Source organism: Sorex araneus, chromosome 7 (genome assembly GCF_027595985.1).
Source record: "Sorex araneus isolate mSorAra2 chromosome 7, mSorAra2.pri, whole genome shotgun sequence".
In the NCBI taxonomy this organism is placed as follows: Eukaryota; Metazoa; Chordata; class Mammalia; order Eulipotyphla; family Soricidae; genus Sorex; species Sorex araneus.
Genome location: NC_073308.1, coordinates 39,123,967 through 39,196,055, shown reverse-complemented (window position 1 = coordinate 39,196,055; position 72,089 = coordinate 39,123,967). Strand labels below are relative to the sequence as shown.

The following is a 72,089-nucleotide window of genomic DNA, read 5'->3' as shown; positions in this document are numbered from 1 at the left end:
CCTGCCCCTCTGGGGCGCCCCAAGAAACACATGACTTTTTTAATTAGCAGAGGTCAGAGGACTGTTGCATGTGGCCCTCCAGCTTCAATACTCTGTACCACACGGTCCCTAAGCATCAGGCTGTGCTCCTGGGGACTCTCACAGAATGCTGGATGTGGCCTGAGGGATTCCTGGTGCTATCAGGCTCAAACAGCCTAACGTGCTGGCCAAGAATCCCCAGAACGGGTTCCCAGGCCTCCTGAGCACCACTTTGGAGCCTTTTCCTCCTTTAAATAAAATGTAAAATGCCACGAAGAGTCCGGGCAAAGAGGAACTCCTTGGTGGGAGAGGCCTGGGAGAACGGAAGAGCAGGTGGGCAGAGGTGGAGGAGAAGGTGAGGAGCAGCCAGAGGCACAGGCCTGCAGGTGGGTGTCTCCGAGGCCTGCTCGGTTGAATTTCATCCAAATGCAGAGGGAAGTTAGTGGAGAATTAGAAGCAGAGTCACACCACCCAAATTGGGTTTTAAATACTCCTTTGTTAGAATGTGGAAAAACTATTTGGAAAGGAGTAGAGCCTGCCCAAGTATGCCGGGAAAGTGCTGTGCAATCATGTTGGGCATACATAGGACTTCCTCTTTTCAAAATTTCCCTCTCATCCTGGCACACCACTTTTCTCCCTTAAAAATGGAAGGGGGACAGCGGTTGGAGCGATAGCACAGCGGGTAGGGTGTTTGCCTTGCACGTGGCCCACCCGGGTTCTATTCCCAGCATCCCATATGGTCCCCTGAGCACCACCAGGAGTAATTCCTGAGTACAGAGCCAGGAGTAACCCCTGTGCATTGCCGGGTGTGACCCAAAAAGCAAAAAAAAAAAAATGGAGGGGGACAGAGAGATGGCCCAAGGGGCAGGGGTGGTTACAGGCTTTACAGGCAGGGGGCCTGCAGACTGCACCACATAGTCTGAACACTGCTGAAAATGACCCCCAGAGATAGAGAAGGGACCACCAAGTAAAGGGTGCTAGGAGGGCCCGCTCGGGATGGGAGATGCGGGCTGAAAATAGACAATAGACCGAACATAAGGGCCACTTAATACTTCTACTGCAAACCACAACACACAAAAGGAGAGGGGGAGCAGAAGGGAATGCCCTGCCACAGAGGTGGTGTGGGGTGGAGGGGATGGGGTGGGGGTGGTGGGAGGAATGCCAGGACCATTGGTGGTGGAAAATGGGCACTGGTGGAGGGATGGGCACTCAACAATTGTATGACTGAAATGCAAGCACGAAAGTTTGTAAGTCTGTAACTGTACCTCATGGTGATTCCCTAATAAAAAAAATAAAAAATAAAGAAAATGACCCCCAGAACATGAATCAGGAGTAGCCTCCAAGCACCATTGGGTGTAGCCCTCCGAAAACAAACCAGGGAGAATTGATTCTTTCACAGACAGCAACTGTGTTCTCTGTAAGACTAATCCACAAATGGTAAAGATGTTCAGGGAAAAAAAGTTGCAGCTGAAAGTAGATAAAGAACCAAATATAATGGTTTCTCATTATCTGTATTGCAAACCATAATACTCATAAGTAGAGAGAGTAAGAGAGAAATTGTCTGCCATAGAGGCAGAGAGAGGGGTGAGATGGGGAGGGGGGGCAGGGAGGGATACTGGGGACATTGTGGTGGAAAATGTACACTGATGGAGGGATGGGTGTTCGATCATTATATGACTGCAACTCAAACATGAAAGGCTTGTAATTGTAGCTCACGGTGATTCAATTAAATAAATAAATAAATACCTTTTAAAATTATTTATTTATTTATTTGCTTTTTGGGTCACACCTGGCGATGCACAGGAGTTACTCCTGGCTCTGCACTCAGGAATTATTCCTGGCAGTGCTCAGGGGACCATATGGGATGCTGGGAATCGAACCCTGGTCGGCCGTGTGCAAGGCCCTACCCATTGTGCTATCACTCCAGCCCTATTTTCAGAATTTTTTAAATTTTATTGAATCACCATGAGATAGTTACAAGCTTTCATGTTTGGGTTACAATCTCACAATAATCAAACACCCATCCCTCCACCAGTGCCCCTCCACCAGTGCCCCTCCACCAGTGCACATTTTCCACCCCCAATATCTCGGGTATACCCCCCCTTTCCCACCCTTCCCCTGCCTCTAAGGCAGACAATATTCCCCATACTCTCTCTCTACTTTGGGGCATTATGGCTTGCAACACAGACACTGAGAGGTCATCATGTTTGTTCCATTATCTACTTTTGGCATGCATCACCCATCCCAACTGGTTCCTTCAGCTATCATTTTCTTAGTGATCCCTTCTCTATTCCATCTGCCTTCTCCCCTCCACTCATGAAGCAGGCTCCCAGCTATGGGGTAATCCCCATTGCCCTTGTATGTACCATCCTTAGGTGTCAGCCTCAAGTGATGTTACCCTACACTCCACAAATGAATGCAGTCCCTCTATGTCTGTCCCTCTCTCTCTGACTAATTTCACTTAGCATGATACTCTCCATTTTTATCCATTTATAAGCAAATTTCATGACTTTTAGGACTTTTAGCTGTTAGGAGAATTTCATCTCTCCTAACAGCTGCATAGTATTCCATTGTGTAGATATAACAAAGGTTCTTTAACCAGTCATCTGTTTTAGGGCACTCGGGTTGTTTCCATATTTTGACTATTGTGAACAGTGCTGCAATGAATATATAGGCACAGATGTCATTTCTACTGTGCTCTTTTGCATCCTCGGGATATATTCCCAGAAGTGGTATTGAAGGGTCATATGGATGCTCAATTTCTAGTGTTTGAAGGACTGTCCATATTGTTTTCCAGAAAGGCTGGACCAGTCGGCATTCCCACCAACAGTAAAAGAGCGACCCTTTTTCCCCACATCCATGCCAGCACTAGTTGCTTTTGTTCTTTTGAATGTGTGCCAGTCTCTGTGGTGTGAGATGATATCTCATTGTTCTTGTGATTTGCATCTCCTGATGACTAGTGATGTGGAGCACTTTTTCATGTGCCTTTTGGCCATTTGTATTTCTTTTTTGAGGAAATTTCTGTTCATTTCTTCTCCCTATTTTTTGATGGTTTTGGAGGTTTTTTTCTTATACAATTCTACAAGTATCATGTATATCCTGGATATTAATCCCTTATCAGATGGGTATTGGGTAAATATTCTTTCCCATTCTGTGGGCTCTTTCTGTATTTTGGTCACTGTTTTTTTGAAGTGCAAAAGCTTCTTAGTTTGATGTAGTCCCGTTTGTTTATGTTTGCTTCCACTTGCGTGGTCAGTGCTGTTTTGTCCTTAAAGATGCTTTTAGCTTCAATGTCTTGGAGAGTTCTGCCTACATTTTCTTCTATGAACCTTATACGTTCATGTCTAATATTGAGGTCTTTAATCCACTTTGACTGCAACTCAAACATGAAAGTTTTGTAACTGTAGCTCACGGTGATTCAATAAAATAAATAAATAAATAAATTTTTTTTTAAAAAAAGAGTTGAGGGAATTGTCAGCTGACACATGCGGATTGAAAGATGAAAAGTGTTATCGGCTCCTCAGTAGCTCCTTCTTCATCAGGTAATAAATTATCAATAAACTTCCTCTTGAAGTTACAAATAACTGCATTTATTGCTGTTCTGATCTGCTTTCGGAACTGATGTCTACCTACTCAAAGTAGAAAGGTGGGTCATAAAGTAAGGGGCTCAGCACCTGGAGGGGGATTTAAAGCTTGGCCAGGAGCTGGCTAAGAGTCTCTGTGAGTCAATCATTGTTTCATCTTCCGAAAATGGTTGCAGGTGGCTAGAGAGTGTGGAAGGTATGTGAGTCTGTACATGTCTCCAGAGTACTTTATTTTTATTTTAATTTTTTATTAGAGAGTCACTGTGATGTACAGTTACAAACTTATGAACTTTTGTGGTTGCATTTTACTCATACAGTGATCCTTTACCCATCCCTCCACCAGTGCCCGTTCACCTCCACCAATGATCCCAGTATCCCTCTCACCACCCCCACCCCATCCCCCACCACCCACCCTGCCTCTGTGGCAGGGCATTCCCCTTTGTTCTCTCTCCTTTTGGGTGTTGTAGTTTGCAATAGAGGTGTTGAGTGGCCTTCATGTTCGGTCTATCGTCTACTTTCAGCTCGCATCCCAGAGCACTTTAATTCCCTCTCTCACTTATCTATGCCACCAATGTGTGCTGGGCACATACTAGGACGAACAGAGTTCTTGCAACCCAGGGTTTGGCCAAGAATAACCCTCAGTAATCTTAGTTTGCTAAGTAGAGCAATCATGGATGGTGTGAAGCACTTTGATTAAAGTGCTTTCACCATTGCACATAATAAAATGTAAGCTTGAGGGTTCTGGGCCACTGAGGTTCAAGTCAAGTGGGTTTCTACTCTGCTGACACTGCCCTGTGAGAGCACACGGAGGATGCCAAATAGATCCAGCTCAAAGCTCGCTATCAACCACCCAATACTGTGAGCCTGGGAGTCACATTCTGAAAGGCTCTGGTGCAAGAGTGGCCCAGAAAAAGGGAGAAGGGTGAACACTGCACAGTTCTGGAAGTTGCCATATCTCCTAGTTCATGGGATGGGGTAACGGAGTAGTGAGTCAAGACTCCTGACTGGAGTCAGAGCATTAGTACAGAGGGCAGGGCACCTTGCATGATGTCAGCTGGGATTCCATCCCCAGCATCCCATATGGTCCCCTGAACACCGCCGGGAGTGATCCCTGAGCAAAGAGCGGGAAGTAAGCCCTGAACACTGCCAACTGGGTCTCCACCCCTGCATAAAAGGACTCCTGACTCTCACTGCTCATTACATCTGGGTCCCTGATGGGAACTGGCAGAGGTGGGCCAAGAAATATGAGGGTGGGTCCTAGCATGAGAACTTGGAAGGTGAGATAGCCAGTTGGGAAATGGCTCCACGTGGCTCCTTGAGTGAGACTGGTACCTCGTGTCTGAACACAGGTTGTACCAAGGAAGGGAAGCTGCACCGACAGCCACACTGTCATCTAGACTGTTTCTTGTGGGAGGTAAAACTCTGGAAGGACTCAGCCTAAAAGATGGTAAGTTAAGCTTCATTTAGCAAAAAAAAAAAAAAAAAAAAAAAAAAAAAGGACTACCTACTTAGCACAGAGAGAAACTTCTGTTTCAGTGCTTTGCTCATATGTTTATATTACTTAATCTGCAACTTATTTTTAAAATTACATAGATGGATATTTATATGTAGCACTGTCATCTCATTGTTCATCAATTTGCTCAAGCGGGCACCAGTAACGTCTCCATTGTGAGACTTGTTACTGGTTTTGGCATATCCAATACACCATGGGTAGCTTGCCAGGCTCTGCTATGCAGGCAGAATACTCTCGGTAGCTTTTGCCGGGCTCTCCGAGAGGGATGGAGGAATTTAACCCAGGTCGGCAGTGTGTGAGGCAGATGCCCTACCCTCTGTGCTATGGATATATTAATAGGGACCATCTCCAGCAGTGCAGTGAGGGTGAGGAGCCCAGGGCCACTCCTGGAGATGCTTGGTGTGGGCCTGACGGTTGGTGTTTCAACCATGAATTTTCCAGGATCCTTGTGTTGCTGGGGATCAAACTCAAGGCTGTGGACCCAACAGACATATGGTCTTCTACCTGAACTATCCTCCCGGTTCCCACTGACGTTTTATTCAACCAGTATTAGGGATGGGGGAAAAAAAGAATCAGAGAGGTTAAGAAACTTTTTCTAAGCTACCCACCTAAGTTCTAGAGCCAGTAACTCTCAGGATATTAACTTGAATGTCTGGCTCTGAGGCTTCTTTCATTGCTAGCAACTTGTCCTGAGACAGGAGGGATGGGGAACATCACACAACCTGTCAAGTTCTGCTTACTTTGTTTTATATCAAGGCACTTTATCCTCCTCCTCCCTCTTCATTCTGAGGTGAGGGTTTTAGCTCGAGGTCACAAGAAAGCCTACATCCACCTTTTATTTACCATGCTGTATCACTCCACTGAGGGCACCCTGTTGGACTGCAAAGAAGCTGTCCTGAAAAAATTGCCTTCATCTTTACTTTCATCCAATTTACACTCTTTTATTTTATGGTCAAATCACACAGCATAGATGAGCCAAGATAAAAGGAAAATTGGCCAAGGTATAGAGATTTACTTGTCATTTTACAGAGAAAGACATGAGCTCCTACAGGGAAAACCTGACCTGTTCAAGCTTCGGGGCTCAGTGACAGAGCTGGGATTCTAAACGGGGTCTCCTGCCTCCTCCAGTACATCCCCACCCCTCCCACCCTATGGCTGTGTGCAGATTTGTGGAACTTACATGTTCACAGGAGAGAGAGAGTCTATTAAATTTCCTCCATCTGTAGAAAATGTCTGCAGCAGGGAGTGGGTAAAAGAGATTAAGAGGTATTCTCTGTCCCTTTATCTCCTTTACTCAACTAGGTAAGACCTCCTAGCAGCATGGCCCAGTTTGTTGGGAAGGATGAGAAATTTGTAAGTGACCCCCAGTGACCAAGAAGCTCCTGGGTGGTGTTGGAGGAGGAAGGGAGATGCCTCAGCAGGACAGAATTGAAAAACAGGTGGACCCCACCTTGCTCCTAGTACTCAGGGTAGGTCTATTTCCTCCTGGTAGGTGGGATCAGGAATCTTTGGAGGAGTGTGTCTGTTTGCAGAAGGCATTTCAGAAGGGGTTGTCCATCCATGAGTCCTATTCCAGGCTGTGGAACTGCCATTGATGGAGGAACACTGGGTCTCTGTTGATTGACTACCCCCAGGTTCTTCTACATATTCAGGAATAAAAATACTGAGTAATAAATATGATCAGACTCAGAGTTAGAAACAGTAAAGTTTAATTGAAAATAGAAGAGAAATTTCATCATAATCCTTATCCTCATCATCATCATAATAATAGTAATAGCAACAACAAAAATAAATAAAAGAAACTCTCTAACACTAAGTAAGGACTAACACTAAGTTTAACACCAAGTTAAGATACCAGTTCCTCACTGTATGAAACCATGATCAGCTTTGTAACTCTGGATCTCACAGTTAAGAAGAGAGAGAGAGAGAGAGAAAGAGAGAGAGAGAAAGAAAGAGAAAGAGAGAGAAAGAAAGAGAGAAAGAGAGAAGAAAGAAAGAAAGAAAGAAAGAAAGAAAGAAAGAAAGAAAGAAAGAAAGAAAGAAAGAAAGAAAGAAAGAAAGAAAGAAAGGAAGGAAGGAAGGGAAGGAAGAAAGAAAAGAAAGGAAGAAAGAGAGAAAGAAAGAGAGAGAAATAAAGAGAGCAAGAAAGAGAGAGAGAAAGAGAAAAAGGGGGGAGAGAGTGAGAGAAAAAGAGGGAGAGAGAGAGAGAGGAAGAGATACCAGTTCCTTGTGTCGCGCTTTATAGGAAAAATATTAAGTCTGGGTTTCTTATCAAGCTACAGGGCTTTTCCAAAGTATCAGAGGATTTGCATTTGTTCCCAGAGAAGTCTTATTGATTTATTGTCTTTTTGTGTTACTAAAATAAGATTAACATCTTGCATTCCCACTTACACTCCTGGGGGCTTCTGTTTACTTAAGATCTTTAGGTTCTTTTTTAAACATCTGTCTGGCCTAAGACCTGGGCATAGTTTGTGGCCCTGAGAAACTTTGGGCTCCCTTTTTTAAGGAGAGCTCTGGAAAAATTGTGGAAATGTAGGTCAACTCTCAGCAGCTAGCAGGGGAAACTGAGGCAGGAGGCCTGAGGACTGGCACTTTGCACATACTGGGCATTCACCATCAGTAACAGTGACAGCCATCACTTGGGCTTGAAAAGTACATGGATTTGGATTACCTTCATCTTTACTTTCACACAGCCTGTCAAGTTCTGCTTACTTTGTTTTATATCAAGGCATTTTATCCTTCTCCTCCCTCTTCATTCTGAAGGTGAGGGTTTGGATCCAGAAAGAACTGGATCCAAAGAACTCTGTTAAACCTCTGTCGGTCTCAGATTCATCATCTGTAAAATGGGTAAGAAATCACTAATCCTAGCATGTTGCTCTGAAGATTGTAAGTACCTGGTGAGTGATCCAACAATAGTAGCAACTAATATATTTAAAGTTATTGGGGATAACTTTAATATAGTTAAAGTTTTTGGGGGCGGGTATTGGGTTCACATCAGGTATCACTCCTGACAGTGCTCAGAGTTGGTCAATGCATGACAAATACTAAACCCCTATACTACATCTCTCTGCCCCCCCCTAATTATTATATTTTTAAGTTAGTTGGAAACTAGGTGTCAGATAACATCTCCCCTCCAAAATGTTTTCTGAAGCTTCTGTCTGAGCTGCATGTGAAAGAAAGGGGACCAGTTTTAAGTTTAAAATGTTATGATGTTCAGAAAATGCATGCTGTCAAAGGGAGCAGATACAGAGACGTCCAGACAAGCAAGTCAGCCTCAGCATCAGGGTAAATGGTAGTAAAGTCCTTACACAGAGCTATCTCTGTGTTGTTTCACATAGATTAATTCATTTCCTCCCCACAACAATCTATCAATTGCTTTCTCTTTATGGTTGAAGAAACTCAGGGCACAAACGTTAAGCGACTTGGATAAAGTCAAAGAGTGAGAGCCGGATTGCCAGGAGAATGTCAGCATTCCGGGAAAGTTCTTGGAGTCTCTCCTCTCCATTGCCACTAATCCCTGGCACTCACCTACAAGGTGTTCCGCTCAGAAAGAGAACCTTGGTAATTGCTGTCCCTGCTCTTGTTCTGTGCATTAGACTTGGTTATCTGAGGTAATTATAAATATAATGCCCTGAGCATATCAGCTATTAATTGACATGGCCTAGTGCAAATGAAGGCTGGGTTTCCTTGTAAAAAATGACTAAGAAATTAAAATGGCAATAATAGAGCAATAAACCAGTCATTTAGACCCTTCTGACACGGGGGCCCTACTAGTTTGAGCAGGTGACATGACCATGAAGCTGGCCTTGAACTTGAGACAGGAACAGGAAGTTCCTAGGATCTCTCCTGCTTGGCAAATTCTATGAGGAAGATGGCTCGCTTCCCAATTGACCAAGAAAGAGACCAAGAGTCAGGGACATTAAGTGGTAGCTCCATAGTCAAACAGTTTTATCATATGCAAACTAATTTACTTGCCATGTGTATGTGTAATGCTGCAAGCCTAGATCTTTGAGATCTTGAGTACAATGATTACCAAATTTAAAGAAATCATTTGGAAAGTCAGCAGTTAAGAGACTTGGGTTTGCTGTATACTTACAGAAGCAAGCAAGCAGAACTAGTCAAGCGAGCAGGACCAGTGGCAGAAGGCGGTTTCCAACCTTAGCCGCACCAGGACTTTAGTCAGAAGGGAATGATTTATGGTCAGAGCAAAGGTAAGACAAAACAATTTGGTCACAGCCTTCAGAAAGGATCGGGGGAACAGAGATGTTTTATGTCAACAAAAGTGCTGACAGGGCTTGAAGAGAGTGGTAACACCTGACCGTAATTGTCCAGTCAGGTCCCTTCCCAGAGTTGGCTCTGCTTTTCCACCCTGAAGACTGCTGGGAGGTGACAGTATATCATATTCCCCACATATCTACCTTATATTTTGCCTATAAAATCATAGAAAACTCAGGGCTGGAGCAACATACAGTGGGTAGGGTGTTTGCCTTGCATGCAGCCTATCTGAGTTCGATTCCCAGCATCCCATATGGTACCCTGAGCACTGCCAGGAGTAATTCCTGAGTGCAGAGCCAGGAATAACCCCTGTGCAATGCTGGGGGTGACCCAAAAACAAAATCCTAGAAAACTGGGAAACACCTATAAGAAGGGAGGTAAGCAGGGTATATGTGCCACTCTGTACAGTGGCCAACATATCCAGTGCCATTTAGTTGCCTAGGATCATTTTCTAGTTTGTTATTTTCTCTGTAAGAAAAGTGAGAGCAAGTTTGATTTGGTTCAAAGCATTGGCGGTTGTGCTAGCCCGGAGCTTCTACAGGGAACTACAGACCAATGGCTGCACTCCAGAGGCAGAGGAGGTCTAATGAGGAACCACCGTGTGGTCATGGTGCCTAGCCCACTGTATATCCCACTTAGAGGGCACATTGAGCAGACTTTCTTGAACTGTCAGACTTTCTTGAACAGGAATATAGGGCCAGTCACATGCACCTCCTGTCCCATTACGTGATAAGTAAGGCAAGTCATATGAGTCATATTGACACAGGATACGACTGGCTCCAGCATGCGATGAGTTATCTTGATTGGTAGAGGATAATAATTGTGACATTAGCTAATACATTGACTCTCAAGTTTCCATCTGACTACCCAGGTAACCTCCTCTTTTGTCCCATCTCTATACACCTTGAGAAATGCCCTAACTTGGTTGATTTTTCCAATTATTTCATAGAATCAGTCTCTCGGTCCTTAGTCCTCACATTAGTCCAATAAAAGTGTTACATCTCTTTAATAGTCAATTGTTTGATACATTTAATACAGATAAAAAGAAAATGCATTAAAAAGAAATTGAACCAAAAACTGCTATGGAAGCTGTGAGTATTGCCAGTGGGTAGTTATTCAGATGGCTGGTTCTCCTAGATTATTCAGAAAATAAATACAGGTTTGTTTACAATGGCTAAATTTCTATAGTCTGTATTAAAAGCTCCATTTCCAGTTTGCATGCTCTTTAGAAAAGGATAATCTTCAGTTTTTAATCAATGCAAGTCAACTTTAACAAGGAAATCTGTAATAGAACTTGTTTTCAAACTTTTAAATCATTTACAATCTTACCTGATTTTATGCAGATGTATTGCTATGAAAAAATAAGATTTTTACAGATGTTGGGAAGAGACACAGCAAATATCTCAATTTTTCTCACAGTAGGATCAATCTACCAGGTTTCTGCAGGTTACAGGTTAAATAGGTAAAGTTTTTAATCTGCTAGAAGTAAAACATATCATTCTGAAGTCATTTAAAATATTACGCTCAACATCAATAGTTTGTTTATTTCCAGTAGAAATTCCCATCGTTCATTAGTAATTCTTGAGAAGTCAGTTTTTGTATAAGCCCTGAGATTTATTATTCTCATTTAGTTTTACAATATATGGATATTTTAGGGCATTTGCCCAAGTCCTTTCTGATAAATTCTCTGAACACAAAGCATTTGTACAAACACATTTTGAAAATGGCAAACAATGTAAGATGGTGATAATTAGAGTTTCCATTAATTATTGAGAGAATTAGTTCAACCATATGACACACATTTCAGAATAATACCCAGAATTGACCAGAATATATTAGAGTTTTCAGGAGTTTCATGATTCCATAAGTTTACATAAGTTCAGATAATTAAGTATCTCTTATTATGTGAGAGAACTTCCCATAAGGCTTTTACATACTAGTTGGACCAAATTTATATATATATATTTTTTCTTACCATACGGGAAAAACAATTATTGTGAGATTCTTTAGAAACTCTTCTGAGGGTGTTTAATATCCTCTCAGATGTCTGTGTTCCAGGGGTTGCTCTAGCTTTACCCCCTACATTCTGATATTAGAGAAAGCAGAAGTGTTTTCTCAAATGATCACTGCCATTTGATGGTTGTCTGGTGATGGTGATGGAGATTGAATGTGGACATAACCTATTTCACCATCTGAATGCTATTAGCCCTCAGTTAAAAGTATTTCTTTCTCATGTAAGCTAAAATAAATATTTTCTATATACACAAATAGGTACATATGTATAAATGCGACATTAGTGTATATATGCATTTAAATAAACAATATAATTCTAGGATATATATGTGAATATTCTAGAATTGTACGAAATTCTAGAATGTATGAAGAATATACATAAATTTTTTATAATAAACCTATTAGAATAATGAAAAGAAAAAAGAAACAATTACTATTTTGATCTTTGGGCCCCATAGCTCTTTGAATCACATATTTAGGCACCTATAAAAGTTACAGATGGGATTAGGCACGAGGCAAGATTGTCCAATGTGATCACTCATTAAAAATATTTTGAAATCCTTACCACAGCAATCAGAACAGAAAAAGATATCAATGGGATACAAACTGGAAACAAACAAGTGAAACCATCACTATTTGCAGACGACGCAAATAGTGATATTAAAAACCCTAAAGTTTCCACCAAAAAACTTTAAAAATAAAGAATTAATAAATCGGTTATGAATTAATACACAAATAAAATAAAGAATCAATGCAATAGGTTATAAAATTAGTACACAGAAATCCTGTATGCAAATAATAAGCTAGAAGAAAAAGAAATTAGAAAGAATATCCCTTTCAGAATAGTTCCTTCAAATGGCAAATATCAGAAATCAACTTAATAAGGGAGGTGAAAGATTTGTACGATGAAAACCATAAATCACATGCTAAGAGAAATAGAAAAGAACACAAGAAAATAAAAAGATATTCCCTGTTTATGGATTGAAAGAATCGACCGTATTAAAATGACAATCCTACTTAAAGTATTATACAGATTCAATGGAATAGCTATTAAAATTCCAATGATGCTTTTCAAAGACTTAGAACAAACACCATTATAATTTGATGAAACCATGACACTTTCCAAGTATCATAAGCTATCCTATAAAAAAGCAAAGAAGATAGGAGGCATTGCATTTCTTAGTTTCGAACTACACGACAGAGCTGTATTAATCAAAGCTGCATTGTTCTAGAATAAAGGCAGACCTGAAGAACAATGGAACAGAATCAAGAATCCTGAGTTAGCCCCCCAGATTTGTGAACAGTTAATCTATGATACAGGAGTTAAGGAAGAAGTGGAGCAAAGAAAATGTCTTCAATAAATGGCGTTGGGAAAACTGCGTAGCTACATGCTTTTAAAAATGAAATTAGTACCGTGCCTTGTAGCATTCACAAAATTAAACTCAAAGTGGATTAAAGACTTTGAGACTAGACCAGAATTCATAAAAACATGGAAGAAACCTTTGGCAGAACTCCCCAGGAAGTTGGCTGGCTCTTTCAAGCGCATGTCCTCCCTAGAACACATATTCCTCTCTTTCTCCTTCCTCGTGGCTTTCCAAGTAAATCTCTTTCTAAGTAAAAACTATCTTGCTTCATTATTTCGCCTCCTGAAATTTTTTTCCTGTGAGGTAAGATGGCAGACCTGGAACACCTGTGCCAAGGTTAGGACTGATTTTCCTTCTCCACAAAGAGCAACCCTCCACTCCACTCTGAATCCATGGCTCCCTGAGAAGTGGGCTTCAGGCTCAGCTAGGCGGCAGCCTAGTAGGGCTGGTGGGTCCCGAGCATCCGTGTGTCCCAATCCTGACCCTTTACCAATCCTGACCCAATCCTGACCCAGCCAGGCATCAGGCCCCTCGCCAGGATTGGTTATCCTGACTTTACCAATACTGAATCATTCCTCAGATGGCCCAGGAGGGTGGAGCAGAGAGATGGAAGCACTCTTCTCTCGAGGTTACCTTTCTTTCTTCCCACTTTATCAAGCCACTGGCAACACTTTCCCTCACCCACATCCCACCCGTAAGCAAAATCCATTCACTCCGTCTCCCAAACATGGTGCAACTATTCTATGAGCAATACAGCTCTGTCACTGCCACAGGCTAGGCTGCCATCATTGCTTGTTAAATAAACAATCTCCTCACATGTAACTCGGGTGTTGTCACTCCTCTGCTTAAATTCCTCAATCATTTCTCATTTGAGCAAAGGTCAAAATTATTATGGAGTACAGTATGCTAAACAGTTTCACCCCTCTCTTCCTACATTTTGTCTTCCAGGTCCACTAGCTTTAATTCTTCAAACAAAATTAAGTTCTTTATTTACTCAGGGCCTTTGCACACACTATTCTCATATTTTTTTTTAAGACCTCTTCCTAAGGTGCCCCATAATAACTCCTAGCAGTGATTTAGAGTTCCAGGGATCAAGCTGGGGTTAAAAACATGTGAGGTAAGGTGCCTTAGGCTCAATACAATTTTCAGATCTTAACCTGAAAAGACCCCCACCTTTCTTTATTTATTTTGACTGACTAGTTCTTATTTTCTAAACTTAGGTTAAATATCACCTTAAAGATTTCTTTCCTGGTCACTTTATTTAATGTATACTAATGTAAAATATACGTGAACTTACATGCTCACTAGCTACATCATTGACATGCATGCAATTTGTGATCAAGACTTGTAGTCCTGATTACACATGTGCAACTTTGGCACCACCCCAATTATGCTATTTATGCATATTCCTCCTTTAATTTTGTTTATGTTTGCAGGAAGAGTTGGACCACACCTAGTAAATTTCTAAGGTGCTCCTCTAAAATATCTCATTGAAGAATCCTTCACCCCAAAACACAATATTGATTATCCCTTCAGAGCACCTACGCCCATGCCATGGGTATTTTCTATCTCTTTAATAAATCTCTACTATTCTCAAAAAAAAGAAGAACTCTCCAGGAAATTTCCCACAGATATGTCTTTAACAAGATGACCACAGTGGCAAAGACAACAAAAACAAAAATAAACAAACAGGACTACTTCATTATTTTACTTTATTTTATTTTTCATTGAATCACCATGAAATACAATTACAAAGTTTTCATCATTGAGTTTCAGTCATACAATGTTCCAACACCCATTCCTCCACCAGTGTAATTTAAATTAAAGGACTTCCGCAGGAACCAGAGAGACAGCAGGTAGAGCATATGCCTTGTATGCAGCCAACTTGAGTTCACTCCTCAGCATCCCATCTGGTCCTCTAAACCCACCAGGAGTAATTCCCGAGTGCAGAACCAGGAGTAACACTGAGCATTGTGGGGTATGGACCAAAACAAACAACATCAAAAAAATAAAACACAAAATAAAACAAAGAACTTCTGTGCAACAAAAGCAATCCAAGCTTGGGGCCGGAGCGATAGCACAGCGGGTAGGGCGTTTGCCTTGCACTCGGCCGACCGGGGTTCGATCCCCGGCTCCCATATGGTCCCCCAAGCATCGCCAGGAGTAATTCCTGAGTGCAAAGCCAGGAGTAACCCCTGAGCATCTCTGGGTGTGACCCAAAATGCAAAAAAAAAAAAAAAAAAAAAGCAATCCAAGCTATAATAAAAAGACACCCTACTGAATGGGGTAAAAAAAACTTGCATATAATACATCAGATAAAAGGCTAATATCCAAGATCTATAAAGCACTCACAAAAACTCAGCAACAAAAATTCTAGTTGCCCCATCCAAAAATAGGGAAGGGAGATGAACAGACACTTTCCCAAAGAAGACAAATGAATGTCCAATAGGTATCTTAGTGAAGGGCTCAACATCATTCATGATTAGGGAAATGCAAAGCAAAGTAATGCTGAGATATCATATCACACCGGTGAAAATGGCACATATCAGAAAGCCTGGAGATAGCCAGTGTTGGAAGGGCTGGGGTGAGACAGGAACCGTCATCCACTGTTGGAAGGTTGTTTGGTTCAGCCTCTGTGGAAAGCAGGATGGAGATCTCTACAAAACATAGAAATAGAACTCCCAGATGACCCAGTGATACCACTTCTTGGATCTATTTCCCAAACTCAAAAACCTACACTTAACGTGATATATGCATACCTATGCTCATCATGAACAACTTTTAGTACAATAGCCAAAATATGGAAACAAAGCAAATGCCTAGCTATCAGTAAATGGATCAAGAACTGTGGGGGCTGGAGTGATAGCACAGCGGGTAGGGCGTTTGCCTTGCACGAGGCCGACCCGGGTTCAATTCCCAGCATCCCATATGGTCCTCTGAGCACCGCCAGGGGTGATTCCTGAGTGCAGAGCCAGGAGTAACCCCTGTGCATTGCCAGGTGTGACCCAAAAAGAAAAAAAAAAAAGAACTGTGGTATGCACACATAATAGAATGCTATGCAGCTCTAAGAGAGAACAAAATCATGCAGTTTGCAGCAATATGGTTGGAACTAGAAGATACCATGCCGAGTGAAGTCAGTCAGGAAAGGGATAGATGTTGAATGATCTCTCTCATATGTGGAACTTGAAGATACATGGCAAGGTATCAGCAAAAGGCCAAAGGCAACACAGCAGGAAAAGTGATACTCAAAACTGAGTTTGTGTGTATATGGTGGGGGAATTGAGAGGGAAGCACGAGGGTCCTTCGGGGGTGGAGGTGGTTACACTGGTGATGGGTGCGATGTTGGAATTATGTGCAGGAGAAACCATAATTTACAGTATTATAAATCACATAACTATGGTCAAGTTTTAAAAATTTAGAAAGTGTATATAACCAGAATTAATTCCATGCCAAAAAATGTTTTCTTGCACAAGATTACCCAAGATAGAAGGAGATGAGGTTTTGAACTTGCAGGTCAGATTTACATCTCAGAAACTATGCCCAGGACAGAAGGCAGGCTAGCAAGTGGTAAGAAGAGAGGCAGAGAGATCAATAGGAGCTACAGGAAAACCTTCTCAAGAGGCGTCCGAGGCGGAGGGGTGGGGGTGGGGGGGCTGGAGCAATAGGACAGCGGGGAGGGCATTTGCCTTGCATGTGGTTTATCTGGGTTCGATCCCTATCATCCCATATGGTCCTCTGAGCACCACCAGGAGTGATTCCTGAGTGCAATTCTAGGTATGACCCAAAAAAGCCAAAAAAAGAAAAAAGAGGCACCCTCACCACTGGAATGGAGAAGCTTTCTTTTTTAATGTTTTGGTTTACAAACTATTAATAATGGTTTCTCATAGACATTGTTCCAACAACACAACCATCTGGAGAACCTTCTTTCAACAAAACAAGAAAACGTTTATTTTAAAAGTGACTGTGGGGCCTGGAGCAATAGCATTTGCCTTGCATGCAGCCAACCTGGGTTCGATTCCCAGCATCCCATATGGTCCCCTGAGCACCGCCAGGAGTAATTTCTGAGTGCATGAGCCAGGAGTAACCCCTGTGCAACACCGGGTGTGACGCAAAAAATAATAATAATAATAAAATAAATAAATAAAAGTGACAGTGATACTAAAATTATCATTTATGTTAAGTAACATTAATATTAATTAAGTAAATAAGTAAATTGATATATATATAATTATCCTTCAAAAATTATGGATAGGTTGGAGGGATAGTACAGTGGGTAGGTACTTATGTATATATTATGTGGTACCATAAAAATTTACAGATTATTTTGCATATTGTTAGCCTTTGAGTATAGAATTATTTATGAATGGTGGTAATTTTATTCTTCCTTTTTAGTATGTAACAGAGTAACTTCAATTTTATTGTTCCTTTTTGTTTTTCTCAAATTATTGCATTAATATTATTTTTATGATGATACCTGATTTTAATAGTTGCTTTTTAACAAATTGAAGATGATTAGTTACTCCTAAATGGCTAAATTTGCATCCTAAGTGGATATTGATTTTGTTGAATGCTCTTTTTGCATATAAAAAGTGAATAAGTAATTATTCTATTAGGCACTTCACATTGCTACGATAATGAGCACTTTGTCTCGATTTACATGGAGATGGGTTTGACATGTGTGTTCAAAAGCAACAAGATGGAATTTTATTCCTAACTATTGTCTTTGAGCTTCGATGAACAACAGGACGACAGTGCTACTATTGTCTTTGTAATTTTTAAACTTATTACTTCTATGTTTTTGTATTGGTATCAAATATAGAATATGGGTGTTTTTTACAATGTAAAAAAAATACAACAAACGCTAAAATAAAATAATCACTTGTATCACTTCTCATCCCGTTGCTCATGGATTTACTCGAGCAGGCACCCGTAACGTGGCGAGGGGGTGGCAACAGTGCCAACCGGCGAAGAGGGAACCAACATGCCACCCGCACGGCAGAGCCTGGCAAGCTACCTGTGGCGTATTCGATATGCCAAAAACAGCAACAAAAATGGGCCTCATTCATTCAAAATAAAATAATATATAAAATAAAACTTTACATGATTGCAATAAGATTAGTCTTGTTAAAGTTAAGACTAAGTTAAGACCATGCAGTTATTCAGGTATGCACACTATCTTTGCATTTTAGGCAGATTACTTACAGTTTAATGATGGAATGCAAACTGATCACAGTGTGAAGAATTATTTTTGACCTTAGAAAATGAGAAACATCAGATATATATATTCTGATGTTAACATTTAACTTTAAAAATTCTTAAAATTCACTTCTTCTAATTTAGTTTAACCACGTAGAGTACCTTTTTAAAGATTCCTGTCTCTGCCACATATGTGCGTTTAATGCCACTTAACCAACCCCATCACAGAACTTTCTACTACTTCCTAGGTTTCTTCAGCTTTGTCCTATTCTTTCCCTTTCTTTACTTAAAACTCATGTTCTTTTTTCCCTAGAAAACATGTTCTCTTTTTTCTTTCTATTCTCTCATAATTTCTACAAACATTCATTTCCCTTCATTCCTTGAAATTCTTAATTTCTTTTTTTTTTTTGATTGTCTTAAAAAATGTCTTTGTATGCACAAACACACTAGCACATCACCTTTTGCAATTCTTTCCCTTCCACCTCCTCAAACCACTTAGCAGGCAAGCACACTACGCACAGAGGTGATTGAACAGCCCCACTCCCAGGACAGTATTTCCCCCCAGTCTTAGTAAAAATGGTATTTACAACGTGGCATTTCACTACCTCTACATTTAACATACGTTGGGCACTTCTAAACATCTAGATGGACTAGATGTTTCAAATAAGACTTAAATCTGTCCACTATATACACAGCAGTTTTGAACCAACTGCACACATGTAATCGAATCGGAGTGTCTTGGAAATATGAACATTCGAGCCTAACACCACCCATTCCCCACCTCTCCCTCTTCCAACCCCAGTTATAATGTTCACATTTCAAAAGACAATCTTCCCCCCCCCCCAAACTTTGCAGAAAATGCACATATACTCTTGGTTAGACACTGGTAACCTCTGTTAACAGCTATAAGGATTAGATGTGATTAGCTTTGCACTCACTGTCCATTATATATTCTATATACAGCAATGTGAAACAAAAAAAGCAAACACAACGAACAATTAGCCTGACTCACTGTAACCACACGGCAGAGAGCTCGCTGCACGACCCTCTCCCTGCTCCTGCCTCACCCAGTACACCAAGTGCAGGGCTCAGGCGCTCTGTCACCTCCCCCACACACCCCCCACAGGAATTTCTTTTAATTTACAAAGCATTTTTACAACTACTACTTTAAACATACATCAGGCACTTTAGAACATCTAGAAAGATTAGCTATTTCAGAAAAGTACTTAACATTGCCAATCGGGCACGGAACAGTGGGGAATAAAATGCAGACACAAAAAAAATGGTTATCATATAAAAATGTCTTCTGAATTTGACCAGTCCGGCATGGATGGGCCCTTCTTCTCTTCAAGGTCTTCAGCTCCCCGCCCTCTCGCTGGCAAACAAAGGTGTCCAGGAGTCGCTCTTGATTCTCGCTTCCAGAGGTGGTAACAATCCCTTTTCCCAGAGTCATTTCCAGAAGACATTTTTATAGTTTTTTTTCTTTTGTTTCTGTCTTTTAAGCAAATAGGCATTTACATGTCCCTTCCTAACTTCTACCATACGTCGGCAACCTCTTCCCGCCTAGAACTAAAGATGTAGCACAAGTTTTGTTGGTTTTTGTTTGTTTTTTAAAAAAAAGGTTGGGGGTTAAGTTGAGAGCAGCTTTATCATATTATGTACACAGGCCTTCGCTTGGCGGCCAGGAAAAAAAAACATCTTCGCAAAAGGATGGTGGGCACTTTAGGTCGAGAAACCATTTTCTCTCTCCGGCGAGCATCTATTTGTCGAACGAAGATCGCGCGCCGATGGGCCGGGGGAGCCGATCCATCTGCGTGGCGTCGATCGGGTTCCGCTCACCTTGAGGGGCCCCTTCGGGCCTTGGTCGGTCGTGGTCGGGACGAGGCGCGGCCTCGCCCGGGGGGGACGGGGCGGTGGGCCCGGGTCCCGGATCTGCGCGGCTTCATGGCTCAAAGAGGTGGCGGGGCGGGCCTTGGCGCCGCCCGGCCTCGGTGGGCCTCGGTGGGCCTCAGGGGGGCCCTCGGGGGCCTCGGTGGGCCTCGATGGGCCTCAAGGGGGGCCTCAAGGGCCTCTGCGGCGTTCGGCCATCCGCAGGCGGCCGGCGGGCGCTCGCCCGGGCCGGGCCACACGGCTGGGCCTGGCCTGCCCCGGCGGCCGGCGGGGTCCGCGCGGGAGGCGGCCGCCGCCATCGGCAAACGAGGGGGCGCCCGGGACGGGCGATCGCTGCGGGCCGGCGGCCCCAAACAGATACAGTCCAGGTCTCCTCAGCCCCGAGTCCGCTCCCGCCCCCGGGCCCTCCAGCTCGGCCCCCGGCCCGAGGCCCGAGGGCCTGGAAGGCCCAGGGACGCAGGCCGCGACGCGCTCTCCTCTGCCGCCTCTGCCGGAACTGACTTGGCAGTTCTCTTCGCCAGCGAGAGCCGAAATTCTTAATTTCTGATGAGCATTAAAAAGTCCAGAGAATTTTGAGTTTGTATTTTAAAATGACATTTTTTTTGCATTTTCTTTTGTCTAACTCTAGTTGGACATTCAAGGGCCACACACAAGGACCTGGAAGCTTTATTGAGTTCAGCTGCGTGATAAGCAGACAGAATATATGTTCAGATGAGAGGAATGAAAACCTTCAAGTGGACTGAGCTGAGTTTGAAGGTCAAATGTTTCCTTGATGGTCTTTCCCTATTTTCTGGTGAAACTGCACAGAGTTCCACTCATTTGACAGTGAGACCTGCCAAGCACTAGAGTGCATGGGTTTGACAGGGGATCCAGCAAACTGGAACCCACCCTTCAGGATGATTGATCCTTCTGTGCTTTCACTATTTGCACCACAAGAGCCTCAATTATCTCTTTGCTCTCCAATTCTTCTATCCTGCTTCTCTGAGGAAGTAGAGCCCTCAGTGAGGTTCCACCTTTGGGAACCCCAGTCCAGCCTGATGAACACTGTTCTAAGATGAGCACTGTTCTAAGATGGGTGATTGGTGGTTTCCTCCCTCTCGTCCATGCAAAATAGCACACAAAGTCCCTGAACTGGTCTTCAGTCTTCTCTGACTTCCAGGCTAACAGTTTCTTACAGTTGGCTTGAGCTCAATGAGCCTCTTGCTCTAGTTTTGACTCTTATTGCAACCTATTGACCTATATTTGTAATGTTATGGTTTTTTTTCCGTTGCCAAATATCACTAACTGCTGCAGCTATATAGAAAACAGCACTTTGTGAAGTTTCCTTTGTTGGAGATCTGCATCAGAAGAACTTCCAGTCCATCTGCTGCTTCCAGGAATCCGCATACATACACAGCAAGCCTCAGTGGTTGAGAAACTTCACTCTTCCAGACCATAAAGCTCAGATCCCTCCCTGGGTTTCCCTGCAGCAGAGCTTCCCAACTCCATGCCATCGACTTAGCAGCTGAGTCGATGAATCTTTCTTTGGAATCCTGCCAGGCTATACCAGTCATAATGCTCTTGAGCTTGAGCACAATGCCAAGCAATTCCAAAGAAATCACCTGGAAATTCAGCAATTAAAGAAATGGGTTTACTGTGTATTTACGAAAGCAAGCAGTCAACCCATATCTTTAACTGCTGGCTTTGCAAGTGATTTCTCTAACGGTGAGCACAATGATTACCAATTCCAAAGAAACCACTTGGGAAGTCAGCAGATAGAGACATTGGTTTACTTAACAAAAGCAAGCTAGCAGAACTAGCTGAGCAAGAAGGACAAGTAGAGGCAGGCTGTTCCCAACCTTAACCATACCAGGACTTTGGTCAGAGGGAATATATATGTATACAGCAAAGAAACTCAGAGAACAATCTGCACACAGCATGAGAAAGGATCAGGGGAAACAGAGCTACAATATTGGGCAGAAAGACAGTAGTTAACATTCCCTTCTTGGTATGTTTCCATTCTGTCTCTGAGAATTGACTGGTCAGGTCAACTCCCAGGATTAAGTCTGGGCAGAGTCAGTATCTTTTACTTACTTTTCCCCATAGTATAGAATATTAGCTCAGTGCTTTCCCCAACACTTTTGTCAGTATTACACCAGGAAGGAACTCTGTAGCGTAAAATAACTGATAAGACATGGCCCCAGTCTTCAAACATTAACAAACAGCATGACTTGTGGAGGATGATTTTTTCTTTTTCTTTTCTTCTTTCTTTTAGATGTTTTGTTTTATAAGAAATTTAGTTGACTGCTCTAGAAATAGATAATAATTTGGCATTTCCAATTCATCTAGAACTGTTTGAGAAATAAAAAATTAATCCATAGATACTACTTAATTGTTTGTAATTCCTTATATTCTTGCTAATTTAATCTTAGGGCTAAGTGATATACAAATTGCTTTTATATTTTAAATGTTTTTATTTTATTTATCCCTTCCCACCACTGCTTCATTTAAACACCGTGGTTTACAAAGTTGTTCATGACAATTTATTACAAGCATTCATTCAATATTTCAACAGCAATCTCACCACCCCTGTCACCTTCCCTCCGCCATTATCTCCATTTTTCCAACCACCCCACAAGCCTGTCCCTACAGCAGGATGACAATTTATTTTATATTGCTTGTTACCCCTAACTGGCTAATGGAATGATCAAGAAATGTTTCTGTAGAAGAAAATTTATATGAGTTGTTGTACCTCACTGTGGGGATATTAAGTCCTTGTCTGAGGGTTTACTAAGCTATTGTTGAAAGTTAACCTTCTGTGTTAAAATGTTTTTGTTGGTTTCTACGTTACATCCCATCCATCTACTACTGGGATGTCAGTATTCTTGATATTGAAAATATTCCAGCCGCATGCTCCAGAAAATCCAGATTTTTAAAAAGAATTTTTTTAATTGTCTAGTTCCTTTTTTTTAGATTTTTTAATTGAATCACCATGTGAAAAGTTACAAAGCTTTCAAGCTTAAGTCTCAGTCATACAATGATTGAACACCCATCCCTTCACCAGTGCACATGTTCCACCACCAAGAACCCCAGTATACCTCCCACCCCATCCCCACCCCCACCCCCCGCTGTGTAGCTGATGATTTTCACTTTATTTTCTCTTTACTTGGATTACATTCAATATTTCAACAGAAAACTCACTATTATTATTTGGAATTTTCCCCCAACAATCAGACCTGCCGAAAAGGCATCATTTGATAATTTGTTTTCCATTGCTGAAAATAAAGAGCCTATAAGGTCTTGGATTTCTGGTATTTTAGTAATTAAGTCCAGAGAAATTTCTGCCAGAAATCGCATCATTGCAAGCTCGTACCTCTGTTTAGTGGGCCTTATAGGATGGTGGTTGCCACGCCGCCGCTGGGGAAAGGAAAGGCTGAGAGAGAAAAACCTTTCCCCTCCCAGGGTGGCATGGGGCCATAGCTCAGTTCACAGTCTAGAGGCATTTCTGCAAGAAGCCGCTGGGTGCCAAAAGTAGTGAGTTGGCCTCTGGGATCGTGGGCTTTCAGGAACCCGGGAGCCGTTCACGTGTGGCCCCTTAGGGTCACATCTGGGCAGAGAGCCTTTTTAAAATTTTTTATTAGTGAAACACCATGTGGTACAGTTGTAGACTTACAAACTTTCGTGCTTACATTTTAGTTATACAATGATCGAGTATCCATCCCTCCACCAGTGCCCATTCTCCAGCACCAATGATCCCAGTATTCCTCCCACCACCCCCACCCCATCCCCCACCACCCCACCCTGCCTCTGTGGCAGGGAATTCCCTTTTGCTCTCTCTCTCTCTCCTTTTAGGTGTTGTGGTTTGCAATAGAGAAAATCCAGATTACTTAACAGGGAAGTCCAGCTAGAGTTAAAATTTTTACCCTGAGAAGGCTTGGAGCTTTCAGCCATAGTGTAACTGAAGTTACACTCCAAATAATAACCTGTGTAACTGAAGCTTCCAGAAGATTAGGTTCTCCTAGAGGGTCAGCTCTGAGATGACAGAGTCCAGCCAGAGACTTGGTGGCAGCTTTGGAATGTGGGAGCGATTGAGGGGCTTTGTTTGGTTGGGAGCTGGCCCAACCCCCTCAAGAGAGTCCTGGAGATCTTAGTCAGCAGCAGGTGTCCGGGAAATTTTGGTGGTAATGTGATCTACTCTGAGATTTATTTGAGTCTCTGGAGCATGGCTGGTAGATGACCTTACATGGTGGCAGATGTGGGATGTGGGTGTGGCCACCAGAGCTTCTGGAAGCAGAGGGGTGGGGGAGGTCACCCGTCCTCAATTCCAAGAAGGCCTGGAGTTTTTAACCATAAGGACCCATTCAGCGGATTAGGTTCTCCTTGAGGGTGAGTCCTGAGGTGATGGAGTCCAGTCAGAGGAACAGTGGCGGCTTGCCAGACTGCTTTCAGTTCAAATCATTTCTTCCCCAAATGCTCTCACCTTTAGTATTGTCTTTTAAGAGTATTTTATAAAATTACTATTTTATGAAATAGTTTGGATGGATTTTTTTTATCCTAAAACAACAATGCCTATATATTATCAATAAGCATAGCTATAGATAGGCCTATCTAGTTGATTTTTCTATCAAAGTTAAATTTTCTAGTTACTTTGAGTGTTTCCCTTTATGTTCACTTATGCTCATGTAATTTTAGAATAACTAAATATGAGCACTGGATTTACTTAACCCACCGGGCTTGGTTTAAAGACACAGAGCCCATATATGGCATGTGGCCCCCAAAGCAAACAAAATAATAAATAAATTTAAATAAACAGATGTAGGGAGACTGAGACTCACAGGAGAAAGTGACATGCATGCCCCAGCTATTCATAAAAGGATTTACAAAGTTTCCAAGATAGAATGTTGATTTTTGGTTCTCATTTCATTTTCCAAATATATTCCAACCATTTAGCCGAGGGCCCTGGGCATGAGGACAGGAGCTAAAAGGACTTAAGGATGATTCCTGCTCCACGGCATGTGATCTGCTTCTTCGTGTTCATAGTTGTCATCCTCACTCCTTCCTTTCCAGCACTGCTCATGTTGACCTTCTCTCTTTCCTGGTCATGACCTAGTAGCAATCACTGCATCAGGCATTGTTCAGAACCTGGCACCTTGCAGGACTACATAACTCTGAACCATAGGCTCACTTATAACTCCTCTGAAAACCATAGATGGGCCCTTTTTTTTCACAGAGGGTCCTATAAAAACTGGAGTATTTATACTGTGAAGCTGATTTGCAGCCAAATCCTTGTTCTCTCTGGGGATCACTCCCTGTTTAGTACCTTCTATGCCAGGCACTTCTCTAGCTTTTTCAATACCATGTGCAGTGTGCCAAGAGCCAGTCCCAAATCACTTGGGCTTGAATTCTTCATAGGGGATTAGAGTATCTTTTTCTCATATGTGAAATGGGGAGATCAATATTACATAATTCAGCTATTTTCTGAGCATTATTCAGTCAGATAATTTAAGTAAAACACTTTCATAATACTTACACCCATATGTGTCAGGTAAAAAGATGAAATGGGCACTGTTTTGTTTTATGGGCAAGTCACTCGTCCTGAGAAGAGAAAAAGCAGCTAAGGCCACAAAGGCTGGAACTGAATTCCAAACCGTAAAGTCCCTGATCCTCCCTCTATCCTACACTTACTCAGGAAGTTGCTTGGAAGAAGACTTAGCTCTCTCCCACATTATCTTATCTCTAAGTTGGAGAATCTTTGTCAAACTATCTAAGCCCTACTGTCCTTATCTGGGAAATGATGATAATGTCAAAAGGACAAAAGCACATGGTGAATACTCAACACTAATCAATCTGGGGGAACAGCGTGTGCAGACCCTCAGGGATCATTCCTGGCAGTGATCAGGGCACGTGGTACCAGGGATCAAACCCGGGCCAGCCATATGCAAGGTAATATCTGTCCTTCTATGCTATCTGATCCCTCAAAACTTTATCAATGTGACTGATTTCCTTGTAATCCCAAAACAGATTCTTTCTGTTTGTTTGTTTCTGAGACATACCCGCAATGCTCAGGGGTAACTCCTGGCACTTTACTCAGGGATCACTCCTGAAGGTGCTCAGGGGACCATATGGGATACTGGGTCAACCTTTGCATGGGTTGACCACATGCAAAGCAAGCACCATATCCACTGAATTATTGCTCCAACCCCAACAAAACAACTTCTTGATGTTATCATATAGTTGCCTCTGTACTTTTAAGTCTGAAGAGTTTCCAGGTTATTTCTGTATTCCAGATGTTCGTAGAGAGCAGAGAAATTAAGTGTTTCTTAAAAATTTCAAATAACTATGGCTGGATCCATAGCATAGGGAGAAGGGCGTTTGCCTTGCACATGACTGACTGGGTTTGATTCCTCCATCCCTCTCAGAGAGCCTAGCAAGCTACCGAGAGTATCCGGCCTGCATGGCAGAGCCTGGCAAGCTACCCATGTCATATTTGATATGCCAAAAACAGTAACAACAAATCTCACAATGGATACGGTAGTGGTACCAACTCGAGCAAATCGATGAACAACGGGATGACAGTGACAGTGACTCTGATAATGTGGTTTTAGTTTGTTTGCTATGAAGTCACACCTAGCAGTGTTTAGGCAGCTGCGTGGTTAAGCCTAGACATCCCCTATACAATGCATGAACTCCAGCCCTTTCAGCTAGATCCCTGGCTCTAGTTATGCTTTTTGACTTAGTTTTACTTTTGTGCCAGGAATTGGACTCAGGTCCTCATTCTTTCAAGACATGAGCTCTACTGAGCTATAGCTTCTATCTCTCTTTTTTTTTTCTTTTTTGGGTCACACCCAGTGATGCTCAGGGGTTACTCCTGGCTTTGCACTCAGGAATTCCTCCTGGCAGTGCTTGAGGGACCATATGGGATGCCGGGGATCGAACCCAGGTCGACCGCGTGCAAGGCAAACGCCCTACCCGCTGTGCTATCGCTCCGGCCCCCCTTCTATCTCTTTAATTTCTTTCTTTTTTTTTTTTTTTGCTTTTTGGGTCACACCCAGCGATGCTCAGGGGTTACTCCTGGCTTTGCACTCAGAAATTACTCCTGGCGGTGCTTGGGGGACCATATGGGATGCCGGGGATCGAACCCGGGTCGGCCGCGTGCAAGGCAAACGCCCTACCCGCTGTGCTATCGCTCCGGCCCCTATCTCTTTAATTTCTAAATAATGTCATTTAGTCAATTCTTATTACTGGTCAATTCTTATTACTATATGCCCAAAGCTGTAATAACTTAATAACTGGGTTCACATACCCTGTGCTCTTCCCTCCGCAAATGTAGTAATCTCATGTCCTCTAACGTTGAGAATTAGTTCTTATTACTTCCATCTTACAGGTAGGAAGACCAAGTCTTTGAGAAGTTATATAAACAAACTGGACTCAGGCAGAGACTGAGATGGGGAAACTTAAGCTGTATGACTCCATGTTCCTTGTCTTTAGCATCTAGATACCATGCTGCCTGCCAAACTTCTTGTTCTTTTGAAGTAAAATAGTTTTATTGATGAGGGATATTCAATTCTGTGGAGAACATAGGATTCTCTAGAAAAAAGAAAAAGACATCCTAATGCACCTACTTAAAATAAAAAACAACACGAGAGCACCTCCTGTCTGTAGACAGGAAAAACAACACAATGGCAGCTCCCAGGATTTTCACCAGGTCCAAAGTCACTGTCTGTCACTGTCATCCCATTGCTCATTGATTTGTTCGAGTGGGCCCCAGTAACGTCTCTCATTGTGAGACTTATTGTTACTGTTTTTGGCATATTCAATACACCACAGGTAGCTTGCCAGGCTCTGCCGTGTGGGCGCAATACTCTTGCTAGCTTGCTGGGCTCTCCGAGAGGGGCAGAGGAATCGAACAAGGGTCGGCCACGTGAAAGGTGAATGCCCTACAGCTGTGCTATTGCTCCAGCCAGTCCAAAGTACACGGAAGGAATGTTCTTAGTACTCTGCACAACTGCGGTTGGAAAGCATCCAGCAACCTGAGTGTTAAATCTCAGCAACGTGAAAAGGACAGTCTTAGGGACAGAACCTGCTGTACAAATTCCACCTGGTCCGTGTACTTTTGCACAACATAAATTACCTTAAATTGCTCATTTCCTGGTTGTTTGGTGAGGTGGGGGAATGCACCTACCCATGAGCAGATGTTTCTACTGACTAATCAGAAATTAGGCTCCGAGGAGCAACCTGCCTGTTTTGGTTAAGGGCCATTAGCTACTTGACTAATGATATTCATCCCTCATCCTGTCCTGCATCCACTCTAGTCTCCACTGGGTGATGATTTTGATTGATTAATAATGCCTCACTATTACTGAGCACTTCCCACACCAGCATTATTCTGTAATGCTATGAAAAAGGCATAGCCAGGAGACCAAGCAGGATATGTGCTTGGTTTTACATATATAGAAATATATAAAAACATTCTATACATGTTTTACAGGTATAGAAACTGAGGTACCAAGAGCTCAACAATTTCCATCAGGGAGGGGATGGAAGCAAAATTCACATTTAGGACTGTTTGACTTTTGTCCATATGCTATTCAGATACTATGGGTCACTTAGGTTGTAAATTCTCATAATACATTAAAATGATGGAATGAAGTATGAGAGATTGACTTTTGTGTAAAAAGTCAAAATCAGTATTCTGTAAGTTAATGGAATATTTATACAATGTGCTGATTCTTAATGGGATGCAAAAGTAGCTCCTCAGAGGAGCATTGAAATGGCAAATTTTTTCTGTCATTCTTGTGATGTCAACCTGTGGTGGTCTCCCATCAAATGCAAAAACAGTTCTAGATGACAAGGAATTGCCTCATTCCAAATGTCAAATACTTCTAAGAAGTAAAATGGGATAGTCACCTTTAAAAATGATTAAGGGTGTTGTATCCAAAAAGACAATGGATGAGCGGGCATCAGGGCTTCAGTTATACAGGAGATATGGGTGAGTGGTATAGCCATATATTCAAAGCACAGACTCAGCAAAGCTGAAAACATGATACCTGAGCTGTAACCACTGAAACTTTGTAATGTGCCTCTTAAGTTGACAGTTGAGGATGCGGTAGGGTTGAGGTGGGGAGGGAGTTTGGGAACACGGGTGGAGGGAAGTTCACACTGATGGTGGAATTGGTGCTGAAATATTATGTGCCTTAAACTCAACCATCAATAACTTTATAAACCACAGTTCTTTAGTTCTTTTTTTTAAAAAGAAGAACAAAGGAAAAAACAAAAAACAATTACTTAGGGTGGGATAGTACAGTGGGTATGTCACTTGATTTTCATGCGACTGACCTGGGTTGCATCCCTGGCATCCCACGTAATCCCCTGAGCACTGCAAGGAGTGATTTCCGAGTGCAAAGCCAGGAGTAACCCCTGAGCATTGCCAGGTGTGGCCCCAAAACCAAATGAATAAATATAGCTAAAGGTGGCAAACTCAGATGCATTTGGGGATCATTTGGGGTCTGAAGGTACGTGTCCCTTCTTAGAGCATCCAAGTCTTCATTTTATGCCATACCCTGGGGGTTACTCCTGACTCGGAGTTCAGGGTCACTCCTAGCAGTGCTCGGGGAAGCATTTGGTGCTGGGGATAGAATCTCCTGCATGCAAAACATGTGATCCAGACCTTTGAGCTTCCTTCCTTCCTTCCTTCCTTCCTTCCTTCCTTCCTTCCTTCCTTCCTTCCTTCCTTCCTTCCTTCCTTCCTTCCTTCCTTCCTTCCTTCCTTCCTTCCTTCCTTCCTTCCTTCCTTCCTTCCTTCCTTCCTTCTTCCTTCCTACCTCTGTTCCCAGAATCAAATCCAGGCCACACACATAAAGCAAGTATTCTACTGCTAAACCACAATGTGAAAGAATTGGAAATTTTTAATAAGTTTTTCTCATTTGAAACATGTTTATGACATACTAAATGAAGAAGAGAGTTTCTAATCCTATCTTTTCTAGTTTATTTTTTATTAAGATACCATGATTTACAAAGTTTTTATAATAGCTTTGCTTCAGGCATACAGTATTCCAATTTCAATCCCACTACCATCGTCTCCCTCTCTCCACCAATGTCCCCAGGTTCCCTCCCACCCTACCCCTGACAAACTTATAGGAACGACAAATGAAGTTATCAGAAAATAAATCAAAAAAGTCAATCTGTGATGATTGATTACTATATTATTTAATATTTCTCATTTGCATAAATAAGTTTTCAACTCTGGCATCTAAAATATGTTGTTAAATTTTATTTTGTACTTGAATCTTATTGTGATAATTATCATATCTTCCCTGTCATAAGTAATACTCTTTAAAATTGTGTTCTTTTAAAAATTATATTATAGAGTTTATGTGAAATAGGTAAAACCTACAAGTGTAAATTTTAGTAAAAGTGAATAGAATTAAGAAAATTTAAGCTGGAAAGTTCGAATAATCCTATAAAAGCACAAGGTGATTTTATCCTGAAAAATAAAATATTGGTTTTATATTTGAAAATATAATATTATTGATACTGCTTGGGTTTCTGTATTAATAAGTAAAATATTGCAATAAAATATTTAAGGATATAAATTAACTGATCAGACATAGAATGTCAATATAACTGAGATGCTAATTTATTACTGAAAATGTATAGACTCCCTTAGAAGTCTAGGAGCAAACATAGGAGCCAACTAAACTTGGTTTGAGAAAAACATTAACACAGAAAATTCAACTAGCAACACTTTAGCAAACCCACAGACAAGGACTTAATGAACCCATGGTGCTCACAAAGTTTCTTCTACTGAAGTAATTTTTGATAATTTTATTAGCCATTTAATGGCAACAAGCAATATAAAATAAATTATTTTGGGTCTGTTATGGGGGCAGGAGGGAGGGGTAGTTGGGAAAATGGGGGCAGGTAGAGGGAGGGTCTCAATGATGGTGGGGTTGGGGGTGGAATATTGACTGCCTATAACAAATGTATCCTGAATAACATTGTAAACTAAGGTGACTAAATAAAGTGGGAAAAGATTGTTGGGGCTGGACTGAGCTATCAGGGCAAGCCCATGTAGACTGTACCGTACTACGGACAGGAACATAGGGACCCATGAAAATGGACGAGATTTCTTGTGTGTCCTGACTGGTTTGAATGAAGCTGGACACTTTCCCCCTTCAAGCTGCCTTCAGAAAATAATTCCAGTATCTTGTAAGGGGCAGTGTTCCTTTTCTCACAGAGGCCTGGCTGTTCTTTGACATGTTTGGGGCTGGGTTGATTGTACAGCAGGTAAGGAACTTGCCTTATACGTGGCTGACCCAGTTTCAATCCCCGGCATCCCATATGCCCCCTCCCCTAAAGACCACCAGGAGTAGTTTCTGAATGCAGAGCAAAAATAACTCAAAAAATAATAAAAATTACAATGAACATTTTAAGCACAGTATTAAAACACAAACCTGGGGTGCACTCACCACCCCTTAGATGGAAGTGGGTGAATGAATTTCATGGCTGAGGACAAGTAAGACATTAAATATGAAGTAATCAACATTCAGGTGCAGTTATAAATACAGCATTTAAAATTTCTAGGCACACCTGCTTAGCTGCTAGCCCTGTCCCAGATTTTAATGTCTTTTGTGTTGCAATAAGTTCTCCAGCCATATCCAAAGACTCTGCACTCAAGGGTCACTCCTGGCGGTACTTAGGGGATCGTATAAGGTACCAGGCATCAAATTGGGGTCAGCTGCATGCAAAGCAAGTGCTCCTGCACTATTTCTCTAGTACCTCTGGACTGAAAACATGAGAAAGTATACAAAGTAAGACAAGAGAGGTTACTTAAGAGAGGTTACTTAAGACATATTCGTGCTTGTTTCTAATCAAGTCATCAAGACCCTCAAGACTTTTTTTATCGCTGAAAAATTCCGTTCTTGCTTCATTTGATTGTTTTAAGTGGGATTCCCAGCCTGTTGGTTCTGATATTTTAATTTTGTGCACAAGTTGAGCTTTTCAACTGGAGTTTGATGATCACTGGGAAGTATTAGTTTTTCTATCCATTTGCCATGGGAGGTAACAAATGGGTCCTACATTCCTTTCTTGCTGCACGTGGCAGGTCCTGCTCCCCACAGTCCCTTCTTCTCAGCCATAGAGTGAATTTGTGGAAGTTCTCATGCAGAAAGAACCTGAGAATCTCTGATACTCGTGGGGTTCTGGGGGTGCCTCTGCGCAGTGGTGGGATGAAGCCAGGAGGCTCTGACACCAGAGACAGAGAGGGAACTCTGCCAGATTATAACAGCCTCCCCCCCCCCCAATCTCACATGATTAATACATGCACACTGTAGGGCTCAGGTCTGCATCCTGATATAAACCAAATGAAGTAGAACTCGAAGTGATCGTGAATGTGAAGATGTATCTTGAATGTAGGACATTGGAAAGAGAGGGTGTAAGTATCATGAGTGAATTGGACGTGTGTTGCTCCCAACTTTGACCTAGCAAAGAAACGTCATTCCTGAGGATTGGCTTATTGGTCTGTGAAGGTTGTGGGGAGATTGCTGGTATTTCCTTTCCAGAAACTTTCATCCCACGTTGCAGCTCTGAAAAGGAGATGGGAGAAGAGCCTGCACTTCCCCCCATCACTGCCTTCTCTTTCTGGACTCTCTGACTAAGTCTACGAGAAAGCTCTGTGTGCAAACGAGTATCAAGTTTCCAAGGACTTTCTACATTGTACTCACAAGCTCTGAGAGAATAAGTTTTAAGGGCAATAAACATTTTTACACTCTACAGAGGATACTGGGTGGCTATGTGACCCATCTCCATGCTCAGAAATATCATTTTAAAAGTTTGAAATTATGCTACTTTGGTTATAGCAAATTCCATATGCAGCAACAAGCTAATGGAACTTACAGCTGAGTTTTCAAATAAACGTGTTCCTGAAAAACTAAGCATAAATCGCATCCACAGAGGTTGTAAAGTCAAAAATTTTTATTGATGGGGGTGGTTAGTATCTGTGCTCATCAAAAACTCTCCCCCATATCTTTGCCTAACTTGAAACCCCTGGGCAGCTCCACAGCAGGGTACACTCCTAGGTTACGTTCACCTTGCAGGTGAGCCTGGGGCGCGTAGGCCTGGAAAGAGAGCTCACATCCAGGCCTGGCCACCTGCCAGTGTGTGACAGCAGACACGTCCCTGGAACATTACACAGCTCAGAGGGGAGGAGGGGGAGAGGGAGGGAGAAGGAGGAGGGAGATCTGGTCTTAGGCGCATGCAGCTGGCTGGAATGTCAGGTGTGTCTGGCTCAGCTCTGTGACCCCACCTAATGTCAAATAGTTACACTCTGTGGCCTGTTTCGTGGATTCCCAATGCTGAAGCCAATAGAAAGAGGGAAGCAAATGACTGTAAGGGACAAATGGGGGCAGAGTACCCGGGTCTTGACCAGCTGTCTTGTCCTCCAAGTCTCCAGAAAGATCCTGCAATGGCAACTACTTGAAGATGAGGTTCAGGGTGGTCTGCCCCTGTTGCCTCCAAATAGTTGCCTCCCACACTCAGCATCTGTGGCCACAGTGCACGGAGCATGACTGCTGGCAGTGAATTGCTCCAAAAAGTGCCAGGGCAGAGCTCTAATCATGTCCAAGGTGCCTCTGGCTCCACGTGTGTGACACCTTCCTTTTGGCTGCTCAGGTTTCAGTGAAGGACCTAGAGATAGCCACAGACATCCAGCAAAAACAGCTGGACAGGTGCACAGCTCCTGGATGAGAATGAAAGCACAGTTCCTGGATGGATGTGAAACTCCTGGGTGGATGGATGCTCCCAGAGGGATGCACCGCTCCCGGATGGACGCACAGTTCCCGGATGGATGCACAGCTCCAGCTCCTGGGTGATGCACAGTTCCCGGATGGATGGACACGCCCAGATGGATGCGCAGGTCCTGGATGGATGCACAGCTCCAGCTCCTGGTTGATGCACAGTTCCTGGATGGATGCACAGCTCCTGGACAGATGCACGGCTCCTGGATGGGTGCACGGCTCCTGGGTGGATGCACGGCTCCTGAACGGGTGCACAGCTCTGGATGGATGCACAGCTCTGGATGGATGCACGGCTCCTGGACAGATTCATGGCTCCTGGGTGGGTGCACAGCTCTGATGGATGCACGGCTCCTGGATGGATGCACAGCTCTGATGGATGCACGGCTCCTGGATGTATGGTTATGCAGCTCCTGGAGGGTGTTCAGCTACACGTGCCTCCCGGCCACCTCAGGCTCCACACACTCCAGAAACAGCATGAAGCTCTGGCATTGCTCAGTGATCGCAGCAACGTGCCCCTGGCTGCAGGCCTGCCTCTCTGCAGCTGCCAGCTATCTACTCGGCCAGCACCTGGCTGACTCTCCACACATCCTGAAGCAAGATGGGTCCCTCTGAGCCCCGAATATCACTTTAAAAGCAGCTTGGGGATCCACTGACCAGAACCTCCCTCTGGAGGCCAACTTTTAGCTGAGTGATTCCCATTCGGACCCAAATTGCTTTTGATTGGGACTGATTGCTGGCGTCCTTCCTTACCCAGGCGTGAGCAAGCCAACCTTCTGCAGTGCTGAAGTGGGGAGGCCCCTCAAATCTTGGGCTGCTAATGCCTCCATCATTCCAAGAACAGAACAGGAGGAAGCACAACACAAGAGTTTGTGGTTAGACTGAGAGAAGAGCTTCCACTCTTTTTTTTTTTTTTTTTGTAGGGGGAAGGCAGGTTTGGACCACACCAGGCCCAGACTCAGTACTCAGGGACTATTCCTGCAGGGCTCTACAGTCACGAGTTATACCTGATAGTGTTTGGGGGACTATATGTGACACCAGGGTCCAAACTGGGGTCAACATGTACAGAAAATGCTTTAACCCCTGTACTGCCTCCCCCAGCTTGAGCTTCCGTTATTGAATTGAGGTACAAGGGCAAGCAAAGAAACTGTCCTGGGAAGGGATTGCAAACAAACCAGCACATATTTGGCTGGGTTAAGACAGAGGCAGGGCAGGATGGTGTTTAGTGGTATTTTCTAGTTGAGGATGTCTGGGTTTCTATAGTCATTCACTAATTGTAACAGAGAACAAATTAAACATTCCTGCCTTACTCATTTGTGGAGTGTAAGGTAGCATCACATGAGGCTGACACCCAAGGACAGTAGATACAAGGGCCAGGAGGATTGCCCCATAGCTGGAAGCCTGCTTCATGAGCAGAGGGGAGAAGGCAGATGGAATAGAGAAGGGATCACTAAGAAAATGATGGCTGGAGGAACCAGTTGGGATGGGAGATGCATGCCAAAAGTAGATAATGGACCAAACATGATGACCTCTCAGTGTCTGTGTTGCAAGCCATACTGCCCAAAAGTAGAGAGAGAGTATGGGGAATACTGTCTGCCATGGAAGCAGGGGGAGTGTGGGAAACGGGGGGTATACCTGGGATATTGGTGGTGGGGAATGTGCACTGGTGGAGGGATGGGTGTGTGATCATTGTGACATTGTAACCCAAACATGAAAGCTTCTAACTATCTCACAGTGATTCAATAAAATAAAAAAAATTAAAAATAAACAAAAATAAACATTCCTGCCTTATGGGACGTATGTTGCATGGTACATATAATGGAAAAACAAACAGATAAATTATGAATAAGACTATGTGACTACTAGTGAGTAAAAAGAAGCAGCAAGAGACACAGGCATGAGAAGAGATTGTCTGGCAAAGACACAGAAAGAGCAGAGACTTGTTGGCTGAAGCTTAGGAGCCAAGGAGCTTAAGAGCAAGAAGGAGGGAAAGAAGGCAAGAACTGGGGCTGGAGGCAGGGGACCCGGAGGCTGGGGCTCTGGAATTGACTCCAAGTGAGATCACGGGGCTCCTGCCGGGCCTGAACAATGGCCCTCAAAGCTGTGAATAATGAAGTCTGTCCTCCAGACAGGAGATTCCACATAGTAAGCTTTTACTTTTGGTGAGGAGGGAGCCTCCCAGTTTAGGATACCTGGGACTGCTCCCACAAAAAAGAAAGAACAGTTAACCGCTGGTACAGTGCTTGAACTCTAGCAGGTGATGCTCGCCCAGTGGGGTGGGGACCACAAGGGTCACATCAGATGGTGCTGGGCAAAGGCATGCGTGGTGCCAGGGACCCAACATGCCACTCCTCAGCACCTGAGACTTCAGCTTGCTTGCTTTCTCTTCCTTCCTTCCTTCCTTCCTTCCTTCCTTCCTTCCTTCCTTCCTTCCTTCCTTCCTTCCTTCCTTCCTTCCTTCCTTCCTTCCTTCCTTCCTTCCTTCTTTCCTTGCCTTCTTTCTTTCTTTCTTTCTTTCTTTCTTTCTTTCTTTCTTTCTTTCTTTCTTTCTTTCTTTCTTTCTTTCTTTCTTTCTTTCTTTCTTTCTTTCTTTCTTTCCTTTCTCTCTCTCTCTCTCTCTCTCTCTCTCTCTCTCTCTCTCTCTCTCTCTCTCTCTCTGTTTTTTGTTTTGGAGCCATACCTATACCCAGTGGTGCTCAGGACTCACTTTCTCCTACATCATCACTCAGGGGTCACTCTTCTATTTTTTTCTTTTTTGGGTCACACCTGGTTATGCACAAGGGTTACTCCTGGCTCTACACTCACGAATTACTCCTGGCAGTGCTCAGAGGACCATATGAGATGCTGGGAATCAAACCCAGGTTGACTGCATGCAAGGCAAATGCCCTGCCTGCTGTGCTATCACTCCAGCCCCTCAGGGATCACTCGTGATGGGGCTCGAGGGATCATATGGGGTGCTAGGATAGAACCCAGGTTGGCCACGAGCAAGGCAAATGCCCTACCACTGAACTATCTCTCTGACCCTGAGATTTCACTTCTGACCCTTGCACTCCCCTGCTCAGCCAATGGTACTGAGCAGATACTGACAGGGACCAGGCCCAGCCAACTCTTACCCACCCACCTGCTGCCAGGAGGAGAAGGTGACCCAAGAAAAAAGACCAAACACCCTTGTGTCTGATCCCTGAGACAGGTATGAGTGTTGGGGTGGGAGAAACCTGAAGTGTATTCTGTGTCGGGATACACGGGCACCTACCTGTTCAGCCCGGGGTCCACCAGTAAGCCCAAACAGCTGCGAGAAATGAAGAAGATCCTTAAACGCATCTCAATGGGGGTTTCCCAATCTCCCTTTCTCAGGAAGGGGTTGTTACTATGACATGGCTTAAGGGCATCTGAGTTTTTTTCCCAGGGCTGTGCTTGCATGGAGGACTGCAGGGCTGGGGCTGTCTCCATTCTCTCTTTGTGATCTGATGGCCGAGATTTAAGCCTCCTCTGTCACCTCTAGCTCTGTGCTATCTGGCTGCTTTAGTAAATATAAATCTTGGTGATGGATCAAATCTATACCCACCTCTGGCAATGGAACCAACTGAACAGCCCTCTGCCCTCCCACCCTGCCCTATTTTCTCTGTGTAAACTGGATGGCCTTCAAGATTATTCACACAGTGGCCACTGTCCTGCACTCTGAGACTCCCTACCCAGAGATGACCCTTTTCCCAGTGGCTCAACTCTCAATTGATCCAAACCACCAAATTTACCTTTTCAGTTGGAGAAGTCAGGCTGTCGACTGCCTTGGCATGTAGGCCTGAGTGAATGTGAGGGCCTAAAGCCCCCACACCTGCCACATTCCATGTTTCAGGAGAATGGGAGCCGTCTCTGTGACTCCCTGTCCTAGAGTCAGGCAGGGTCATAGGTTGGTGAGACCTCAGAGATCATCAGGCAGTCTTATTGTTATCCAGGGTTCCAGAGTTTTCCCTAGCACAAACAGGAATGTGACTAGAATGGTCACAGGCTAGGAATGGTCTAAGGTTAGTGACAGGTTTCAACAGGAACTCGCACGAGACTTGTTGTCCATGGACACAGTCAAGCCTGGGATGCTGGTGTTCAATTTTTATGGAGCCGGGCATGGCAGCTCAGACTCACAGACATGCCACTTGCTGTGTGTGACTGTCTCTCACTCACCACTTTTTCTCTGATACATTCCATCTTTTTGGCAGGGATATGGGATGATTTCTTGCTTTTCCATTTCTTTCTGAACGCTGGCTTTGTCTCCGTCTTTTTCTTCATTCCACTGTCTCCATCCTCTCCTAACACTGGTTTCTGTTTTCTTTAGAAACATCTGAGTCAATTTCTCCCTAGATGACAGAGACAGTTCCTTGGACAGCTCGGCTGTGTCCAGCATGCCTCGTACCCATAGGCAAGGGACACTCTTCTGACCCCAGTCCTCTGCAGCAGAATAGGCTCAGCTGTAAACCTCTGGGGACTCAGACTACAGAGAGGGAACACAGAGAAAGGGCATCCATTGGTGAGGGTGGTCAGGTTTCAGTTACAGCCCCATTATCAGCTGGGACCATTCAAACAAAACCAAGCTGAGTGGGTTGCAAAATGAAAGTGCTGATATGAACCCTTCTACATCCATCCTTACCCCAGTCTTGAACCATCTGCTCTGAGCCTTGACCTCATTTGGACTGAGTCTCTGACTCTATTCTCCCTTAAATGTTTTCATTCTCTACAAATGGAAGAAACTCATTGATAATCTTCCTTATTAGTTCTCCCGACTGTGTTCTCAGACAGCCTCCTGGGGTCCAGGTCCTTCCCCTAGCAGCCTTGAGCCTCTTTTTGTCTCCTCCAATGTGGTAGGAGGCCTGAAATCCCTAAGATCTCTCTGTTCCTCTCTCCTCTCAGGCCATCAAAGATATCAATTATACACAAGTGGTCTTTGCAGTTTCTGGAGAATGGTAAAATGAGTCTGCAGTGAACTATGAGAATATAAAAGAAGCCAAAGACTGCATCAATGTCAATCCCCAAAACCACAAACCAAATACTGGACTTCTCTGAATTGTACCATCTTTGTGCCAGTGGCCATGTAAATTCTAGGTTTTCAAGGAGAAATTTTCAATGAATTCTTGCATTTATTTTGTGGAGAAATGCCTTCTTTCCTCCTTAACTCCATTCTTTCTGCCTTCCCTCCCTCCCTCCCTTCCTCCCTTCCTCCCTCCCTCCTTCCCTCCTTCCCTCCTTCCCTCCTTCCCTCCTCTCTCCCTTCCTTCTTCTCTCCTTCCCTTCTTCCCTCCTTCCCTCTTTCCTTCCTTCCTTCCCTCCTTCCTTCCTTCCTTCCTTCCTTCCTTCCTTCCTTCCTTCCTTCCTTCCTTCCTTCCTTCCTTCCTTCCTTCCTTCCTTCCTTCCTTCGTCATATGCAGGGGCTTTGGGGTGCAGGGGGGAGAGTGACCTGTTTCTGATTGAGAAAGTCAAGTTAAGGAGCTAAGGATATGACTCAGTGGTAAGATACATACCTCACATGTCTTTGACCTTAGACTGACCTTGACACTACAAAATGCAAAGATTCAGGTAAGACATTAGGAAAATCTAGATTAATTGTGAAAAATTTTGGGTATATCAGTGGAAGAAGTGATTAAGTCTCTGCATAGAAAAAATTGTTTTAAGATTTTAATCAGCTACAATAGAGTACTGTTTGGTAATTTTATAATTACATGGCTGTGCCCTTTAATTACTGGTAATAAATCAAAAACTTCCTGGAAGTTTAAAATAAAACACCAATCAGTTGTTCCACTTTTTGTCTGACCAGCTTAAACACTTACCCTTTACCAGTGCTGGGTCTTCTGATTAATCTTGCTTTGCCCTCAGAACTTTAAATAGTACTTTCAAAATCCCATCATAAAGCACCCTTTGAATTTGTTGTTTCTATGAGCAAAAGATGATAAATAGAGTCTTGTAAATACCAACCCACATCACAATCTGTTATCTCAAAGAAAATCTTGCCAAATTAAATCTAATAAAGTCAATATTCATTCATGGTTTGTTTGATTGTTTGTAACCATTTCATAATAAAAGGACAGGTCCTTAACTTGATTAAGAATAGCCTCTTTCACATCAGCAGATGCCATGGTATTTAACTGTGGACCATAGACACAGTCCTATTAAATCAAGAACAAAGTCAGAACATCCACAAATTAGCTCTTCCCTTTATCATCTAATATGTTCCTTAAGGTTCTGATCAGTGCAATAAAATAGCCCAAATGAGAGGTTTTTAATTTCTTTATTGAAAGGAAGATAAATGTGTCATTTTTTGCAAACATCTAGTCCTATAAAATTCAGAAAATTATTTTGTTGCTAGTAGCATATAGTAAGCAGTGACTAGGAAAACATACTATATCCAACAGCTAATTAAGACAATAAATGAAAAGAGTAATACTTTTTGCTCACAATAACTAAAAAATATTTTAAAAAGTGAAAGCCCTAAAAAGAATAGTCCCACAGCTTACCTACTGTAGACCCCAAATGTGTGATTTCAGGCCTTGGCTGTGGTGTGAGAGGCTCTCTTACTCTAGTGTGGGAGCAGGGGGGATCACTCGTCTCTGGGGTTCCTCTTCTCAAAATGATCTGAATGAACAGCCATGGCTTGAATTTCTGGAACTGGAACCTTCTTTTAGCTACCATTGTTCCTCTCCCACTATAGTTGGAATGTTTGTCCCCCTTTCAAACAGTACTGAGTTCCGTTCCTAATACCCAGTGATGGTGGTGTTAGCAGACAGAACCCACGAAAGAACAAAACCCTCATGAATGGTACAGTTTTCTTCAGATTTTTTTTATTACGACACCATGATCTACCAAGTTGTTCACAATAAAATTGCTTCAGGCATTAAATATTCCAACATTAATCCCACCACCAGTGTGCTATTCCCTCCACTAATGTCTTCAATTACCCACGCACCATCCAGCCTGCCTCTTGCAGGAACAAATACATTTGCTTCACATTGTTTGTTATGAAGGAAAATGGAATTATCAAAACTTAGATCAGTAAGAGGCAATTTATGATAACTGCTATATTTCACACTGTTATGAAAGTTATTTCCTGCAGGTCCTTTGTGCTGGTTAGTGCTAGCTGAGCCTTCTGCATTATTACTAAGTATCAATGGACTTAGTGGTCTTCCATGCAACTTTCCAATCAGATTTGTTGTTGTGATCCTACTGAGCTTACAGGACTATGAAATTTTGAGGTGTCACATGGCCGCCTATGTGGCCTCGTGGTCCAGTAGCTATAGATCTAGAACAATTTGGTGGTTTGGCACTTGATGAGCTTCAGTTGGGGAGCTGTGCTATTTCTGTGTTGGAGGGTGTCAGGTATGGTTGTGCCTTTGGGCACAAAGAAGAATCTTCCAGTCCCATGATGAGAATGTCCCAGAGTTCTTTTTATTTTCTTTTTGGGTTACTCCTGGCTCTGCACTCAGGAATTACTCCTGGTGGTACTCAGGGGACCATATGGGATGCTGGGAATCAAACTCGGGTTGGCCGCATGCAAGGCAAATGCCCTACCCGCTGTGCTATTGTTCCAGCCCCGGCCCCAGAGTTCTTTAACATGGACCAGTCTACCTGGGGAAATTTGGCAATATATTCTTTTGGAGATTTGACACTGGGCCTGATATAGTTTACTTAACAAGGAATCCCAAAATGTTCCCTGAAACCTTTCTTCTGTGAAGATACAAAAACTGCATCACCTGGAAGAAGGCCCTAATCTACCCATTGTCACTGATCTTGGACTTGCAGCCTCCAGACCTGGAAGAAATAAATCTCTGTTGTCTCAAACCCCAGTCTATGGTATTTTGTTATGATGGTCCAATAGGACTGATACATCTCCTTATAAAACTTTCTGATGAGGAAAAATAAATTCTATTCGTTGGGGAGGAATAAAAAACACCAATTATGCCATGACCAACCATAGATGCGTTTTTCATCCATATGTGAATTTTAATTTGTATTGGTATCATCTAAAAGGGGCAGGAGAGGCAAAAATGTGCTGAAGACAGGGCTGCTGTCAAGATGGGTCCCACAGGAGAAGAGAGCACAACTGCAGTGAGCCAGCTTTCTGCAAAATTCTGGGAGCTAAGAGGAGAACATCTGAAACCTAAAACAGAGCACGCAGGAGGGGTGTTAAGACCTGTTCCACCTAGCTGTGGGGACAGGCAAAATTAAGAGAATAGGAACAACACACTGGTGATAAATCTGGAAAACTGGCCAGGAGAATGTTATGATTAAGTGGACATAATCAGAGACAAAATCCCAGAGAGGGTGATTCCTGGCCTCTGGTTGGAAGTCGGAGCAAAAAAAAAGTATTGATGAGAAAAGAAGTAGAAGTAGGAAAGTGGTCTGACTGATGAATGCTCAGCAATGCTCCAGGACTAACTAGACCCGAATAGCACTAAGGTCTGAGCTGGCTCAGAAGCAACCATGATACTCTGGAGCCAGAGTTGATGTCAACTCAACCTGCCTCACTCAAGAGTTGAGTCACTCAACAAGTGACTTTTCAAAGGTTTGGTTGACTGTCAACAGTGCAGACAAACTCCTTGGATGTCCTGATAAGAGGAATAATGATGTCAAGTTCTAGAAATTGGGGTTAATAAGTGGAAGATAGGACAGGTGAACAATTTGAGCCAATCCCAAAAGTCAGTGGTTGCCATGTTGCTGTTAGTTTTTGGATGTCAATACCTCCATGAGCTTAAAGGCGCAGATGCCTCCAGCCATCTGAACAGTTCAATTATTTGAAAAATCATCCTTTGAGAAGTCCGGTTTCTAGTACAACAGTCACTTTCTCCTATGTATATCACTAGAACCTCCAGCAAACAGTCATGCTGCCCCATTCTGGGTTTCTATTGGTTGAGAATTGTGTGGATCAAGAGCTCTCCAAAACTATCATATCACAGGATATTGAAAACTCAATTTATCCCTGCAAGCCAGTAGATGGATGAAATTACATGCTAATAATAAACTGGAAATATATCTGAATAAACACACTCTGTCTTCAGTGAATTCTTGAGTCTCAAGGAGCAAAGATCCAAATGGCCACCAGAGAAGTGCAGCAGGATTCCATGAGGGGCACCAATTACTGAGAGCTGAGGGCCACTAGAGTGAGGAAATATTTATGTTTAACATAAATGGGATTTTACTCCAGGGTCAGGACAGATTTTGGAGCAAAGACAGAATCTCAAGAGGTCCCCCTTACACAGCTTCTAGATGAAACAATTTACATTAAATCATGCTCAGCTGTCTTACTGAGATCCTACTGTCAAAACACCGGCTGTTTCAGGCAGGAATTTCTACACTCAGTCCATTCCCTAAGGTGGAGCTCTTATTCTTTCTTCCTTTTTTTTTTTTTTTTTGTCAAATACATACTCAGTGACCTTACAGAGAAAGAAATGTGAACCCAGGCATCACAGAAAAACAAAGTCAGCTGAGGGCCAAGTTTCTACATCCTTAGAATAAAAGGCTGTCACTAGAGCCGGAGGCAAGATGACCTTCCTGGGCTGCACTGTGGATCTTTCCCTAGAGCTTCCACCCTTCTTTCAGCTCCACACTGCCACCTAGTGTCTCCAGGGCAAATCCTCGGCTTTTCGTTTTCTTTCTTTTTCTTTTTTTTTTTTCCTTTAATTTTTTAAATTTTATTGAATCAACGTGAGATAGTTACAAGCTTCCTTCATGTTTGGGTTACAATGTCACAATGATCACACACCCATTCCTCCACCAGTGCACATTTTCCACCACCAATATCCTGGGTATACACCCCCTTTCCCACCCTCCCCCTGCCTCCATGGCAGACAATATTCCTCATACTCTCTCTCTACTTTGGGGCATTATAGCTTGCAACACAGACACTGAGAGGTCATCATGTTTGGTCCATTATCTACTTTCGGCATGCATTTCCCATCCCAACTGGTTCCTCCAGCCATCATTTTTTAGTGATCCCTTCTCTATTCCTTCTCTATCTGCCTTTTTCCCTCTGCTCATGAAGCAGTCTTTCAGCTATTGGGCAATCCTCCTGGCCCTTGTATCTACTGTTCTTGGGTGTCAGCCTTGTGTGATATTATTTTATACTCCATAAATGAGTGCAGTCCTTTTATGTCTGTCCTTCTCTCTCTGACTCATTTCACTTAGCATGATACCTTCCATGTCTATCCATTTATAAGCAAATTTCATGACTTCATCTCTCCTAACAGCTGCATAGTATTCCATTGTGTAGATGTACCAAAGCTTCTTTAACCCGTCATCTGTTTTAGGGCACTCGGGTTGTTTCCAGATTTTGGCTATTGTGAACAGTGCTGCAATGAATATATAGGTACAGATGTCATCTCTACTGTGATCTTTTGCATCCTCGGGATATATTCCCAGAAGTGGTACTATGGGGTTATATGGAAGCTCAATTTCTAGTTTTTGAAGGACTGTCCATATTGTTTTCCAGAAAGGCTGGAGCAGTCGGCATTCCCACCTTTCTCCCCACATCCACTCCAGCACTGGTTGCTTTTGTTCTTTTGAATGTGTGCCAGTCTCTGTGGTGTGGGATGATATCTCATTGTTGTTTTGATTTTCATCTCCCTGATGACTAGTGATGTGGAGCACTTCTTCATGTGCCTTTTGTCAGCCTCTCATTTAGTTCTCCCACTTTTCCATTACCCACAGCTCCCCACCCCTACCCTCTATACCCCACCCATCCTCCATACTCCACTGTCCCACACAGGAGATCAAATATTTATTTAGCTTCCATGTACTATTATCATTACCCCTAGAAAATGAAGATATTTAGGAATTTTCTCTTTTTCAAAAAAAAAACAAGAAAATGTTTTAATTGTGAAACTAAGGGAGGATGGGGCGGCCCCAGGGGGCGGAGCCTGATTCTCCAGCTGTGGCTCCGCCCAGGTGGGCCCCCCAGGTCTGGGGCATCGGTCCCCGGGTGGGGGTGATGCTCCCCCCGAGTGTTACAAAATGACAATATAAATAGATGTCTAGAAAAGAGGAGGCTCTCCGGGTGCAGTAGTCATTTTCTGCAGAGGCTGGGGGTGCGTGGGGTGGGGGATCCCGACTTCTGTCTCCCCAGCCAGCTACAGAAAAGGGGATGCGGGGCTGAGGGAAAAGGCAACTCTTCACATCTGATAGTATTTAGGAATTTTCTGATTATTAAGAAGTTCTACTGATCAATTTCAAAGAGCTGCTGCATGGACTGAGTCTATAGCTCTTTGCACTTACAAGAACCATTGGCTCCCCAAAGGGTCAGTGCCAAGGGTGACCCCCGAGCACTGAGTCTAAAGTAGTCCACGAGGTCGAAGAAAAAACATAAATTTAAATTATTCAAAAATTAGAATTTATATTAAAGGCTGTTGACAGGGACTAGAGAAATAGGACCGTGGGTAGGGTGTTTGCTACGCATATAGCTGACCCAGGTTTAATACCCAGCATCATATATTGTCCCCTGAGTCATGCCAGGAGTGACCCCTGAGCACAGAGCCAGGAGTAAGCCCTAAGCACAATTGGTGTGGCCCCTGAAAGAAAAATAAAACAAGACTATTGACGTAAAAGCAAAACACAGCCAAAGTCACATGGTACATTCCTCATCTACACCAAGCAACATAAAAAATCATTCTGAGACACTTGTATAGTCAACCAATTAATCTAAATTTGTTGTGGGCTAAAGTACTGAATTTTAGAGTGCCCTTGGATGGTGGAAACATTTTCAAAAAGTGCCCAGCCCAATAACTGCACTGTCCAGTTTGTGTCCGAAGTGAGTCTGCTGCAAAGAGCATAGGATGTCTATATAGTTTCCCAGAAGTGCCCACCTAGCATAGCCCAATGCTACCCCCAGAGTTTCCCTAAGAACTTCCTAGTGGTTTTGAAAAAGTTGTCATTCATTGATCTACACAGGATCCTATTGTTCCCATAGGAACCTCTTGAACATCCTTCCAGAGCAACCACTAGCTTGCTAAATGAAAAATATCAAGAACAGCCCTTCCGCGGGGGTTGGCAGAAATAGCCAGTACTCCAAACCACCATAAGTAAACTCCCCTGGGTGATGCAAAACTGGAAGTGTAAGGGTGATAATATGTAGCAGGTGAAGCACAGACACGGAAGATACTGTGGTCAACCTTGACCCCAACTCTCCCCTTTGTCTCTGATCTGTGAGGAGTCCTGGGCCAGCACCTGGAGTCACCCACCAAATACAATTCAGAGCCAGCATCACTATCTCCTCTAACATCAACGGAGTGTCCTACCGTCTCTCACAAACTCCTCCCTTAACGATGGTCATTGTTATTTCTATTCATAAACAGGGGACTCAGTTTGGATAACCTGTCTAAGATCAGGTAAAATGAATGAGATTGGGAGCCAGGTATTTTAGGTACAAGGCTGGTGTTTCTTTTTCTACCTGGATAGGCAAGATTTACTCCTATAGCCACCAGCATCCCTGTGACCCTCAGGGAGGGGAGGTTCCAGCAGCAGTTTGAATAACTCACACTGACAATGGACCTAAGTTCTGTTCCACTGGAGCAGATAGACATTGAAGAAGGGGCTGGATGTCTGGGACTAACATAGACAAAAGAGCAGAATGAGGGGCACTAGGGGATTTCCCATTTGCCCTGCGCTTTAAGACTCATGTCCCACCCTCTGGTTCCATCACAAAAGGACTGGATGCTTTACTCACTTACAACACCCCTCAGCTTGATGTTCTTTCCACATTAAGGGCATTTTTTAAAAATTATTTTTACTTTTTTTTGGGGGGTCACACCTGGCGATGCACAGGGGTCACTCCTGGCTCATGCACTCAGGAATTCCTCCTGGCGGTGCTCGAGGGGCCATATGGGATGCTGGGAATCAACCAGGGTCGGCCGAGTGTAAGGCAAATGCCCTACCTGCTGTGCTATCGCTCCAGCCCCTTTAAGGGCATTTTAGATTAGAAGCAGAGTTTGTGTGAGGAGCGTGAATCCTGCTGGAGAGGATGAAGAAGAGCAAGGCAAAGCCCCCGTTTCTCCCTTGCCCCCTGCTCTCCTGGTTCCAGCACTAAGTAACTGCAGGTGCTGTCAACAGTTTGATCATGTCAAGATCCACTGTTCCTGCACTGAGTCAAGGTTATATGTGTCATTTTCAGAAAATCCCCATAATTCTTCCAGGGCTTTTGTGCTTCCCAATTGTCATACCATTCCCCATGCTGCAAAGTTATGCGAGGCCAGAGCAGGAAACACCTTGGAAAGCATCTTAGTTCATCAGGTGGGGAGACTGAGCGCCAGAGAGGAGAGGTGACTTTCCTGTGACCATACAGACATACTAAAGTTGAGCCGAGTCTCCTGCTGGGCCCCTGACCTGACCAGAGCCTGTGATGCCCAAAGAACTCTGAAGCGCCAGGAGAAAAATCCAGAGGCAGCACCACGTCACATCTTCCTAACCATGTTCCTCCGTGCAGCCCAGAGGGAAGAAGGGCTCCAGATTGGGGGCGGGGGACTGGGGGGGTGACCAGCAGTTCCTATTGCCACTGGGGCTTCCTCCCCATTTGATTCTATCTCTCTGACTTCATCTCTCCCTTCCCAGCCCTTCTCTCTTCACACTTCCCCCCTGCCATGGGCCATATCACTGGGATTATGCAATGGGATATAACCCACAAGCAAGCAGGTATTACAGTCTGCCCCATGACCCACCCTATAAAGGGGGACTGGTCTGGGAAGAGGAGGGACTGGCATTGGCAGAGTTTCTACTAGCTTCCAGGTGCGAGCTGAACCCAGTTTCTCCCTTTGGTAGGCAAGTGAGCGCAGCAGGGAAAGCCCTGCCCACTCACACGCTCACTTTTCTTTACTGATAAGAAACAGAATGAAATTCGAATAACACGTCCGTTAAGTTCCTCCTCAAGCATCTTTCTCTCCCTTGTCCTGGTTGTGCTGGATTGCGTCACTCGGTTAGGATGGACAGTTAGCCAAGTTAGGAAATCAGCCTCCCCGCTCCTTGTAGCCCCCAGATAGAACAGTTTAGACCCACCCCAGAATGGGGGCACCTCATCTACCTTTAACCACCTGGCTGTGTTCTTGCACGTCCTGTAAATGTGGCAGGACCAGGGAGTGCTTCTGACTCCAGGTGTGAGATTGGGGATGTCTAAAGGTGGCACAGATCCCGGGGACAGCTGAGAAATCAAGAATAGAAGGATCCTGCTTCAAACTGGCACGCTCGTCCCAAGACTGACGGGCGTCTTTTACACAGAACCTGAGTTGACAGAGCCCTCCGCTAGCCCTTCGGGCGCTGGGGACACCAGGGAGGAGCACTCTAAAAGCCGCTGGTCTCCGTGGAGGCTTCGCCCCCCTGCTCTGGCGCCTTCGGGGGCTCCGTGGTCTCAGGCCGCCCGCTGAAGCTGGGGCTCGGGTGCAGGGCGTGTGGGCAGCTGGAGCGCAGCAGCAGCGTGGTGCCCCGGGTGGAGAGACTCCCATTGGACATCCGCCTGCGCATCTGGGGCGAGGGACCCCCGCAGCAGGCGAGATGGCGGAGGGGGCGCGGCCACAGGTGTCTGTTGAAGCCCATGTAGATCCAAGGGTTGCAGCAGCTGCTGAGGTTTCCCAGAAGCATGGAGATGGTGAAAGCTTGATTGGTCGAATCTGCGGAGACAGGCACGGGAAACCTGAGACCAAAGAGCTCCACGGCTGAGGCCCAGCGGGGACAGAGGTCTGGGTCACTAACGCAGGGTCCTGCAGAGAGGAGCACTGGTGGGACATGAACCTGGGACGTCCCAAACCTAGAGTCTCACCTCACTAATTACCTTTTCTTTTTCTTTCTTTCTTTTTTTTTTTTTTTTGGATGACAGGGGCCATGCTCAAGGCCCCTCTCCACATGTTCGGATGAGCCTCTGCTGGAGGAACCGGCAGAGGAACCCAGGTGTATGGGACCCGGGGCTGAGACCTCCAAGCCTGCTCGGATTGGGACTGGGCGTCCTCTGCCCAGATTCCCCATTTTCCAGTAGCTAGGCAGTCACACCCAGGAACTGCCCTCGGCGCTGTGTAATCCCACCAACAGCCAACATCCAGACTATAAAACCAAGCTCCCAGAAGCGTGCTGCTGCTTCACAGCGCAAGATATCTTATCGCCTAATTCTCCCTTTGGGAGAATCTAGCAAGCTACCTCGAGTTTCCTGCCCACATGGGAGAGCCTGGCAAACTCCCCATGGCGTATTCATATGCCAAAATCAGTAACAAAGATGGGTCTCATTCCCCCGACCCTGAAAGAGCCCCCAGTGCAGCACCATCGGAATGGAAGATTAAAGAGAGGCTTCTAAAATCTCAGGGCTAGGACGAATGAAGACATTACTGAGACTGCTTGAGAAATTTGACGATCAGTGGGATGATGATGATGATGATGATGATGATGATGATGATGATGATGATGATGATAATGATGACAGGTTGAAGTCTGCTCCAAGTTGAATTTAAAGGTAGAAGCAATTAGGGACAGGACCAGCCCAAATAGGGCAGGCTGTTTCTTCTACAGCCTTCAATTCCAAAAAGGGGCGTAAGTCTATAAGGTTTATATAAAGCATACTGGGCCGCAGCATCTGGGCCAAGTTCCGGTTCTCTCTGCCCCCAGCCTGGTTTATTCCTCAGATATGAGATTACATTGACTTCTGCACTGAGCTCCCCTTCTGTCATTCCATCATGAACAGTGAGATTGGGGCCAGCTTGCTCAGATCTGGGGAGCTGGTCAGGCGGCCAGCGGAGCCAGACAGCTTTGCACGGCCCTGACTCCTGTTCAACTCCAGCAGCGGGCAGCTTCTAGGGACAGGACAGCCAGGCAGCCCAGTCCAGACCCACGCTGAACTGTGCTCAGAGAACATTGGGAAACTAACTTCTCTGGGACAGTCAAATTATGAGAGGACAAAGATCTGATAAGATTCATCAGAGACACATTTTTTCTAAACATGAAATGAAACTCCTCACACCCACAGGAAAGCTGTGAGTGGGTCTCGGCCTCCTGCTCTGCACAGCACAGTGACGGTGACAGCAACTGTGACAGTATGGCCCTTTTAGTGCTCCCCTCCTCCCCACTGAAGGTTGTAGAGCCACTGGCAGTGCAAGGTCAGAACCAGAAGGAACTTAAGGTTGATGGTGCAGGCTTGAACTGAGACCTTCATCCCACAACAGTTTAATCCTGCAAACCACAAAGCTTTGGGTTGCTGTTCTCTAAAGTGCTATGAACGTTTCAGGGACTCCGGTTCCTTGTGCACATTGCCTCTGTGTGGTCCCTTCTCTTCCAAGAGAAGTGAAGACACAGGATCAGGACATCTGAGAGAAGTCATTAGTCATAGAGGCAGGAAACTAAAGGCCCCTGGAGGGATCCACTTAAGGCACAGGGATGAGGGCAAGAGGGAAGCATCTATATGCAGAGGCAGTATCAGCCTCAAAGTTGGTTTGGTTAAGGGATATATTTATATATATGTATATATATATACACACACACATACTATATACACATTTGCCTGCTATATATTATATATAATATATGCTGCATATTATATATTATATAATTATACATAATTATATATCATATAAATTACATATATTATATATCCATTGTATCACTGTCATCCCATTGTTCATCAATTTGCTCGAGCGGGCACCAGTAATGTCTCATTCATCCCTGTCGCGTTCAGGGAATGAGGCCCATTATTGTTACTGTTTTGGGCATTATCGAATACGCCACAGGTAGCTTGCCAGGCTCTGCCTTGCAAGACAAAGCTCCCGGAAGAGAGTGATGCAGAATCTCGCACATTATATATTATATATAATATAATACATATATTATATTATATATTATATGTGTTATATTTACATAGAATATTTTATGTACGGTGATTTGTTTTATATATATATACATATATATATATATATATCTTAGTTCCAGGTCTAGAACTAAGATAGATATAGGTATATATTGAGTAGATTAGGCCTGGAACTAAGAGATGTCACAAGATCCTTCACTCTGGAAACATCTCTTTGATTTGACCTTTCTTTAAAGTCAGTTCAGTGTAGAGTCGAGAGGTTTGCTAAGATCTGAAGTGGGAAATGGGTGGCATATTAGGCAGCAGATTTGTCTAGAGATTCTCAAGCTCCAGTCATAGACAGCCCCTTTGTCCTGGATAGCTGATAGCCGGCAACAGGGGACCCTAACTAGGAACCGGCTGACCCTGAGCAAGACTTGAAGACAGTGGCCAGGAGTCTGCAGTAGTGAGGGCCTTAGCATGCTGGAAATCAGTGAATCTCAACCCAACTAAAAGGCCTCCCAACACTTGCTTTTGAGCAACGGTCAGTTCAGCACCACAGGTGAAGTGTGTGGTGCTAGGGGACAGGCTCATGATGGTAGCTTACATAGCAGGCAAGCAGGAAAGGCTGCAACAGAAAAGAGGCAGGTCCCGTGGTCCAGTGGGGTTTTGTACAGGAGCATCTGCTTACCCCTGCACATTGCCACGCTGTGATTTTTGTGAGGGAAGTACTGTCATGAGCAAAACTGGGACATTTGAGATTTGTTTCAAGTCCTGACTCTATCTTTCCTACCACTTTGGACCTCATTTTACCTCTCTTAGTCCTGGGTTAGTCCAGGGAAATGGTGAGAGGCCAGCCCCCAGTAGCAAAAGAACGGGATGAGCTGGGCATCCAAGGAAGACCTTTGTTCTTTTTTGTATTTGACTAGCAAAAAGAAGTCCCACAAAGAGTCAGAATTAACTTGCTCAGAACTTGCAGGGTCATTTGCAAATTCCCTCTTGTCCAGACTGATGTCTTTTAAAGATGGTCAAGAGGAGATAACAATGGGTGATTGTAGGATAACATGCTTTCTGCCTTGCCACAGGGAGCTTAGGTTTATTGGGTTACTCCTATCACAGTGCTCCCATTCCTCTGTGTTTATTTGTAACCTCTCTCTTTGTGCTCTGTTAAAATATTGTAAATATTCTCTTTCTCTTCTCCTTAAATCCTTTGCATAGTTAATTCAGATCAACTGTCCTTTTTGTATAGACAGTTAATGCTATGCTTTTGTAACTTAGGAGTTAATTGACTCTGAATGACATTCATCCCTGGGCATCTGTTCTCTCGACTTAAGCCTCAGTTTCTCTTACTTCCTAGCATCCCAAACGCAGGATCCCTAGGAGGGACTGGATGGACCCAGGGCAAGCAGTGAGCTACTCTGGCATCAAAATGGGCCAGGCCAAAGTGCCATAATGCATAACTGTAAGTAAAGAGCAGGGTCATGGACAAATTCTGTCATGATCCAAAAAGTAATAACTGGAGTAGGACCCTGCTAGGGTTAGGAAAGATTAATCTGGCCTGAACACTGTAGTCTGAGGTGTATAGCGAGATGTTCCCAGGAGAGCCACTCTACAAGCTCAATGTATCTCTTCCTGTGTCCATGTAAAAAGGACATTGCTCTGAATTAATTATGCAAAGGACTTAAGGAGAATAACAGGTGATAATAACATGGTATTATTCTTGCAATTACTTCACGGGGCTGTGTTAAATTAATGAACAGCTTACCCCTTATTTTCTCTCTCTAGAAAAGCAAAGATTTGGCTTAAAGGCCACAAAAACACAAAGTCACAGGGAACCACTCTCTAAGATCTGGCAGGATTTGGTAGCTTGAGTTTGCTGGGCATGACACCAACTATACTAGACTCCCAACCTGCACAGTACATCCACTATACAACTGAACTACACGTAACACCCACTATACACCCTGAGCTATACACAAAGCCCATTATGCTCTTTGAACTGTACACACACCCACTATATTCTCTAAGCTGTACACACATTCATGATACTCTCTGAGCTATACACTATACGCACTACATACTCTGAGCTGTACACTACACCCACTATACACGCTGAGCTGTACATGACAACCACTGTATGCCCTGAGATGTACTGACACCCACCCTGAGCTATATATGGCACTCACTATATATATACCCTGAACTATACAGTTTGAGATTTACACTACACCCACTATACACCCTAAGCTGTACACTATACCCACTCTGTACACTGAACAGTACACTACACCCACGACATGACCTGATGTGTACACTACACCCACTATATACTCTGAGCTGTACATGACATCAACCATACACTCTGAGTTGTACATTGCACCCACTATAACCCTGAACTGTACACTACACCCATGACACAACCAATCCTGCACACTACACCCACTATATTCTCTGAGCTGTACACTACACCCATGATACAACTTATCCTGCACACTGCACCCACTATATACCCTGAGCTGTCCACTACACCCATGATACAACCTGACCTGTACACTGTACTCACAATACCCACCATATACCGGAGCAGTCCTGATCCTCAGACCCATCGGGTGACATGTGCATTCCCCAGGTCCCACGTGTCAGGGAACAGGACCTGCTGTCCCCCTTCTGGCTCTTTACTCCCTCCCTGCACCGGAGCACACACTTGCCTTCGTCAGGGGCGTTCTCGTCCCACACAGACCACATCTGGACACTGAAGAAGGGTGCCCAGCAGGCGATGTAGGCCAGCACAATGACAAAGGTCATCTTCACAGTTCGGATCTTGGCCCGGGAAATGGTGCTGATGCTGCTGACCCTGGAGGGCAGCCCTCGCGGGGCTGTCACGGGGGCAGAGTGGGGAGGCCTGTCCCATGCCCTCCAGCCCCCTCCTTCTGCCCTCCAGGCCTGGGTCTTGACTCTGAGGTTCTTCCAGATCTCGTGGCAGATGAGGCTGTAACAGGCCGTGAGCACGGCCACAGGGAGAACGAAGATGGCCAGGGTGGTCCAGGTGATGTAGGCCTGTGGCCCCCAAGAGAAGCGGAAGTCTGCCCAGCAGTCCAGCACCCCCGAGCCCCGGATAACCTCACGCAGAGAAAAGATGAAGACTTGCGGGAGGCTGAGGATGGCAGCCAGCAGCCAGGGGGCAGCGATGAGCGGGTAGGTGAACTGGCTGGGCTGCTGGAGGCTGTGCAGCGGGTGGCAGACGGCCAGGTAGCGGTCCAGGGTCATGGCCAGGAGCATGTAGGTGGAGGCAAACATGCTGAGCCCCTGCAGGTACTTGACCGCACGGCACAGAAGGTCCGGGCCCTGGAAGCGGTAGGTGATGTCCCAGAGCAGCTGGGGCAGCACCTGGAAGAGCGCCACGCCCAGGTCCGTGAAGGCCAGGTGCAGGACAAACAGGTTCATGCGGGAACGTTTGTGGCCCCGCCGGCCCAGTGTCAGCAGCACTGTCAGATTGCCGCCCGTGGCCAGCACGAGGACTGTGGTCAGGACTGCGACTTCCACCTTGGCGAGCTCCTCATCCCGGCCCAGCCAGGGTGTGGTGGCATTGGGGGCAGAGAGGGTGGCCCCGGGGGGAGTGGTCTGGGCAGCCCAGGGAGGCCCAGAAGCCATGATCCACGTTTACTGAGAGGGAAGGTGTCAGAGGCGGGGTGGGAAGGAGAAGTGCAAGTGGAGACAGGTGCAAATGGAGGAAACAGGGCAGGCAGGTGGGGGAAAGGCTTCCCGTGGGATGGAGGACAAGGCTAGAGAGGAGGAGCAGAAGGTATTTGCTGAGACTTCTGATCAGAGAGCGGCTGGAACAACGAGCAGTGAGGGGTGGTCAGGAGGAGGCTGTGTGGGAAGGGAAGGAAAGCTAGAGGTAGCGGCTGCCACTCCAACTTCTGAGGCTGAAAGCCAGAAAGCGGTGCAGTTCCGCCGCTCCGGGGTGCCCTGCAGGCGGCAAGCCCCGCCCGAGGTCCTGGTCCAGAGCGCAGAGCGGGAAGCTTTTATGCGCCGCCAGCCCCAGCCCAGTCGCCGGGGCTCGCGGGTTGGCTCCGGCAAAGGGCGGGGTGAGCTCGCAAGTACCCAGGCGGCGAGGGGTGGGGTGGGGGTGTTCCGGGACCGTGAGGGCGGAGGGACGAGGACAGAGCCGAGAGAGAAGCTGTCGCGAACGCGCGCCCCAGGACTGCAGACAGGAACCCGTTCACCCCTCGCACCCTGCATTCCACGGGCTGTCCCCCCAGACAGCTGCTTTGCCAGGGGGGAAGTCGCACGCTGCCACACCTGCTCCTGGCGATGATGCTGGGTATCACCTTGCCTGGGGCCCAGGTTACCCTGTGAAAGGTCCAAAGTCTGCGGCGGGTAGCGGGTGGGCGAGGCAGCGTCTGCGCGTTTGCAGACACGGTCTGAAGATTTAGGGGATTGCGGGAGAAAGAAGTGGGGACACGTGTGCAGCGGGGGGGTGCGGCTAGGAAAGAGTTGGGGTGCAGGGAGAGGAGAGTCTTGGTGAGGACACAGGGGGATTTGCGGGTACCACCCCCACCCCCAGCCACCAAAGTCTCAGCTCGCCTCCTTTAGGGGCATAGTTTACTCCGTGCAGTTTACCGTCCTAGAAGGCCAAAAACTGGGTCGGGAGAAGACCCAAGCGCACAAGTACAAGCAGGCCCTGGGGGCGGACCGGGGCCACGGCCCACCGCTGGACTTCCTCCGTGAGCCCCAACTTCCACCCTGTGACTCCCACGAGCTGCGGCCAACCCCAGGGAGCTGGTAGCGCGGCACAGAGCGGTCACTTGCAGGCGTCCACCGTGGGCTCCGGTCACGGCAGAGTCCCGCAGGAGTGTCAGCTGCCTGGCCGAGGCCTCCCAAGGGCCAGCGTGGGCTCGCCCCACGGTGCTCCTCCGGGGCCTCCCTTGCCTCAAAACTGACTCTCTCGGGTGCCCACCCACGCACCGGGAGTCACACTCGGGAAGGTTCTGCCGAGCAGTGGGTTCCCTCTTCATGGCCACCAAGGTTCAAACGCTCTTTGGTCTGCGAAGGTCCAGCGCCGTCCACCCCGTGGTGTCAAGGAGCGCGCTCTGGGAGACTCTCCCGTGGGGCCTGCCCAATCTACACGCAAACAACTCTGGAGTGTCCGTTAGAAAGAAAAACTCGTCCTCAGCCCTCCCTGGACACTCCAGTGCTCCCTGAACCTGGGCCTTCACTTCGGAGCGTGTCAAAAGTAGCTGTCTACCTTCATCCCCACTTCCTTGTTTCCAACCGCGTCTTGGTGTGTTTCTTTCAATGACACACTACACGACACACTACGTTTGCTTTAGCATAATTTGATGTAAGTATGTTTACATATGAAGCCTGTCTTTCAAATATTATATAAAACGATGTCACATATGTAGGTGGGTAGTGTGTGATTCAGAATTTACTTGTTCATGCTTTTAACTGAAAATTTACGAGACCCCTGATTTTTAGGGAAAGGACCTTGTCCAACTTGCCTTGATGTAACCATGATGGGAATTCCTTATCCTGACAGTATTATAACCCCAACATCATTTCTGTACTTGATGCCAATGACTGTCTCCTGCTAGATAAAGTCACATGCCTGGCAGATGCTCTGTAAAAGTGCTCTTGGACCCCATTGATCCCAGGCCAATAGTTTCAGGTGCTTTGCCTAACTTGTGGTTCCCTGCTTGGTGGCGGTGAAAACTTCCTTGCTTTCCTGCCAAATCTCTGTCTCAGTGTGCTTGGTTAAGTAGATTTCCGGTATAATATACGTGTTCTGGAAGTTGTGAGTCAGATTCTACATTAGTTTTCAATTTGTCCATGATGATACATAAGGTACATTGTGTTTATTTAAATATTGCATCATAGTCAAGTGTGTGATCCAAGTCCTTTCAAATAATAATTTATATTTTCCCTATTTGTTAAAAGCGCTACAATGGACATTCTTCTTATGTTTCTTTATAATCATGTGTGAAATTTTCAGTTATAATTTCAGAAGTATTTGCTGAGTATTAGCATTGTTGAGTCAATATGTATGACATTTTAACTTGATAGGGACATATCATTAATTTTATCTCTAAATTTGGTATTCTAATTTATTCTCCCACCAACTGACTTCACATATCCTAATATCCATACACTAGATTTTATCAATTTTACCAGTTTCAGAAATATAAAGAAGCATCTCATTTTATTTTTATTTTATATTTCCCTTATCACTAATTATCTAGAGTATCTTTTCATATTTATTTGTGATTTTAATCTCTTCTGTGAGGTTTTTATATTCTCTATGTAATTTTAATTGCTATTTTTCAAATTCAAGTAGCATTAATGATAAAAGTTTCAGGTGTGCATCATTAAAATCCACATATAGCTGTACTATATTAAGTTTCTCACTTAGAGTCCACTTCTACCCCTTACCATGTCCTCTTTGTTCCTCATTTACCCACCCCTTTCCCTTCTGGTCATCATGAATTGGTCTTATATACATATATTTTTATCAGTCACGTAAATACACATATGTTTATTGTTCATCAGGACACAGGTTATTTCTAAATCTGGTCTATTGTAAATAACACTGTAATGAACATGGGGGTAATAAAATCTCTTCAAGTTAGTTTTGTATTTTGGAGAGTAATTACTCCGAAAAGCCCTGTGTTCTTGCCAGTATGCCTCCTCATCCCTCTCCTCCACTTTTTCTTCCTTGGCATTTTCATTTGAAAATATCTATTTTAGGCGCCTGAGTGACAGTGCTGTGGATAGGATATTTGCCTTGCACAAGCCAGCCCCAAGTTCTACCCCTGGCAGTGCTCAGAGGACCATATGTGGTGCTAAGGATTGAACCTGAGTGGGTTGTGTGCAAGGCCAGTGCCTTGCCTACTGCCTCTCCGGCCCTCACTTATAATCCTTTATACACCCATAGTATCTATAACTTAGTTTTAGTTTTAGTTTTTAGTTTTAGTTTAGTTTTAATTTTTCAGTTTTAGTTTTAATTTTAATTTATTTGATTTTTAATTTTGGTCTCTCTTTGTTAGTCTGGCTAAAGCACCTATTTTGTTAATCTTGGTTTTGTTGACATTTTGGATCTTTCTTTTTTTTGCTTTTTGTGTCACACCGGGCGATACACAGGGGTTACTCCTGGCTCTGGGCTCAGAATTACCCCTGGCAGTGCTCAGGGGATCACATGGGATGCTGGGAATTGAACCCAGGTCGGTTACATGCAAGGCAAACGCCCTACCCGCTGTGCTATTGCTCCAGCCCCAAACATTTTGGATCTTTCTAAATCTCTATTTTGTTCATTTTTTTTGGCTCTGATTTTAAGTATTTCTTTCTGCCTACTGACTTTTTTTTTCCTAGGGTTTTTTTTACTAGCTTAGATTTTTGTGATTCTTCTTATTTCCTGAGTAGTTCTGTATAGCTGTAATTTTTCCCTCTTTGCACTCTTTGCTGTTTTCCGTAGACTATGAAAAGCTTGACATTTATTTTTATTTATCTCTAGGTTTATTTTAATTTAGTTTTTTCTTCCTCATGGACCCAATAGTTTCTCAGTAATGTGTTGCTTATTCTTCAGAAATTTGTGAGTTTCACTCTTTTTTTATTATGGTTGACTTTTAGTTTTATACGATTATGATAAGACAAGATTCTTTATATAATTTCTATATTCATGATTTTACAGTTTTATATCTCAACACATGGTATATTCTTGAGAATATATCTGAAAAGAATATGTATCCTAGTGTTTTGAAGTGGTATATTCAGTAAATATCTTTTAAATCCATTTAATCTAATTTGGTGACTTTTTACCTGTATGAGCTGTCCATTGCTGTAAATGAGGTGTTAAAGTCCCCATTATGTCTGGCTGGCACACATCCAAAAGAACAAGAACAATCAGTGCTGGCATGGATGCAGGGAGAAAGGGACTCTCATTCATTGCTGGTGAGAGTGCTAACGGGTTCAGCCTTTTTGGAAAACAATATGGGTATTCCTCAAAAAACTAGAATTTGAGCTCCCATTTGACCCAACAACACCACTTCTGGGAATATATCCTAGGGCGCAAAAACACACAGCAGAAACACCATCTGCACTCCTAAGTTCATTGCAACACTATTCACAATAGTCAGAATATGGAAACAACTTGAGTGCCCAAGAACAGACCACTGGATTAAAAAAAAATAGGCTATGGTACATCTACACAATGGAATACTACACAGCTGTTGGGGAAAATGAAGTCATGAAATTTACCTATAAAAGGACAGACATGGAGAGTATAATACTGAGTTAAACGAGTCAGAAGAAGAGGGACAGGTATAAAATAACTGCATTTATTTGTGTTTCATATTAAAAAAATAGTATGAGACTGACATTCAAGGCCAGGGAAAACAGGGGCCAGGAAGTCTGGTCAATGGTTGAAACTACCACAAGTGTGTGGGGGACAGAGGGTAGGTGAGATAGAGAAGGGATCAGTATGACAATAATAGTTGGAAATGATCATACTGGATAAGAACTGAGTGTTGAAAGTAGGTAAGGGGATATACATGATAACCTTTCAATATCTATGCCTACAATGCCAAGAGAAAGAAAGAGATAGATAGATAGAGAGAGAGAGAGAGAGAGAGAGAGAGAGAGAGAGAGAGTCTACCACAGAGGCAGACTGGGTGCAGGTGGGAGTGATGGGGAGGAATTGGGGACATTGGTGCTGGGTAATGTACACTAGTGGTGGAGGGATGGGCTTTGGGACACTGTATGACTAAAACCTAATTATGTAATGGAAAATCTCACAATGATTCAATTTTAAAAATTTTGTAAGTAAATAAAGTCCCTATTATGATTGTTAGTGTCTCTCTTTGGTTATGTCAATATTTGCCTTACATTTTTTGGAGCTACTATTTTGGGTGCATATATATTAAGAATTTTTGTGCCTTACTATTATTCTGATCACTTTACCATTTTATAACATCCATTTTTTTCTCTTGCTATTATTTTTGGGCTTGAAGCTTATTCAACGGGTAATTTCTGCCTTTTTTAAAATTTAGGAGTATTGCTATTTATTCAGTCAATGATTAAGCTAATTGAATTGGGCATGAACTCCACATTACTTTCAAAATTTTTTTAAATTTAATATCCTTGAGAAAGATCATTACAAAGCAGTTCATAATTGGGTTTCAGCCATGCAATGATCCAGCACCCATCTCTCCACCAGTGTGCATTTCCTACCATCAATGTCCCCTGTTCCCCTGCCACCATCCCCAACACCCCACCCCCACCCTCAGCTTCCCTCTACAGGTGGCACTTTTCTTCTTGCTCTTTCTATCCTTTTCCATTTGTGCATTATGTTGCAACACAGGTGCTAAGAGGTCATGGTGTTTGTTCGGGGCATTCAGTATTTTCATCAGGACGGTAAGACTGGAGTAGCTTTTCAATTGGGTGGCTGCTTTGGGGTGCGGATGTGACTGCTGAGGCTTCTAGAAGTACAGGGAGGAGGGGGTGGTAGGCCATCCTGACCCCTAGAAAGCCTGGAGATTTCAGTCACAAAACCCACATACCTGAATTTTCAGCAGGTTATGTCTCAGTGAGATGGTCCTGAGACAGTGGAGTCAAGTCAGGGTTATGACGGCAATTTTGGATTGTGGGAGCAAACAGCTGCCAGGGCCTTTGCTTGGGCAGGCACCAAGCTGGCCAGCTCCCCTCCAATTTACCCCAGTCTGTTCAGCCATGCATGGATCTGTTAACTGCAGCTTTTGATCTCCTTCAAGGTTTATTTTTGGATCACTGAAGCAAGGCTGGTAGTAGAGCTAACATGGTAATTTCTGCTTTTTTAAAGTTCTCTATTACCTTGGGTACAAGTTTCTATTCCTTTACTTTCCTTGCATATTTGCCTTAACAGTTTCAGTAAATATTTTGTTAATAGTTTATAGTTAAGATTTGCATTTTGATCATTTTGAAACTATATTCTGATAGTGCATCCAGTCTATTTAAAATTAAGGGCAATTATTACTATATGGGAATGTGCTACTACCATTTTATTGTTAGCATTCTGGTTAAATATGGCCATGTTTAATTTTTATGAACTTTCTTTTTGTTTTCAATTTAGACAGAGCTCCTTTCAACATTTCTTACTGGGGAAGCCTAATGTTGGCAAGTTCCTTAGCTTTTGTTGTCTTTGAGGACTTTTATTTCTCCCTTATATAAGAAAATCTTAGAAAATATATATTAAGTGGAAAGTTCTGTCTTTGAATATTTTAAATATGTTTTTCTATTTTACACTCACCTGTAGTTTTTTCTGAGAAGCATGATGAAAGCTTGGTGGGATACAATTTAAGTTACTACCTTCCTTATTTACTCTCCTTCAATATTATTTTCTTGTCTAAACTCTTGATAGATTTACTATTCTGTCTTGGTGTAAGTTATTTTGTACTTAGTCAAGTTTTCTGTTAGCTTCATTGACTTGCATATTCAGTTCCTTTTCAAGTTTGGGAGCTTTTCTAATACGAATTCTTACTCTCTTTCTCTCTCTTTCTCTCCCTCTCTCTCTGTATGTCCCTCTTCCCCTCTCTCTCCCTCTGTTTTGGAATATCCATTCCTGTAATAAATAAGTTTTCATAGAGTTTATTAAATTTTTTAACATCTACTTCTCTCTCTTTCTCTCCCTCTCTCTCTCTCCCCTTCCACCTAAATCTATCTTGATCTATCTTGAGCTCACTGATTTAATCCTACATTTGGTCAATCCTGCTTTCATAGCTTTTCCTAGTATTCTTCATATCTTGAACTGTTATTATTTTCTTAATTAAAACTACAACTTCTAACATCTGCTGTTTTTATTTCTGAGTTCATTAACTTGTTGATATGAGTTTTGCTGCATCTTTTAGCTTTTCTGAATTCTCCTGTATCATTTTAACCTGACTTTCCAAGTTATCTTCCTCTTTGGAGCTTCTTAGAGAAATTTTGGGCTTTCTTTCCGATAGGGAGATATAACCTGTTATGTCTTTGAGGCTGGATTGTGGAGAGTTGTTTTCTCTTTGTAATATATTCCTTGAGGTCACACATTTCCATGTGCTTTTTTCCCCTTTTGCTCATTTTGGCACTTGAAACTTCTCCTCCCTTAAAAATTTATCTTGACCATAAATTTGGAGAGTATAATAAATTGCACCTCTCCATCAGGTGATATCATGACTTTATTTTGTTTTCCTCAGATGGCACTCATAGGTACTGAAATTTGTATTTGCACTTTTTGTTTCAGCAGGCTGGGTAATGGGATGGAATCAAGTTGCTGCCTCTGATTCGTGTCTGTGGCACCAGCAATGACCTTGCTCTAGGGACTGAAATCTAAGACTCAGCAAGTTGGACACTATTGGTGCTCTTCACAAAGCCAATATTTTGCCCAATAGTGGGAGTGTAATTAGAGAGATTTCTCTTTTTATCCTCCTCCTCAGGTCTGTGTGGATCACCCACCTACTCCTTATGGGTACCCACTGAACCAAGAACCGGCCCTCCACACTATTTCAAAGCCACACCTGTGTTGCCTGCCTTAGGCCCTATCTGCTGCTGTTCTCACTGCCTGCCTTCTGTCCGAAGAAGCATGACTCTCCTCCTATCTCTAGAAAATCAAACATCAAGGTTGGGACAGTCCCCTCGGTGAAACAAGTTTAGCTTAGTTTTGACAAGCTAACCCTGTGTCCAAGCAGAAAATGTGCTGCTAAAATAAAATATATTACAATGGCTTCAATACTGTACACTAAATGTGCTTTCTTACTGGTTTTCACCCTATGGTCACAACTATGTACATATTCCGTCTTTAGTCTTAATGTATATGTCAGTTTTTAATGTACCTGCTAACTATTCTTAATGTACCTGTTAGTGTAAACAATATCTCGAGTATGGGGAACCAGGAAACAGGGTGAGGGGATTGCAGATATTCTACGCAATAAATGTTTAGTCTGGCCCCATATTAGGGGGTTTCAAAGCTAACTTGTTACCTGGACAATCCACAGTATCTGTCTTCTGTATCACTGTATCACTGTCACCCCGTTGCTCATCGATTTGCACCAGTAACATCTCCATTATGAGACTTGTTGTTACTGTTTTTGGCATATCGAATTCACCACGAGTAGCTTACCAGGCTCTGCTCTGTGGGCAGGATACTCTTGGTAGCTTGCAGGGCTCTCCGAGAGGGACGGAGGAATCAAACCCAGTAGGCTGCATGCAAGGCAAATGCCCTACCCAATGTGCTATTGCTCCAGCCCCAGTGTCTGTCTTTTTCTGGCAAGTGACAGAGGTCATTCAAGCTCTGCCTTGGCAGTCAGGCAGGTTAAAGGTGATGACACAATTAGCTCACTACACATGGACCAAACTGTTAACAAATTTTTTAACAATAAAACGTTTTGTTAGCCAATTAAGGAATTCTGAATGCTGAATGAATATATTATAATATTAATGTGTTATCAGTAGTACAGGGGATGACTATGTGTTGTAGTTCTATTAAACATCCTCACCATTTAGAAAATGCCTAACATATTTACAGATGGATTGACATGAAGTCTGACATTTGTTTCAAAGTAATCTTGGGAAACAGACAAAGTGAAGAAATAAACAGATGAAACAAGACTGATTATGTATTGATAATTACTAAAGCCAATTGACAGAGCATGAGAAAGTTGGTTGATGGGACTTCCCAACTCTAATCTCCCTAAGTTAATGCCAGGTTAAAACGTTGATTAGTCCATCTCCACCCGTTTTCCTTGTAATCTTGTTTTTGTGTTTTGTTTTTCATTTTCAGTGCTGAGGATCAAATCCAGGGCTTCACACAAGCAAGGCAAATGCTCTACCACTGAGCTACGTCCCTGGCTCCTTTAGTTTAAAAGTAGCCTGTAAAATTTCCCACAATTTAAACTTTGAGAATTAAATTGTTTAGCAAGTTTCAGATTCTGGTGACATTATTTCTGTCAAGAGTTTTTCAGGTGTTACTAGATGTTTCCATCAAGGATACATAATATCTTGTTGTCATCTTTTAATATTCGCAGTCACTGCTGCGATTGCATTGATCCATTAATTTCTCAAATTACAAAATTGTATTTATTTTACCCTGAGGTACAGTTTATGCAGGAGATCTAGAAAGACTATTTAGTACTTTTCTATCACCCATAGTTTTCATAATAATGAATTTGTTCCCTGGAATTCTCTAGATTATAGATTTTATGTGTTTTAATCACTTGTAGTTGTTATTTTGTTGCTCCAATTGCCCCATCTTTGGCTAATGGGGGCTTATTAAAGTTGACATCTGAGTCATTTGTGATTTTATTGTTCACTTGGCAATTTATATTTAATGTACATATTTTAATGTATATTTATTGAGATATAATTTTAATATCATAAAATTCACCTCCTTCAGTTACGTAATTCAGTGGGTTTTTCTTGTTTAGCAAAATGTTGTGCAACACTCAGTATAATTCTCTCTATAATGTAACCAAACAAACACACAGAAAAAAACATAACAAATAATAGTCACTTCCTGTTTTCCCTCCCTCCAGCCCGTGGAAATTACTCTCTACTTCGATCTCTATAAATTTTCCTATTCCAGACATTTCAGAGAAGTGAGATCATGCAACATGTGTCATGGTGTCTGGCTACTTTCAAATAAGCATGATGTTTCCAGGCTTTCATCTATATTGTAACTTTACTTTTTTTCTTTATGATTAAATAACATTTTATTGTATGAATATTTCAGATATGATTTACCCTTTGTATGGACATTTGATTTGCTTTTGCATTTTGCCTACTGTGAACATTCATGCCTTATGTATTTTGTGTGTTCTCCTTCTCTTTCAATTTCTGTTGAAATTTCCTGAGGAACTGGGTTTCCAAACTTGCTGCTTCATTTTATTCTGAGTTCTTTTGACAAAACTAGTATTCTTGGGCCAGGGGGATGGCTGGAACACATGCCTTGCATGAAGGAGTTCCCGGTTTGAGCCCCAGCACCACATGGTTATGGCTCCAAAAACCAAATAAACCTTAGTTTATTTCTGGTACTTTTGTTGTTTTAAGGTGTGACAACACATTTTGTATATGGGTAGCTTGCTATGCACATTTTTCTCCACTTGACTTCTCCCCCCTGCTCCCAACCCTCCCACCACTTATCACAGCCTGGAGATCACTTCACAGGATAAGTGAGTGGTTCTTCCTCTATGCTTTGCTGTGCTTAGTATTTAAATCTGTGAAAGTACCATAGTTTATTCATCCAACACCATATGATGGGCACTCATTGTGTGTGTTTGTGTGTGTGTGTGCATACATGCACATTTTTACATTTTGCCAGTCCAGCTTTACGATAGATTCCTAGATATGATGTTGCCAGGTCGGTCCTTAACCAGTTTTGCTTTATATTAACAAATTCTCCTCTCTAGGGTTTGAACCAATTTGTATCCCCAATAAGAGTATATGAAAACATGTCAGATATTTATTTTTCTATGTGTCTACTACTCTCTAATAGTCTCCTTATGAGAGTTTTCTAAACTTTGGTAATTAGTCTGTATCTGATGGTTAAGCTAAAAATGTTTTCCAATTGTTTTCCTTGATGTGTTTACTTGGTTTATCATATTTAAAGATATAACTATATTGGGCTGGAGTGATAGCACAGTGGGTAGGGCCTTCGCCTTGCACGTGGTTGACCTGGGTTCGATTCCTCCCCCCCCCCCTCAGAGAGCCCAGCAAGCTACTGAGAGTATCTTGCCTGCACAGCAGAGCCTGGCAAGCTACCCTTGGCGTATTCAATATGCCAAAAACAGTAGCAGTAAGTCTCACAATGGAGATGTTACTGGTGCCCGGAAGCAAACCGATTAACAATGGGATGACAGTGACAGTGACAGAATTATTATATTTCTTGACAAGGCAACCTCTTAAGTTTGTGTCATAAGTCTCTTTGATAAACAATTTTCATATCTTAAACAAAAAATCTGATTCATCAACTTCTTAGTTTGTTAAACACTCTCTCCACCATAGATACCCCCACTCACATGCACACTTTCTGTACTCCCATCTCCCCACAAGTATGGGATCAGTAACCTGTAGGTCCTCATCCAATATTGACTTTATATTAATTTAATGTTGAATATTTAGGGGCTGGAGCGATAGCACAGAATGTAGGGCGTTTGCCTTGCAGGCGGCCAATCTGGGTTCAATTCCCAGTTTCCCATATGGTCCCTCGAACACCGCCAGGAGTAATTCCTGAATGTATGAACCAGGAGTAATCCCTGTGCATCGCCAGGTGTGACCCAAAAAGCAAGAAAATAAAAAATAAAGTTGAATATTTAGGAGTAGAAGTTGTATAGCATCTCCAATGAAAAATATTTTAAAATTTTGAAAAGAATGATTATTCTCAATTTTGTCTAATTCTTTACTAAAGAATTTGATTTCTTGGGTTTGAATGCTGGTTCCTATATTATGACTAATGGCCTGAGGCAGAAGAATTGAAATTGTTAGGTGTCACCTCCACCGAAAAAGATTTTTCTTGGGGCTTGAGTGATAGTCCTGCAGGTAGGGTGTTTGCCTTGTGTGCAGCCAACCTGGGGTTCAGTCTCCAGCATCCCATATGGTTCCCCAAGCACCACCAGGAAAAATTCCTGAGTGCAGAGCCAGAACTAGGCCCTGAGCATCGCTGGGTATGACCCAAAAAGGAAAAAAAAAGATATTTCTTTTTCATAAGATTTTCTATTTTCATAGATGTAGTTTGAATACCGCTTTTCAAGAATGGGCCTACCTATCAAAAAATAAAACTTGCTTTTTAGAATACATGTTTATTCATTTTTCTTCTCCTCATAATCTTCCCTCTGGCCAAAAGAATTAACTTGAAATCCTTCCTGCATTTTTGCTTACACAGGGATATGTGCTGTGTATATCATACCTTGACATGGATGGAAGAAAGTGGATAGAGTCTCACCTGCAGAAACATCTTATCTGGGGTTCAGACCCTGTTAACATATTGAGCTACTTGCTAGAGCTGGCATTTCACAGAGAGTTTTTGTCCCTTCTTGATATGGCCACGAGACACCAGGCAATGCCTCTCTGCTTAACTGGGTGACCCTTGATTCATAGTCCCATAAATGTCTAGATAGAGGAAGCAGCCTAGGGGAGATGGGCCATTATGGGACTAATGCATCTTTTACAGCCAGGAGCAGACCTTGATGCTGGCATCATGTGCTAAGTGAGGTTAACCCTAAGAATGATGTACAATAAATGGGTAAAAGTAGTGGGTATGGAACATGGAAGGAGGAGCCTAATTAATGTTGATCTTAGGGACTCTCAGAAAGACTCCACTATTTCCTCTCAAAATACACTATCTTCAACACTCATAGAATGTTGGAGTTGAAAAAAATCAATCTGAAAGTCAAAGAGGCAAGTGAGATTCTCAACATCTCACAGATATGGAAGGCAAGAGCCTGACCAGGGTCTGCCTACCCACATCCATGCCCTTTTTTCAATAGATCATTCAGAGCAGACTCTCCACCCAACTGTACACAATAATCTCCTGCACACGTATGCCCAGACCTCACCCCCAGAGATTCAGAGTAACTATTATAAGGCAAAATTTCCAGCACTTGCAAAAAAAAGTGGGGGGGGGGTTATGTGAAGAGTAGAGAAGGAAAAAAGGGATGCTAGGGGCAAGCTTAGTCAGCAAGGTGGCACAAGGCTGTTTCAAATGAGGTATGTCTCATTTTAGCGTCTGTTCTGAGGGCACTTGGATGTACACATACTCTCCCCAGGTCCCATATTTTCCATATTTGCCCTGACACATGACTGCCTGGTATCAGGACATTGGAAACAATCAAAGGGCATTGAGTAAAATCCATACCTTGTATCACAGTCATTGTTGAGACAGGTGAGAGGAAATGTCAAGATTCAAAAGGGCCATTTGGTAGAACTGGATGCTGAAACTCAGGTGGTGTGTGGATTTTTCTGTGTGTGTATATGTGTGTTTGTGTGTATGTGTGTATTTTTGTGTGTTTAGGAGTGTGTGTAGTGGTGTGGGCCATCTCCTCCTGATCCTGAAGAGCAGGTGCTTCAGCTGATCTTTTGCCCCTAAGCTCCACTCAGATGATCCCACTTTTTCTACAGTCTGGTTATTTATCCTCTCATTTAGCCTTTGTGTTTCCACCTTTGCCTTGTTCTTCTCCTCAACTGAAAATGATATTTGCGTTCAGGAGAGATAATTTTTATGCTTTTCATACAGGATGCAAGTGTTTGATCCCCAGCACCACATGGTCCCCTGAATGCCTCCAGGAGTCACCTTTGATCACTAACCCCAAACACTGGTAGGTGTGTCCCCCAAACAAAAAACAATAATCTTTGCCATTCCACAGCTTGTCCAAATCCTACCTTTATAGCTCCAGACAGCAGATAAGTCCATCCTTCCCAACCTCACCATACAGGTGACATTGGTCTTGAAGCTTCCACACCTCCTGAGTTTCCACACCTCCCTAAGTTCTCCATGTACAACTACTCAGTGCGGAGAACTGCTACGAGACGTCCATGTTTCTTTACAACTAAAGAGCTCATGGCTGAGAACTTCTGAGACATTCAATTTTAAAGTATCTGCTTCCCACAAAACTCACCTCACATGTGCATCCTAACTTAGAGTCCAGAAATTACAGCACCTGTTGCTAGCAGTGCAACTCAGCTCCTACACGTGTCAGGAGATTCAGCTGTGCATCTATGGCAAGGTCAGACCTGTTGGGTCTGCAGCGTATGCTTGTTTGGGGTCTTTATGGAGCATACGTGACTAGAGTCACTGGAGCTGATGATTGTCAACAGGGCTCAGACCCTCAGCTGAAGATCTATGCTTTCTCCCAGTCTCCCTGTGTCCCCTGCAAAAGAGAAACTTTCTGAAAGAAAGGAACTCCGTTTGTGCACAATAGACTATAGACTCCTATGTCCCCACAAGACAACTAAGTTGGGTTCCTCAAGTGCCAGGCCCACCAGTGGACCCTGCCAACCATGCACAGCCATCTGGCTGTGCTGTTGGATAAAGATGGGAGACTTCTCTTAGTGGCCCACGCCCTTGGGCTATCCCCCGACAACTCTGACAAGACCAGTCGCCTCCAACGTATTACCTTGCTAACCTTCATGGTGTTCAGAGAAAACAAGCCATCTAAAAGCTTCACATTCCTCTTGTCTCTGAATATAATGAAAATTCACTTTCACAAGAAACTAATCAATAAACTTTAAGAAAATGGAGAAAATGAAGAAATTAGCCTTTTCAGGGGAGGTGAAATATAAGTGAACCACTTCAAGAACAGCTAAACTGAACTTTCACACACTGGTTATAAATCCCTGTCAGATTGGCAATGTTCTCTGTTGCTGGTCTACCAAGCTTTCGCAGTGCACTCTGCCTCCTCTGGGGCAGTGTCCTAACTTTCATCTCCCCCCGCCCCCCACCCCCACCTCGACTGGACACTTGATAGAAGAGAAGCAGGGACTCACACTTCAAATCGTTCCCCACCAACATCTGAGAATCCCAAGACATAGGAGATGCAAAGAAGAAGCAAACACATCCTTAGACTACTTGCGAATGGGTGGGGATGGTAAAAAGCAGGAAGGTGTCATAACAGCTGTGTGTTCTGGGAAGATTAATCTGGCAGCAGTGTGCAGAATGGACCTGAGAGGGGAACCGGAGGCAGAGAGTGGTTCTGAGATGTTGGCAGGGAGCCCAGAGGGAGATAAGGGCGGGAGGCACTCTAAAGGGACAGACAGATGCCACATGTCGACCCCCGCCATAGATATGTATGTGTGTTTTAATTGCAGGCAGTCACCAGTTCCTTTGGAAAGTTGGAAGCAATAGACAAACAAATAAAACATATGAATTCACTTAGAAAAAATGGTCTATTCATGTTAGTGGAGGCTCCAAGCCCTGGAGAGATGATGGCTGCCTTCCTGAATAGAATTCAAATGAAACATTTTGGAGGTTTACAGTCTACTAGGCTTCTTTCTAGATTCTCTGACTGCAGTATTCCTAATACAGTCACTGTAACTTCCTTCTCTTACCTTTTTTTCACTTTTCTACACTGCCAGACCCTATGACTTTGTCTTTCTGGGAGGTGATCAGAGCCAGCTAGGGAGGCAGGCTAGAGATATGACTAGGGTACTCGAGGAGTGGGGTGGATATTCCAGATAGAACATAGGGTACGAAAATGGAATTGAAGATTTAAAAAAAGGAAGTCCTCAGAGGAGATGAGTCTGTCAGGGGCAGAGGAATAGCAGCTTCCGGGCAAAGTCGCATTCAACCTGTTTCAGAATCTCTCTAAGAGCTGGATAGGAAAGATAACTTGAGGAAAGTGCAAGTGGAATATAACTGATATGAAGAAAGTTGTTACCATTTATAAGTGTGTGTGTGTGTGTGTGTGTGTGTGTTTGGGGCCTCCCAAGCAGTGCTTGGCAAGCCCAGCAGCAGAGCCCACTGGTGATTTTTCGCCAACCAGGCTAGCATGTCAATGTGAGGGTTTAAGGATGCAGTGAAGCTCAGGCCTTACAATGCAAGAAATTACCTGAGCCACCCCAGTGGTGCTTGGGACCCTTCAGAGTCACATCTGATGGTGCTCAGAGACCTTTAGAGCTGTACTCAGTTGTGCCTGGGAAATAATAGGGTGCCGTGATAGAATTGGAGCCTGGCTCATGCAAGACATGTGCCTTTACTCCTATACTATCTCCCAACCCCTGTCAACTTAAAAAAAATTATGGGGCTATACATGGATATACTTGATGATCCAGTGGTCATGGGCATAGGCAAGGGGAGTAGGAGTGGATATTAAGGATCAAACCAAGAATGCAAAGGCTTGGTGGTACTGGGGATTGGGTGGTAGGGATCTAGCTGAAGCTGTGAGAGCCTGGTGGTACTGGGGACAAGGAGTGGGTGGTGAGGGTAGGTGCTTGGGATCAAGCCAAAGACCTTGAATGTGCTCCACCACTTGAATCCTCCCCAGTCCTAGAATGTTGTTATCTTTTGTGATACTCTTACATGAGCAATACAAATTAAATAGTCCAAGAAGAGGAGTGCTCCACAAGAATCCACTCCTGGGTGTTCCAGAAGGACCCAGGTCCCAGGATCTTCCACGGAATGAGGAAAAGTTCAGCCCAGCCATCACCACCTCTCTTGGGGTAGATTCTGAGCTCACCAAGAAACCTTCTGACTATAAATTCCCATTTCTGGAAAACAGAGGTGGATAACCTGCCACTGCTAGCCCATTTGTGAATTGGCCTGGCACGCATGTATCCCATGAAGCATTGCCAGTCCAAACCTACATCCCAGGATCTGAAATCATAAGACATTGGCAGAAAAGATAGTACAGCATAAGGCACATGCCCTGCACAGAGTTGAGCCCAGCTGGATCTCTAGCACCATTTGATTCCCGAGTAAAGCCAGGCATGGCCCTGGAGGCCCCCAGCACTGCAACCTCGGGCCCCCACAGTGAGCCATTGGCCCTAGAATCATTGGGAGAGGGCCCTGGGCTCCTGAGCACCACTTGAGGCTCCTGGAAGTAGAAAACTGAACTCTGAACTGATTCAGCTGAGGGAGCTGCAAAACCCAGGGCCTGTGCCGGTTACAGCCAGCCTGCATCCTCTGTACATCTGTTCAGCGAGGCTGTGCGCCTGCTTGCCCCATGCTGAGTAGGGGTTGCATTTTTCAGAGAATATCACATTGAACCCCACATCCTCACTACCTAACAGTGTTTTCACTTGGCCACATTTGCTTTTTATTTTAAAGTAAACCCAGGAATGATGGGAATTTTTAAAATATAGTTATTTTCTCACATAGCCGTAGTGCCAATAACACATCTAACAAAATGATCAATAATACAACCGTACCATTGAGTATCAACTCCAAATACAAATTTCTGCATTCCCAATAATGAGTCCATACTGGTTTGTGAGCAGCATTTTTTTTCTTTTTGGGTCACATCCCGCCTCCTACAGGGGTTGCTCCTGGCTCTGCACTCAGGAATTACTCCTGGTGGCACTCAGGGGACCATATGGGATGCTGAGAATTGAACACTGGTCAATCATGTGCAAGGCAAACATCCTATCCACTGTGCTATTGCTCCAGCCCTGGCAACATTTTTTTAGAAGCCTCCAACTTCTGTCAAATATCCCAGTAAGGGAATGACCGAGTGCGAGCAGTCCACCTCATCTTCCGGTAGGCTGTTTTAATTAGAAAGAAAATGGAGAGTTCTATAAAAAAAAAATGGGGCCCAGAGGTTATTTCAGTGACTTAGAGCACCTGCTTGCAAGCTTATGATCAAAGTTTAACCCCTGGTGGCACCATATACACTAAGTGTGATTCTGACAGATCTGAGGTCCCAGGTACTGCAAGAAATTGCCAGTCACATTGCATTCAGATACTTTGATCATCACAAAAAAGGGATGAAGTTCCCAGAAAACACACCACTAAAACAGATGCAAGCACCACAACCAGAAAGTGCAACCCCTGGTGAGCACATGTGAAACTTGCAGGAAGTTCCACAACCAAAATGTGGGCAAACACCAGAGCTGAAGGATTGACCCTAGGCAACATGGAAACTGGAACATGCAAATAACACAGCCAGGTGCGTATTGCAGCCCACGGTCATCACAAAAACTTTGAGATAAAAGGAGGAGAACATGAAAATTACATAAAATAAAAATGCTTAAAAATAGTTT

At 43.7% G+C, this 72,089-nt stretch overlaps 1 protein-coding gene across 1 annotated transcript; it reads right to left on the bottom strand.

Moving 5' to 3' along the window:
• Positions 1-47,920: 47,920 nt before the first annotated feature.
• AVPR1B (arginine vasopressin receptor 1B) lies at positions 47,921-54,050 on the bottom strand. The gene is made up of 2 exons (XM_004610180.2): positions 53,108-54,050; positions 47,921-48,246 (listed from the first exon to the last, which is right to left on the bottom strand). Exons 1-2 carry the CDS (start codon positions 54,048-54,050, stop codon positions 47,921-47,923), a joined length of 1,269 nt encoding a protein of 422 aa, XP_004610237.1.
• Between the last annotated feature and the right edge of the window lie 18,039 nt (positions 54,051-72,089).

Bases quoted from the DNA above. Each gene is read 5' to 3' on its own strand.
- AVPR1B (XM_004610180.2), bottom strand. From the start codon at position 54,050: ATGGCTTCTGGGCCTCCCTGGGCTGCCCAGACCACTCCCCCCGGGGCC. The intron at 48,247-53,107 runs GCAAGTGTGTGC...CTGTCTCCGCAG, and splicing joins CGAGAACGCCCCTGACGAAG to ATTCGACCAATCAAGCTTTC.